The 72,089-nt window shown below is 35.1% G+C and overlaps 4 protein-coding genes and 3 long non-coding RNA genes across 7 annotated transcripts; 5 read left to right on the plus strand and 2 right to left on the minus strand.

Moving 5' to 3' along the window:
• Positions 1-23,735: 23,735 nt before the first annotated feature.
• On the minus strand, positions 23,736-24,620 carry LOC131605166 (extensin-2-like). Its single transcript, XM_058877557.1, has 3 exons — positions 24,617-24,620; positions 24,467-24,476; positions 23,736-24,345 (listed from the first exon to the last, which is right to left on the minus strand). The coding sequence occupies exons 1-3, from the start codon at positions 24,618-24,620 to the stop codon at positions 23,736-23,738; spliced, it is 624 nt and encodes a 207-aa protein (XP_058733540.1).
• A 42-nt stretch (positions 24,621-24,662) lies between these two features.
• LOC131607045 (uncharacterized) lies at positions 24,663-25,474 on the plus strand. The gene is made up of 3 exons (XR_009285182.1): positions 24,663-25,045; positions 25,144-25,201; positions 25,370-25,474. It is a non-coding gene; the product is annotated as an uncharacterized LOC131607045 (long non-coding RNA).
• A 229-nt stretch (positions 25,475-25,703) lies between these two features.
• LOC131607046 (uncharacterized) lies at positions 25,704-26,423 on the plus strand. The gene is made up of 3 exons (XR_009285183.1): positions 25,704-25,819; positions 25,909-26,231; positions 26,374-26,423. It is a non-coding gene; the product is annotated as an uncharacterized LOC131607046 (long non-coding RNA).
• Positions 26,424-37,304: 10,881 nt separating this feature from the next.
• Positions 37,305-38,974, plus strand: LOC131607047 (uncharacterized). Its single transcript, XR_009285184.1, has 3 exons — positions 37,305-37,695; positions 38,433-38,522; positions 38,675-38,974. It is a non-coding gene; the product is annotated as an uncharacterized LOC131607047 (long non-coding RNA).
• Positions 38,975-39,775: 801 nt separating this feature from the next.
• LOC131605167 (extensin-2-like) lies at positions 39,776-40,771 on the minus strand. The gene has a single exon (XM_058877558.1). The coding sequence runs from the start codon at positions 40,769-40,771 to the stop codon at positions 39,776-39,778; it is 996 nt and encodes a 331-aa protein (XP_058733541.1).
• A 6,272-nt stretch (positions 40,772-47,043) lies between these two features.
• Positions 47,044-49,579, plus strand: LOC131605168 (uncharacterized). The gene is made up of 4 exons (XM_058877559.1): positions 47,044-48,222; positions 48,300-48,787; positions 48,905-49,244; positions 49,319-49,579. The coding sequence occupies exons 1-4, from the start codon at positions 47,044-47,046 to the stop codon at positions 49,577-49,579; spliced, it is 2,268 nt and encodes a 755-aa protein (XP_058733542.1).
• A 5,076-nt stretch (positions 49,580-54,655) lies between these two features.
• Positions 54,656-56,821, plus strand: LOC131602005 (extensin-2-like). The gene has a single exon (XM_058873948.1). It carries the CDS (start codon positions 54,758-54,760, stop codon positions 56,702-56,704), a length of 1,947 nt encoding a protein of 648 aa, XP_058729931.1. The 5' UTR covers positions 54,656-54,757; the 3' UTR covers positions 56,705-56,821.
• The last annotated feature ends 15,268 nt before the right edge of the window (positions 56,822-72,089 follow it).

Consider the following 72,089-nt stretch of genomic DNA (forward strand, 5'->3'; position numbering starts at 1 on the left):
CAAGCATATATTAGAGAAAGAGAAGTATTTTAATATTGATCACTGCCATTTAAAGTATTTGGAATTTTTTTTGCAATTTTTTATAGTAAAACTGCAATAAATTAATAAATAATAATAGTAACAATAACAATAATAATTAATGAACATAAATATACTTTAAATTTTTAATATAACAAAATATCAATATATTAAGCGAAAAATCAAACATAAATTAGGGAAGAAAAATTGTTTTAACCTTGATCACTATAATTAAAAGTAGTTACTTTTTTCCGCACAAAATAAACTAAAAGAGGTATTCAAAAAAATTCAAAATAAATACATAATATTGCATTTCTTCTTCAAATTTCTTCGTACTAAATAGCATTACTTATTGTATTAATAATTTAAAATTTTCTCTTTAAGGTGGTTGTTCATTCCAACACAAACTATTATAATGACCACTTTTAAAAAAAGATGAATAAAATATAAGAAACTCTAAACTATTCATACACACATCCAAAGTCATTAAAGATTGATTTCAAAAAACATATTCAACAATTTCTTTACCAAAAGGTACCGTTTGTCATAACTTAAAATTTTTACCTTTAAAAATGATAAAAATTAGAAAATAACAATAAAATTGAAAATAGAAGAAATAAAAAATTAAATTTCTTTACCCAAAAATATAGTTTGTGATAATTTAAAATCTGTAACTAAAAAACCTTGATAAAAAATTAGCAAAAAACAGTAAAATTAAGAATTGAAAAAAAAATTAAAAAATAAAGACAAATCACAATAATAATAATTAAAAAAAATGAAGAATAAACTTGAACAAAGAAAATCACAAAAATATTATAAATAACATATTATAAAGATGGTACAAATTCGTTAGTTGTGTTGAAAATACTATTGCAATTGAATAATAAAAAAAGGAAATAAAAGAAGAATACATCTGTAAAAACGAAATTGTGCAGACAACTCTCTTAGGAGAAAATAATGAATTTGTACAAAGAAAATGGTGTGGACAACTCCGATTGAGATATATTTATAGTGAAAGAAAATTGATGGTTATTTTTGAGCAGTGGCGGAGCCAGCACCCGGCCAGGTCGGGCAGCTGCCCAGGCTCTCCAACCACCGCCAAGTAGAATATCATGTCGCCAGCTACTCAGATCTTTCTCTTTTCCTCTCAATATTTTTACTCCCATCTTCTTCAACAATCAAAACTCTACGACGACGATCTCGACGCGATTCACAACGTTCTCAGATCCATGGTAAGTGGTAACTCCTCCCTTTTCGTTCTCTCTTGTTTTCAATTTCAGTTAGCTATGGTTGTTAGTTACTGTAAATTTGAGTTCATTTTAGTTTTTTGGTTATTAGGTTAGTGTGAATCTGAAGTTGATTTTAGTTTTATTGTTGTTAGGTTAATGAGAATTTGAAGTTCACTTTAGTTTTGTTGTTATTAGGGTTCTGAGAATTTGAAGTTGATTTTTGTTTCAGTTTTATTAGGTTAGTGATTTAAAGTTGATTTTTGTTTCATTGTTATGAGGTTAGTGTGAATTTGATGTTCATTTTGGTCTCAATGTTATTATGTTTGTGAGAAATTGAAGTTGATTTTAGTTCTGTTGTTATTAAGTTTGTGAGAATTTGAAGTTCATTTTAGTTTCATTGTTATTATATTATTGAGAATTTGAAGTTCATTTCAGTTTTATGATTGTTATTATGGTGATTCAAATTTACAGAGGAGTGTCAAGTTGGCATGAAGCTCGTGACAATTTCTGGATATCAGCTAAAAGAAACCCAGAAAACAAATATAGAAGAGTTTTAGTTGAAATCTCCATTGGAAGCTATAGGGCTTATCTTACTGATGGATAAGAGTATAGGTGCTTCTACAATCTTTACATGTCTACAGAGGAATTGCTTTTGTGTCATATTGGTATGTTGATCAGATTTCTATCTTGTTGTTCATTTATTCTTACAGGGGATTGTATATACCTGATGTGAATTTGGAGAAGTTGAAATTATAGGTTGTCCTAATTAAAAGAATTATGAACCAAGTTTGGTGTTGCTTTCAGTTTTAATTGAATGAGAAGGCATAATCTTGCTCAGCTGAAAATAAAATGGACAATAAAGACTATAGATATATGAATATTTTTTTAAGTTTATTTTTTATCTGAGTTTCTTTTCCTCATGTAGCTATAGGGACATAATGTTCTAATCAATCTATTATTGAAAGTGCATTAGGCTTTGAATAAATATCAAGTTTGGGATAATAGCTCAACAGGTTGCTTTGTGATTCACTTTTCCTCCCGTATTTATTTTCTCAGAATAATGAATTAGCAATAATTTTACTATAATAACATAAAAAATGCATAGAAATTTTGTATTAGTCTCTATTGCAGTTGTCATACTTTATTGAAGAGTTTGTTACACCAAAGCCAATTTTTGTTAACAAAACATCTAATTGAGTTTGTCTGATTGATTTATTTGAAACATGATAGAAACTAATAGACTAGCATCATTTCATACATAAATACTGTTGAATTTAGAATACTATCTACATGCAATCATTGAACTTTATTTTTAGAGCTGTATGAAATCAAAATATTATGAAAAAAACCTTGAATTAAGACAATATGACTGGTTTATTGTGAAATATGAAAGAAGCTAATGCCAAGTATTATTTCTTAAATAAATAAGGTTGACTTGAGTGTTATATAATGAACTTTTGAATACAATGTCATTTTGTTTTTTATTTAGTTTAACTAGGTGGTTGAGAACCTATGACTTAAATCTGACAGGATTGTTATTTAGTTGTATCTGGAGATATTTTGTATAATAGAGATGACTTCAAATGAGTAGATATAAAGACATGGCTTTAGGTAAAAAAATTATGAAGCTAGTGGCAGACTCGGTGGAAACTTGCCCAGGCTTGATAATTTTTCTGGCTCCGCCACTGTTTTTGAGGAAATTGATAGTTAGTGGTGAGTGCTATGATTTAGTGGATTATTTTTTTAATTAGTTCTTAATTAAAAAAATGAGAGATCATAAATGGAAGTAGTGGAATGAAGTTTGTGAAAATTATTATTAATTTTAATTGAATATTAATTTATTATTATATTTTTTAAAATGAATATTAAATTATTATTATATTTTAAAATTAATTATTTAATTATTATTAATGATTAATTGAAAAAAAAAAGTGATTGTATGGATAACTCCCATTGAGATAAATAGGTGAGTGAGTGGGTGAGATTGGTTATGAAATGGAATTGATGGAGTTGTTATTTTGCAAACATAAGGGAAACCGTTTTTTATTTGGAATGTGTGCATTTTATTAGGAGTGGGGCTTATGCAATTTATTAGGAACAATATTCATTTTATGTAGATTAATTTTAATAAATTAATTAATATTTATTTGAAAAAATGTAATTGATAGTGGGCATTTTTTATTTAGAACGTGTGGATTAAGTTTATTAGAGACATTATTTTTGTAACTTTTTTATTACTTTTAATTATACATATATAGAATTAATTAGTAACTATTAATTATTATTATTAATTATTACGGAATAAATGTGAGTTATGGGAGAGAGAAAAATTACGTGGAGATAGAATTTTCAACTGTTAGTGGAATGATTATGAAACAAATATTATTTTATTATTTAAAAAATAAAATCACTAATTTGAACCATTTTTTAAATTGATTATAATAATTAAGAAATTATTTTTAAAGTAGTGGGAGTTTTTAACTCATTTAATTAATTAATTATTTAATTTATAATTAATTAATTATTTTATTTAATTTTGATATTTATGATTTATTAAAAGTTTTGGCGGGAAATTTTGATGGGAAGAACTTCTAGGATTATAATTTAGTATGATGATTAATATTGCTCAGTTTTTTTAACATTTTTAACATTATATATAATTATTGCTCAGTTTTTTTAATTATTGTATTATCTATATATAATTATTTTTATAATATTTATATAACCATTAATATATTTCATAAACTATTTTATAATATTTTTATACTATTTTATACAATATTTAATATAGTGTACAATTAATTTTTTTTTTATATAACCAAAATATATAAAATGCCTTTTTTATAATATATATAAACTTGAAAAACAAACTTATTTATATTATAATAATATTAAAATTAATAAAATATTAGTATGTATATACTGTTAGTGTGTGTGTGTATATATATATATATATATATATATATATATATATATATATATATATATATAAATAAGTATTAAGGTGTTAAATATAAGTTTAGTTTGAAACAATAAAAATCAACAAAAAGAAGTAGATCAGTTGGTGGGAGTTGCTTAATCAGCCTAGTTAATTGGTGTATGCGGTAATTATATTAATAGGTCTAGGTAATAATGATATTATTTGTGTGTTTCTATAAATCTATTTATTTATTTAGAAATGAAGAGAGATTGTGTGAGTTACATTTTGGAAAAAATAAAATATGAAAAACAAACAAAATACTGGTAGACATGCAATATCTGTATTCACCCATCATAACTATCTCATGTTTTTTTCATAAATTAATAAAATTAAAATCATACTTAATTGACTGAATCAATTTTCATAGAAACAAAATAATATTGTCATCTTCAAATTTAAATTCACCATTTATAAATCTATGATATTGTTTTTTTCTTCTTCATATTAAAATACAACATAAAATATTAATTTTTCTTTAGTTTATAACTTAAATTCATTTGCACTTTTTAGTCTTTTACAAATAATATATTTATTTTATAGTAAAACAACACAATTTTAACAAATATACTCTATTTTATTTTATTTTCATATGCCTAAAATTAATATAAAATATATCTTAAATATTAAATAATTTATTTTAATATTTTACAAATAATATCCATAATAGTTTCACATATTTTTTTAAAAAAAAAAATATTTTTTGTTGTTGCAGTTTTTAAGTCTTTTACCAATAATAATATAGTTATTTTATAATCAATAATATAATTATTTATTAAAAATATATTTATTTTAGAAACATGTTGTCTAATTATTTATTAAAGATTAGAATTTGTTAATTTTTTTTGTAAGTTACCAAAAAAACCATTTAGTCTTTAAATATGTAATATCAATTAAGAAATTAAAACGAAAATCTTTTTTAAAGTTGCTCGACATGAAATAAATAAATAAGATCTCATTTTAAAGATGACCTTCATTTGCTTAGGACGAAAAATGGCGAAGACGGGGTCGAGGAAACGGGGGCGACCAAAAAAGGTTTCTCTGTCACCGGCGACGGCAAGCCCTGTGAGTTTGACGGAGGAGGATAAGGAAGTGGAAGGAACGGTGGAAGAGACGGAAGGTGAGAAGGAGGTGGAAGTAGAGGCGAAGGGATCTGGGGAGAGTTCTTCCCCGATTCGAGGATTTAGTCTAAACCCTAAAAACGAGGGGAACAAGAAGGAAAATCAGGTGAGTACAGGTGATACAAAGCTTTGGATTGATGTTATTCGGGGGAATCAGATAACGAAGAATGGCAAAGCTTTATCGTTTGTTGCTCCGAAGATCGTTAATGGAACGCCTGTGGTGGAAATTGAAGAGGAGGATGTTGCGACTGAAATTAGGTTTTGGGAGACGTCTCTAATCATGTATGCGATTGGGGGTAACCTGAGTATGAACGCGGTGAAGAATTACACGATGAAGGAATGGAATTTTGTGAAGTTACTAGATATGTTCTACAATGATGAAGGTTACTTCATACTGAAATTCAAGACTGATGAGGAACGAGAAGCAGTTTTGCTGAAAGGACCATACACTATCCGCAACATGCCCATGGTGATTATGGAATGGAGGCCATATTTCTCGATGGAGAGAGATATGCTAGGAACAATTCCACTGTGGGTAAAACTCCCGCAATCACCTATCCAAATATGGGGTGAACGTAGTCGTGGCAAGATTGGGAGTGTTATAGGTACCCCGTTGTTTACTGATGAATGTACTGCTGGGAAACTCAGGGTTACATATGCTTGTATCCTTGTGGAAGTGGATATTAGACAGAAGCTTCAAGAGGAAATTATTATCAACTATGAAGGTAAGGAGAGGAAGCAGAAAGTTGAATATGAATGGAAGCCACAGTATTGTGAGAAATGTCAAAAGTTGGGCATGTGTGTCATATGGAGAAGAAACCTGCAGTAAAGATATGGCAGAAACGTATTGAGAAAGAGCAAGGTGAGCCAAGCCAGTTAAATGAAGCTAATCCTGGAGAGGACAAAGAAGAGAAAGATATGGTAAATGTATCTAAGGAAAAAGAAAAGACTCTGGTTCATGATGGAGAAGATGGTAGCTGGACAGAAGTTCTGAAAGGAATAAGAGATAAAGGTAAGAGCAATGTTAAATCCTTAAAGCATATCTTTAGTAGTAATGGCTTTAGCACCCTAGGAGAATGGAATGATCCTCTGATGCAACCCTTTGAGGTTACGTGATCATATCTTGGAACGTGAGGGGGCTTAATAAAGTAGCTAAACAAAAAGAGATTTGCTCCCGTCTCTTTAAGCTACAACCTATGATTGCTATTTTGATTGAAACCCGGGTTAAAAAAGAAAAAGCTGATAATTGTAGGAGAAACATGGGTGGTAACTGGAAATTGTATGACAACTATTATAAGCATGCTAATGGCAGGATATGGGTTATGTGGCAAGATAGTAGGGTTAAAATTCAGGAGGTGTGTAAGACAGACCAAATGATGCATTGTGGGGTTTATAATATGGATGGTAGTTTTCAGCAGTGGCTCACTGCTATGTATGTGTCCAATCAGTTAGAAAAAATAAAGGTTTTATGGAAGGACATAAGTAGAATTGGTGCTACTTAGCAGGGGCCTTGGATAGTAATGGGGGACTTCAACAATGTCATGGGGTTCCAAGACAGAATTGGTGGCACCGAGATTAGAGAAACAGAGTTCATTGATGTTAGGAACATGATGGAGGATTCATGTTTATTTGAGATGGACTGCAAATGAGACAACTTCACCTGGTATAACAAGCACTCTGTAGGAGAAATCTATTCTTGCATTGATAGAGTGATAAGTAATGTGAAGTGGTTTCAAAATAACAAAGATAAAACATTGCATATACTGGAGCCATGGGTGTCTGATCATGCCATGTTGTGTATCAAAGGTGAGTAGACAAATGATAGGAAGAGAGTTGGCTTCAAGTTTATTAATGCAGTAAATGAGGTTGAGGGATTCATGATAGAGGTTCAGAACAATTGGAGGAGACAGATCCATGGCCAGAATAGCCAGTTGATGTGGAACAAACTTATGAGGCTTAGACCTATTATAAGGAAGCTTCATAAGCCCCTGATGAGTATTAAAAGCCAAATTGAACAGAAAAGAGCTCAGCTTAATGAAGTGCAGAGTCAATTAAGTCATGATAAGATGAACCCTAATTTGATCATGTAGGACAAGAGGTTAACAGAGGAGATTCTGAATCTAAATGATGTAGAAGAGAATATGCTGAGACAGAAAACGAAGATTGACTGGATAAGGAAGGGTGATGGGAATAACACATACTTTTATGCTGCTCTGAAAAGTAAAAACAATCATAAAAAAGTTAGTAGACTGTATAAAGATGATGGGGAGATCTATGATACCCATGAAGCAATTGAAAAAGAAATCCTGGATTTTTACAAGGGTCTTATGGGGGCTGCTGATAATACACTGAGAGGGGTGGATGTTGTAGCATTGAGAAGAGGTAATCAACTGAGGAGGGACCAAAGAGAAATGTTGGTTAGCCCTGTTAGTGAGAAGGAAGTGTGGGAGGCTATAAGGAGCATAAGGGACCTTACTGCACCAGGAATTGATGGATTTGGGGAAAAGTTTTTCAAGTACTCTTGGCAAGTAATCAAGGAAGATATGCAGAAAACTGTGAATGCTTTCTTTGAAGATGGTGAAATGGACATCAGGCTTAACAAGAATCTAGTTACTCTTATTCCAAAACATGATAGAGCAGCTAGTATTAAAGATTTTCGCCCTATCTCCTGCTGCTCAACAGTGTATAAAGTGTTATCCAAGATTATGACTAATAGAATGAGTAAGTGATGGGGAGTATTATCAGCAAGAACCAAACTGCCTTTGTTCCTGAACAGAAAATACATGATCACATCCTTATGGCTTATGAGCTTGTTAGAGGGTATAATAGGAAAGGAGGGATGCCTCGTTGTATGGTGCGGATGGACATTAGGAAGGCTTATGATTCTGTTGACTGGACGGCTATGCAAAGTATTTTGGCTGAAGTAGGGGTTTCCTAGGAAATTCATTAAATGGATTATGATGGCAGTTACCACTGTTTTGTACCAATTTAACATCAATGGTAGAATATCTCAGAGTATGAAGGCATCTAGGGGCTTAAGGCATGGAGACCCAATCTCTCCCCTACTGTTTGTGATCATTATGGAATACTTGCATAGAAAAATGGACTGTCTGAAAATAAATCCTAATTTCAGGTACCATAGTAAATGTGAGAAGATTAATTTTGTAGATCTCAGCTTTGTTGATGATCTCCTGATGTTTTCCAGGGGTGATGACATTTCGGTTCAGATGATGATGGATTGCTTTACTGAATTTTATTTGTCAACAGGCCTTCAGGTTAACCCAAGCAAATGTCAGCTTTATTGTGGTGGTATGGATGATAGGGATATTAGCAGAATTGAAGGGATTACTAGCTTCAGTAGAGGTGGATTACCTTTCAAATATTTGGGCATTCCTCTCTCAAGTAGAAAACTGACTTATATACAATGTATGGCCGTAGCTGAAAAAATTGGTGAGAAATTGAAACATTGGAGCTCTCACCTTCTTAGTTATGCTGGAAGAGTGTGTAGCAACCTGCCCTAAAAATTAAAGATTTAGAGTCGCCACCTATTCTACCAAGGCGAATAGGAAACCTTACGCAATTAAGAGATTCGGGGTAATATTATTATAATCAGGTCGAGGGAAGGTGTTAGGCACCCTCAACCCTTTCCTAAGGATTGCATTGTAAAATGAAGGTTTATGGCAAAATTTATGAGGTTAATAGCTAAGGAAGTGAAAAGGGTAAAAATTGAGATTTTAAATGAATTGAGATTTTAGGGAGGGGGACTCGCCTTGTTACCAAGTGCCTACGTATCTCCTTAGGGAGAATCAGAGTCAACGTAGTTCAGGCACAGGGTTGTACGCCTTAGAATTTGATATGATATGGTTTGAAGGCTTTTTGAATGGCCTATCGTAGTTTTAGAAGTTGTGATTTGAAAGGCATTTTGAGTTGCCTGATCGAAGTGATGAAAATCCGTAGTTTGAATAAGTGTTTTAAGATTTGGGCGTACAACCCTGGTTTGATGTATTTTCGTTAGGTGCGATGATCAATAGATTTGATCATTATAATTAACGAATTAGATAATGTATTGCTAGCCATTCTGACCGATAGATTCGGTCGTCACGAGCAGCAAATGAAGTATATATTAATTTTGTATAATTAAATTTCGAGTTTTATCTCTCATAACCAATAGATTTGGTTATTACACGATAAAGAATTTCAATATTTATGTTTTATTATTTTATCTCTCGCCAATGCGACTAATAGATTTAGTCGGATCAGGGAGAGAATAACCAAGAATTAGTCAAATTAATATTAACGAATAAATTAATTAGATTAAATTTATTTCTCTCCAATGCGACTAATAGATATAGTCGGATCAAGGAGAAAATTAATTAAGGGTTAATATTTTGCCAAATGGCAGTGGGAATGGACAAACCCTAATACTTAAAACCTTTCTAGGGTTTTTGTGATTTTTAATATCTAAAGTTGATTAAAATAGTTAAATTGAATAATCGAGAAATCGGTAAAAATCCTAACCCTATACATTAACCTAACCCTAATTTATTATTTTAATTCTAATTAAATAAATTAAATGAATTAAATCTAATCATCTAATCATTTAATCTAAATAAATAAAATAAAAATGTTAATATAGAGAACCTGGTTTTTAATCTTGTGTGACAGTTCTTGAGCGTCCATGATGGACCTTCACCCTTGTGTGCGTTAGATCTGAATCATAGAAGATCCTAGGGCTGATAACTGAGGTGCACCGTAGTCTTGTGTTGGCGTGTGTGTACTGGATCTGGTAGGCAACTCTTGTAAAAAATTAAAGGGCAGACCTGGGGTTCGAACCCCCTCCCTTTGGATCACATGCGCCCCTTTGTTCACCACTTAAGCTATCATCATCATCTGTACATCTAATGCATACCATTAAATAAAATAAGAAAACAATTAACATGGAAACTAATAGTCAACCGTGGGCCCCCCTGCGCTGAACCACCAATGAAACAGAGAGAGAAGATTGCAGCCAATGTTGACTGGCCAGTAAGGGAATTGCACGCGTGGAGTCAATAAGTCAAAGCCTCCACGTGGTCGTCTTCTTCCTTCACCCCTGCGGAATCACCTGCGACTTTTCCTATACATTTTCCTGCGGATTTCTCCGCGAATTCTTCGTCTTCAATGGCTGCCCCTTTAACACCTGCAAAATCAGCGGCTAACACAAAGAACAACAACCCAGATCTACTTTATGGACTCATGCGAGTTCAATGGAACAATTGTCTTGGCTTGAAACCACTTGGAACCACGAAAACGAAGCATGAAGAGCTTGAAGCCCTAAACATGGTGAATCATGGTTTTGGATTCAAAACGTGCGAACGATGGTTCTAAACAAACTCAAACATTAGCCTGAACATATATACATGCATTAAAATCATTTAAAAGCCATAAATCGAGAGTTTGTAAATCTAAGTTTTAGCCAAACCGGTGCAATTCGAAAAAAGAGCGTTCTTGGGGGTCTCGAGCTTCAAGGACGATTGGGACGGACCTCTGGGATCTCCAGCAAGAAGGTTTGATGCTTGGAACTGAATAAGAACGACTGTGTCCATAAAACTCTTGTGCCCTAGTTTCCTTGAAGTTTGGAGTTTTAGAAACCCTAATGCTCTTCCTCTCCTCCCCCTCGTGGCTGCATCTCTCCATATATATATGAGATCATTTAGGTTTAATCACATGGGAGAAAATCAAGTGATTTCATTTTAAAAAAATTTGATTTAGCAATATGCATACAATCTTTCCAAACTTGGACAATTTTGCTTCTCATCTATTTTTCACGTGTTCTTTGGTTTTATGACCAATTTAGAACCAATTTGAATTCAAGTGAATTAATCACATGATTTTTTTTTAATATTATACCATGATTTTATTTGGATAAATTTTGTATTTAAATGAAAAAAAATCCAAAATTAAATAAAATCACCAACTAATTGTTTATGGGCTCTCAATAAACTTAATATCACGTGGATAACTTGATTTTGGAGGCCCAATACTCAACAGTGTGCAAATAGTCAATTAGGGTTTCAAACACTTCATGAATTTTACCCAACTTGTGCAACTTGTATCTTGATCAATTTTTATCATTTTGAGGTATTCTTGGACTTTTTAGATAGCTCAAAGAGTCCTCTAAACACTCGTTTTGGTTTCATCTCCATTGAGGTTTCCATGCTCATGTTATGGGCTTTTAAAAAGATGACTTCTGACTGACTTTCAAAAGGACCTGTAATGTTTTTTTGTCCATATCTCCCAAATGGTGCATTTCTTATAAAAAACCCTTAATTATGACTCCATGTGAAAGTTATGACCAGTCAAAGTTGAGTTGACTTTTCCTATAAAAAACCCTTAATTTGAACCTTTGCTTTGTTCATTTCAGAGTCTTTATTAATGGATCGTGACCAAACTTTGATCAAATGATGGATATAACCTCACATGCTTGATGTTGACCAAAAATCTTGAAGTTTGGCTGTATTTTGACTATAGTTGACTTTTAGGTCAAACTAGTCGACTGTGAATCACCTGAGCATTTGAATAAGAAATCCCTGGGATTGAAGCTTGATAATTGACATGGAGATATCTTGAGACATATGAGACACCTTGAGGTCCATTTGAGGCCTTAGAGATTCAAACTCTTTTGATAAAGTGCAAACCTTAATTTAAGAGGCCCTCGATTAGGAGAATGTTGTTTTGAATAAACCCTTGAACTTTGAGTCATTGAAGATGAAAAGAGGAGGGAAAATTTTGGGGTATGACAGAGTGCAGTTGGTCAATAGTGTGGTGTTTGGTTGCGCTAACTATTGGGTGAGTTGTCTGCCTATGCCAAAAGGAGTAATAAAGAGATTGGAAGCTATGTGTGGGTCTTACGTTTGGTCTGGTACAGATAGTATAACTCGTAAGGCACCGGTGGCTTGGGAAAGGGTCTGTGCTCCTAAGAATTATGGAGGCTTGGGGATCATTAATCTCCATTTGTGGAACAAGGTGTGTTTGAGCAGGCTGTTGTGGAATATTATTAGCAAAGCAGATACGTTGTGGGTCCGATGGGTGCATATGTATTATGTAAAAAATGCAGAGGTAATGCTCATGGACATAAAGGAGAGTGGGTCTTGGATCCTTAAAAGAATTCTAAAGCCGAGGAATGAGGTTAGGATGTTGCATCAGTGGGATAAGCTTCAGCAAGGTGAAAAAAAATTCAAACTCGAAATCTATATAAAGAGTTTGTTCAACATTACCCTAAGGTATATTGGAGCACTATGATATGCAAGAATAGAGCTAGGCCTCGTGCCATTTTTATGCTATGGCTGTCTTGTCAGAATAGGCTTGCTACGAAGGACCGGCTGGCTAAGTTTGGTGTTAACACAGATCTTAAATGTGTATTCTGCAACTGCTATGAAAATAGTCAACATTTGTTTTTTGATTGCAGCTATACAAATAAGGTGTGGACAGAAGTGTTACGTTGGCTGAACATTAGACATAATGCACAAGGTTGGAATCAGGAGATTCAATGGCTGCTGAAAGTTTACAAAACCAAGAACTAGCATGGACAGTTTGTACAGATAGCTGTAGCGGAAACAATTTATGCGATTTGGTTAAATAGAAACAATAGAGTGTTTAAAAGTGAGTATAATGATAGGCATATAGTGGAAGAGATTATAGAAAAAAAATTGTAAATAGAGTTTGGGTGTTTTGATCAGTGGTTTTCACACATATATTTACCGTTGTTTTTAAGTATGTTTAAGTTATGTTATTGAGTGTTTTATTTCTTTATTCGTCATTTTATGCTTTGGTTGTGTGTTTTAATGTTTTCAGGCTCATATGGATAAATCGAAATAAATCAGTGCAAAACTCGGAGTTTCGAGGAAGTTCAAAAAGCATGATTCAGGAGGCCTGACACGGGTGGCCGTGTTGCTCAACACGGGCCGTGTCAGGAAGAGCACTGGAACAAAGTTTGGAAAGAATGAAAAAATAGTGATGCAACACGGGTGCCCGTGTTGCTCAACACGGCCCGTGTTGCTAAGCCTGGGACTTAAAGAATGAAAAATAAATAACAGAGGGCCAACACGGGTGCCCGTGTTGCTCAACACGACCCGTGTTGGGTGATGACGCTGATTTCAGTGATTTTTATTATTTAGTTCAGTGGTTGGCATGCAGGGGTGTTTTTGGGTTTTCCAACCAACTTAAGTGAGTCTGCACTATTTAGGAGAGTTTTCAAGATGAATTAGGGATCTTTTTGGCACACGAAGAAAAGGGAGGATTGAGAAAAGAAGCCTATGCAATTGGAAAAGGACAGAGAACTCTCATGAGCGGAAGCCATTGAAGATCAAAGTTCATCATCTCTATTGTAATGTCTTTATTTGATATCGTTGTAATTTCTTTGGATGATATGAGTAGCTAAACCCCCCAATGCTAGGGGTGTCCCTGATTAACATTTGTGATGATTTTGAATTCCGAATTTCAATAACATATTTCTCTTTCATGTTCAATTTAATGGTATAAGGTTTTTAATGCTTTCCTCGTCGGACCAACTGGATTGATTTATGACTGGCAATTAGGATTGACATCCATTGTTAGGGTTTTTATACCATTATACTATAGTAGATATCACCTAGGACTAGGGATACCCTATAGTAACCGGATTGTTCTTGATTATAATAATACTTGATTTGATCACTAATTTCGAAGGACTTTGGGATTAGGATTTCAATGTTCAAAGGTTTGCCCACTAAGGACTTAGGAGCAAATACCCTTAAGAACCGGTAATTGATAAGTTGAATTTTGTTAATGAAACAAGGGTTCAGAATTGTTACATGTTAATGCACACACCTACCCTGGCATGTTACTCATATTTGGCTAAATCAACCTTTTTAAGTTTATTTGCAATTTAATTCGTAATCATAAAAACCAAAACCCCCAAGGCTTTTTGTTTAATTGAATTCCTACTAACTCTATAATATCACGCAGTCCTTGAGATTGATATTCGGGGAATTTTCCCTTTATTACTACAGAGGCAAAATAGTACACTTGTTATTTTACCGATCATGTTTCCTAAGTATAGAGATAGAATTGCTCAACTCTTGATGAATTAGGTTGGTGTATCCTTATCCTAGAGGTGGTTTCCATTTCCTGTAGGTTATTGGTTATAGTCGTGCTTTGGGTGGCGGGTGTTGGACCCTATGGGTCGCTTTGTACTTAATTGTTTTTGGAAATATATATAATTTCTTATTCTTCCAAAAAAAAAAAAGATGGCCTTCATTTCTGAGAAATAATCTATATGAAATAATTTTTTTTAATTTAGAAAAGTTATATATTTATAAATTTTTGTGAATAAAATGGTAAAGATTAGAATCCAATCAAAGAAATTATAGAAATTAAAAGTTTAAATATTTATAGTATGTTATGATTGGAAGAGATTTAGTTTTTAGAAAACAACTTAGTTTTATTATTCCATGTTTATAATAATTTATAAGATTTAAAATGTCAAATAAAAACGTTTTAAGTAATTTAAAATTAGTTTGTCAAAATAATAATTTTTTAAAATAAGTTTTTTTAGAACCCTAGATTAGTTGAGGTTATTATCTATTACAATAGTGGATTGGTATAATTTTAAATGATTTTAAGTTTTTCTATCATCAATTTTCATGTTAGAAATTAATAAAACAATTATGATTTTTTGTGGTAAAAATAAAAGCATTAATTTTTTAAAGCAAAAGTTCTAGAAATTTTCCTATTTAGTTTATAAAAAAGTTAATGTTTTTTATTTGGCGCTCATACTATTATAATGATTCAATATGTAATTAAATTATTAATTTCCTACATATATTTGTTATTCCATTTTTAATTATTACTTTCTATAAGATATCAATTTGATCGTGTCTTTAGTTAAATAAAATTATATATATGAGCTCTGTTTGGTAAGGCATTATTTTGAGCTTATGTCTTATAGCTTATACGCTCATATGACAATTTAGACATGTTTGGTAACGGCCTTTTCATCACTAGCTTATAGCTTATTTTACTAACTTATAGCTTATTTTCCACACGCTATTTCAAATAGCGTTTTAACTTATATCTTATAATTTTTTCTTCCTTTTTTATCCTTATTATTTAACTCATTTTAGCTTATGTCTTATAGCGTTTTAACTCATTTTTATCCTTTATAATTTATTTTAATTTCAAATTAAATAATTATGTATTAAATATCTTTTATGTCATTTTACATTTAAAAAATATTATTAATAAAAAAAAAAGGTTTTTGAGCTCTCGACCATGAGCGGCAAAGGGAGGGGACGGCCGAAGAAGGTGGCTTCTCCGACGACTTCCCATGGCAAACAATCATCCTGTAGTAGTACGGCGACGGTGAACAACAATAATGGAGGCTCGATTGCAAAGGATGGCAGTGTGAAAGATGGAGTACCATTGAAATACGTAGTGGAGGAAAACCCTAAAACTGATAAGGTGGTTCTAACGGCACCTTCGAAGGAGACGGAAGGGAATCCCCAGAAACTTTGGGTGGATGTTATAAGTAACAACAGGAACCCATCCAATGGTATGCAAATTGAGTTTGTAGCACCGCAAATGGTCAATGGTGAGATTGAGGTCACAATTGAAGAAGAGGATATCATGAGTGAGTTGATGTACTGGGAATCTGCCCTAATCATGTATGTGATTGGGAGTGATTTGAGCATGAACACAGTGAAGCAGTATATGCTGAAGAATTGGAATTTTGTCAAGATGCCAGATATGTTCTACAACGATGAAGGGTATTTTATCTTGCGATTCCACTCAGTCGATGACAAGGATCTAGTGCTGATGAAAGGACCCTATACGATACAAAATATGGCTATGGTTCTGAGGGACTGGAAACCGGATTTTAACTTGCAGAGGGATATGTTGCGTACAATCCCAATTTGGGTGAAGCTCCCTCATCTACCTTTGTATTTGTGGGGAAAACGCAGTCTGAGCAAGATAGGAAGCGCGTTGGGAACTCCCTTGGTCACGGATGAATGCACAACAAATCGATTGAGAGTCTCTTATGCTCGCATACTTGTTGAAATTGATATCACTCAAGCCCCAATTACAGAGATAACAATCAGAGATACTGAAGGAAATAGGAAGAAACAGCCAGTTGAATATAAGTGGAGACCAAAATTTTGCCATAGATGTCAAAAGGTTGGTTATAATTGTGAAGCAAGACAGCAACAAACTACAAAGCTTTGGAAACCTAAAGAAGTCAAGCAGGTGGAGCAACAGGACATTAAAGAGAAGAGTACAGAAACTGCTGTCCCTGAAAAAGAACCTACTTGGACTACTGTTGAAAGAAGTAGGAAAGGGAAAGAAGTTCTCAAGGAAGGCACCTCTGCAATTCTGAGCCATAACACCTTTGAATCACTAAACCTTTTGAATGAGGTTGTAGTGATCCAAGACAATACATGATGCTATCCTGGAACACAAGGGGGCTGAATAAGTCAGGTAAGATTCTTGAGGTAAGCTCCTGCCTCTCTGAACTTAGGCCTGACATAGTTTTATTGCTTGAAACTAGGGTTAAAGTGAATAAAGCTAGTGCTGTTAGAAATAAGTTGAAGTTTAGAGGAAAGTTCCTGGACAATTATGATAAACATGAAAATGGGCGTATATGGGTTATGTGGAATGATTCTATTCATGATATTAGACATGTGAAGAGCACCAGTCAATTCATCCACTATGGGGTTCATGACACTTCAGGATGTTTCTTATATTGGCTTACAGCAATATATGCTAAGAACCAACCTGATCAAAGGAGGATTCTTTGGAGAGATATAGAGAACATTCATAATCATCAACAGGGTGCTTGGGTACTGTTAGGTGACTTCAACAATGTCCTTTGTGCAAAGGACAGGGTTGGAGGGAGGCCTCTGACAGAAACTGAATATGTGGATCTAGCTAGTATGATGGAGTCAGTTGGTTTGGCAGAAATGGATAATGCAGGAGATTATTACACATGGTCCAATAAGCAGAGCAACAATACTATTTATTCTAGAATTGATAGGGTTCTAGGTAACATAGATTGGTTGACTACATATGTTGATGTGGTGTTGACTGTGAAGCCTCCTAGCATATCTGACCATGGTATTTTGTTTCTAAAGAGTATGAATCCTAGGGTGCAGCACCAAAGACAATTCAGATTTAGGAATTGTACTACTAAACTGAATAACTTTCATGAACTGGTGAGACATAGCTGGCATATTGAATGTACGGGTTCTGCAATGCAGGTTCTGTGGATCAAACTGAAGAGACTAATTCCAGCCCTCAAGAAACTCAATAGGCCTTTGCAGGATGTTCAAAGGAAGATAATTGAGGCCAGGCAGAATTTGCAGGATGTTTAGTTGAGACTTGTGGATGATAGAATGAATTTTAATCTTGTGGAGCAAGCTAGACATTGGACTGAGCAGGTGATTAAGTGGAGAGATATAGAAGACATGGATATGAGGCAAAGAGCTAAGCTTGATTGGTTAAGATACAGTGATGGGAATAATGCATACTTTCATGCATCCATTAAGACAAGGCATAAACAGAATCATATAGGGACCCTTTTGAAGGATGATGGCACTGTCCTAACTTCACATGAGGACATTGAGACAGAAGTTTTAAGCTTCTATGGTTCACTTCAAGGCACTGCAGAAGAGAATCTAGAAGGCATTAAAGTGGAGGTCATGAGAAGGGGCAAGCAGTTGACTGTTGAGCAAAGGGAATTCCTAGTCAAATCTGTCACTACAAAGGAGATAGAGGAAGCACTCAAGGGGATAAATGATAACAAAACCCCTGGAGTAGATGGCTATGGGGCCAAATTTTTCAAATCAGCTTGGAGCATTGTAAAGAACTCTGTATGTGAAGCTGTCCAGGAATTCTTCACCAAAGGAAAACTTCATAATGGATTCAATTGTTCTATTGTGGCTCTTATCCCTAAGAAACAGGATGCTAATATGATAAAGGATTTCAGACCAATCTCTTGCTGTACTACATTTTATAAGATCATTTCCAGGATTTTAACTTCAAGACTGGGTGTGGTTTTACAAGACTTAGTGGATGATAATCAAGCAGCATTTGTCAAGGGGCCTCACATTCATGATCATGTTTTGTTGGCCTATGAATTGATGAGAGGCTATGATAAAAAGAATGCAGCTCCTAAATGTATGATGCAAATAGACCATGGAGCATAAATATAGAATGAAGGAAGCCTATAAGGAGTTACAAAAACATTATAGCCGTGTTGGGTGGAAGAGCATTACTTATCACAACATTGCCAGGCCTCGGGCTATGTTTATCCTGTGGATTGCTTGTAATGGTAGGTTAGCTACCAAGGATAGGCTCAGGAAAATTGGAATTTTGACTGATGATGCTTGCTGTTTCTGCCAGCAGCACGAAACTATACAACATTTACTATACAACATTTACTCTTTGATTGTAACAGGAGCAGAACAATATGGAGAGAAATTCTGGTATGGTTGCACATTCCACATGAGCCAAAAACTTGGGATGCTGAGCTGGAGTGGGTCACGCAGATGTGCAAGAGGAAGAACTGGAAATCACGTATTCTTGTCTGTGCTTTTGCAGAAACCATATATGCTATCTGGAAGCTAAGGAATGACACAATTTTTGGGCATGCTGTGAATAATAGAATTGAGAAAGATATTATAGATACTATAGTGTATAGATGCTGGGAGCATGATAAACTCAGGCCTCATTTAGCATCTTTAATGATATAGTTCGTTTTATTTTCCTAGTATTGGGATGTAACTAGGATCTTTGATATCTTTGGGCTGGATCGATAGAGATCGCCTTGTATTCACTGTTTTTGAATTAATCAAATCATTTATTGATTCAAAAAATCAATGCAGTTTATATAAAGGTTTGAACAAATACCTTTAATCTGAGAATAGGAGTGATAGAAAATTTTAGATAATATTAAGCATCCAGTAGCTTTCTCTATGTCTTTTTGTCAAGAACTCTTCATCTACCAATCTAATCTATGATCAAGTGGTTTAGTCTGTATGCAGGGGCTTTACTCAAATATCTCAGAGTTTCAGTGTGAAAACTCTGAGTGTTTCTTTGTATCTTTTCTTTTGAGCTTTTAGTGATGGGTTTTTAGGTTTCTTCTGTAACAAAGGGTGGCTGCCGATTTTTTCTCCCCTTCTGTTCTAGGGTTTCTCAGCTTTTATACTAGGTCTGCCCTCAAGAAGTGGAGGGAATAAAGGTTTAAACAAAATTGGAATTTAGGTAATTCTGAACAATGTTTTTTTTCTTCTGATTTCCTATTACTGTCTTTCCCTTTGGGGCAGCAAACTTTGGGCCCTTAGAGTTTAGGTTTAGGGACTGATTTTACCAAACACTTCCATTAGCTTATCAGTTCAGTCTCAACCATCAGTCATAAGCTATAAGTTATAAGTCATCAGCATAAGCTATAAGTTATAAGTCATCAGTTACAAGCTATAAGCTATCGACTAGCTTATCAGTTAACTGCTATTTTTACCAAATAGAGTCATGATCTATTATATTCTAATCAATCGACGATTTTATTATATATTAATTATTAGTCTTGATATTATTTTATTATATATTAATTATTTATTATATATTAATTATTAGTCTTGATATTATATATATATATATATATATATATATATATATATATATATATATATATATATATATATATATATATATATATATGAAATCATATTGAAGGGCATGAATTGGTTTATTACAGCAATCAATTAATAGATTTATTAATGCTCTAATTTTTTGTGAGTTTCATACGTTATTATAATAGTAAATGTCATAGTTAAAAATAAATATATTTTCTTTTCTTAAATACATATTTATAATTATAATTACAATTATTAAAAGTTCAAATTTTAATTTGCATATACATAGTATTAAATTATTAAAATATTAATATACAAAATTGTATAAGAAATATTTCTAATAAGTTAAAAACTATTTATTATTGATTGACATATTAATATGATATATTTTTACTTGTAATTGAATTCCTGTTTTATAATCAAATATACATGTATTTAAATTCTAAAAATAAAATATATTTTTCAAAAGACTGAGGTATATCTCAAAATAAAATGATTGTTGCTTCAAATAATTCACAATCAACATCTTCATCTTTTTTTTTTTTTGCTATCCAATCAACATCTTCATTAGGGGTGGCAAAACGGGCCGTGGCCCGCGGGGCCGGCCCGCCACCCGCCAAAAAATGGCGGGTTGGGTTGGGATTTTAGGCCCGCCGCTCGCCAAAGCTCGCCCCGCAAAAACCCGCCGCCCGCCATACCCGCCCCGCCAAAGCCCGCCGCCCGCCAAAAACCGCCTCTCCTCCAAAAATCACTCTTTTTTTAGTTAATTCTAGTAGTTTTAATTCTTGATGGTTTATTTTATACATTTATTTATAAATATATATAATATTTTTTTAAGTAAATTTATTAAAAAGTTGCTTTTATAAAAAATTATTTTAAAAAATAAGTGAAAAGTTTAATTAAAAGGTAAAAAAAACCTATTAATCTATTAAAAAAATATAAATAAAAATAGGCGGGTAAGCCCGCCGCCCGCCAACCCGCCATCTTGGCGGGGCGGGCATGATTTTTATGCCCATTCTACTTGGCGGGCATGCCCGCCCCGCTCGTTTTTTGGCAGGCATAAGGCGGGGCGGGCGGCGGGCGGCCCGTTTTGCCACCCCTAATCTTCATCTTTTTCTCAAGAAAAAGTGTCTACAACATTAAAACAATAAAAAAATTACAATCAAAATTGAAAATTGCATTAATGCTACTAACTAATGATTAAATTAAATTAATCCACTTATATAGAGACATGAACAATGCTCTTGAGCTCGTTGTCTACCTCAACGCGCCTTTGTCATATAGTTTTGCCTTTGTCATATAGCTGTGCAAGTTCTCACTATCATCAAAATCTTTGAAATAATACCTTTTTATCATTATCAAAAACAGTGGTGTTGTTGATTAATAATGAACAATATGAAAAATTATGGAAACTATCTTACTATAATACATACATATGTAATATTCTTAATTAAAATTATTGATGAAAAAAATTGATGAAAAAAGTTCATAAAAAAATCAACAACTTAAAAAATGAAAACAAAAATAAAACAGTAGCAATATAAAAGGAAGAAAATCATCGACTAAAAAATTTGAAAATCCGATTCGATTGGAAGAAAGTTGCAAAAACCGAAAAAAATGAAAACAAGGAAAAATGATTATTATTTGCAGACGGGATACGATGCATTGTGGGTTCCTGAAATAACAAAAAAAATATATATAAATCCAAATAACACCTTTAAAAACAAAACCGAGAAACAAAAACAGCGCGCATCAATGACATCATAAAGCGAAATTGAAGAAGAAGAAATGGTTCAATAAAAAATAAACTCACATATAAGAATTGGACAATGCATTGATCTCTTCATGTGAGTTCTTCTTATTGAGGTTGCATTTGATGTGCATTGAAAACATGTTGATGTGTAAAAAATCTTATCGAGACTGCATTTGATGTGCATTGGAAACATCCTCATGCGTGTGAAAGAGTGTATGGAAAAACTAATTTCTTTTCTTATTATTATAGCAGAATTTTTTGTCTATTTTTTACTAAAGAATCCCTCCATATCCTTCCATTAATAAATAAAATAAAAAATTTAATATAAAAAATTAATAAAAAGATAATTATTTTTTAAATAAAACATTTCCTTTTTTAATATTTTGTAAAATATGAGAATTAATGTGAGCATGACACTTGTCAAAATTGTCCAAAAACTCATTTTTACTTTGTTATTATGTGTGATATTATATATTGATGATTTTATATTACTACATTTTTATTAAAAAAGATTTGGAATCTGAAAAAAGAAATACAGAGTTTTAGTAGCACCTCTTCTCCATAATCACCGCTTAAAATTCTTCCCCAAATAAAAATTCAGTCCAAAGTATGATGAGAGCAATACTCCCCCACCATGGATGGTTTGAAAAAGTTATTAGGCACATTCTCTCACGGGAAGAATAAGAATGAATAAAAATAGTTAAGTACCTTTATTCCCCTTTTTGCACTTTTTTTTTTTTTTTTTCATTTCTAATATTTCAACCTAATAGTTTGCCAATAATGCAAAGGGATGCGCATGCCTTCATTCTCGCTGGTTATGGCTGATGGATGTTTCGAGGAACAAATTGTTACGCTTCTCACTAGCTTTGTAAGGTTGAATTAGGTATTTTCTAAATCTTTAGAATGCATGATATAAAATCTTTTCTAAATCGTTAACTTAGCAATTATTTTACCTTATATAAAATTTTGAAGTTAGAAGAAAAAAAAGTGGTCTGATTTGGTTTTTGATTGAGTACATGCCTCTATTGGTTGAATGATTTAAATGCTAATGTTTCATTTTTGTTGACAGAAGTTGTAAAATGTAGATAATATGGTTTAGGCTCAAGGTATCATTCTAAATCTGTCCTAAACAGTCAAGAGTTATGTGTGTATCCATCTTTAGCCACATTCTTTGTGTTTGATTTTTGTGAATTTAATTCTGTTAAATATGTGTTCATTCATTACATCAATTACATATTATTTTCTTATATTCATACATTGCATATAAATGCATATTAGGAAGTCTGTTACTTATTATCAGTCGCGGAGCCAGGAATTTTAGATAGTTTGGGTAAAAATTTTACGCCATTAATTATTCATCTGTTTTAATTTTCACATCTTATTTTTACTAATTTTGCCTATAATTTTGTCTAAAAATCGACTACTAAATTAGGGGGAGTATAAAAAAAATAGGGGTTGAGCCCGGGCAGGCTGGGCCTTGGCTCCGCCCCTGCTTATAATCAATACAAACTTATAAGTTATCCACTTATCGGTCATCGTTCGATCAAAATTGTGTAATTTTTAAGAACATGATCTCAATGGAGAGAATACTAAACTCATAATTTTATTATTTAGAACGACTATGTTGGTGATATGAAAGTATAAGTGAATAAAAAATATGTAAACCTTAATAAACAACCAAAGGAAACAAATAATATCAACTTGTGAATTAAAACCATACATACACAGTTACACTTGAACCATAATAAGGCTCTGAATTGAATGTAAACTGTTTTATTCTCAAATAAAACTTTAATACAAATTAACCATAACAATATTTAAAAATATTCATAGAAAAATTTCAAAATGACTTTAGTCAGAAGCTTAATAGACTGCAGGTGGAGATGAGTTAAAGAGGTAGGGATGATACGGAGGAGGTGATGAAGATGGAGCAAGTGGATATTTGTAGTAGTATGGAGGAGACGGTGAAGGCGGAGGAGGTCGCGGTGAGTTTTAGACATATGGTGGAGGCGGTGATGGAGAAGGAGGGGGTGGAGACTTGTAGTAACTTGGTGGAAATACATCGACATAAGGAGGTGGTGGTGATTTAGATAGTGGGGTTGGAGACTTGTAGTAACTTGGTGGGAATACGTCGACATAAGGAGGCGGTGGTGATTTAGATGGCGGGGGTGGAGACTTGTAGTCAGTTGGTGGGAATACATCGACATAAGGAGGCGGTGGTGATTTAGACGGCGGGGGTGGAGACTTATAGGAACTTGGTGGTAATACGTCGACATAAGGAGGCGGTGGTGATTTAGACGGCGGGGGTGGAGACTTGTAGTCAGTTGGTGGGAATACGTCGACATAAGGAGGCGGTGGTGATTTAGATGGAGGAGGTGGAGACTTGTAGGAACTTGGTGGGAATACGTCGACATAAGGAGGCGGTGGTGATTTAGACGGCGGGGGTGGAGACTTGTAGTCAGTTGGTGGGAATACGTCGACATAAGGAGGCGGTGGTGATTTAGATGGAGGAGGTGGAGACTTGTAGGAACTTGGTGGGAATACGTCGACATAAGGAGGCGGTGGTGATTTAGACGGCGGGGGTGGAGGAGACTTGTAGTCACTAGTATAAAAAGCACAATATAATTTTAAAATTTACACCTGATTTACTAAAAACGGGTGTAAATAAGTAATACGGTGGCAATTTTGTAAATAAAATATCATTTTTAGGATTAACATGTGACAATTTACACCCTATATTTTAAAAAAAAGGTGTAAATTAAAAATATTATTATAATCAAATCTCAATTACTCCCGTTAAATTTAAAACGGGTGTAAATCTAATTAGCTTAAAATAATGATTTAATTTCATAACTCACAATATTAATTTAAACACATTTACAAATCACTTTCTATTTAATTAAAAGTCTAAATTTTATAATCTACTTTATTAATTTTAGAACCTAATAACATTAAAGATTAAAGAGTAAAGACATTAACAAATTCAAAACACAATCTGATGCACCTTTCTCTTCCAAACCCATCTCTCAATCGCATGTACCTTTAGAAACCCATCTATCATTGCCTGCAAGAGTGCAATCTCGTCGGAAACTTCTGGTCGTAAAAACATGATTCCTTCATTTCTTCACCTAAAACCCTATCGATTATTCATTAGATCATCAACTCCGACCCCACTCCTTCTGCCGCAACGCTGTCTTCATTGACCGGAACTAGATATATCAGTTGCGTTTCGAAACTTCTCCTAAGGAATCCGGTAAAATCGAGATTTACTTTGGATTTATCATAGCTCATGTTGCTGCTAGGTAAATCGTTGAACCTATTTCATTTTTTGGATAAATCATTTTCGAATTGTTGAATTGCCTTGGAGTTTTCGATAACAGAGCTCTGCTATTAAGTTCAGGGGAATTGGTGCTGACATAAATTTCAATCTGAATGATTTTGAGGATGATCTTAAACAGGTTAGCGAATTATCAAGTATTTGATGAATTTAAAACTAGATAGATCAGATTGTTTGATGAAATTTTTCTGATAGAGCTAAAATCTAAAATCTAAAACTAGATAGATCAGGGGCTTTGAAGCTTCTTAATCTTAAGAATGTTCATTCACTGTTTGATGAATTGATTCAGAGAGCTTCTGATTGTGTTTTTGTCTCCGACTGGGACATCTACTGCCGCTTCAAATTCAAGGAAAGTTGCTAATGGTTCTGCTTCGACGGTTTCAACGAATTACTCGAAGATTTTTACTTTGGGTTTTGGTTCTCGAGGTGGTCTTTACTCTTTTTTTTTGTGTGATTTCGCAGACCGTGTATAAAGGCAGAAAGAAGAAGACAATTGAGTATTTCGCGATTAAAAGTGTTGGTAAATCTCAGAAAAATTAGGTTCTTCCAGAAGTGAGTTATTATTATTCCTGTTAGTTAATTATTAAGAGCATTCATGTAATTTCTTTAGTTTTCTATCAGATGTTAAGTTGTATTGTGTTGTTGATTGCAAAAACTCGCGAATTACGCTTTTTATTCTTCTGCAAGTTAGGATTCTTCACACTTTGGATCACCAAAATTTGCTCAATTTTTATTCATGGTGAGGACATTAAATTCTATTCAAATTGTTTAATGTGAATGTGATGATTAAAAAATTTGTTACTTACTAAAATAAGGAGGATCGTGCAGCTAGAGTGATGGTTCCTAGGAATCATATGCACTATGTGGAAAACGGTAACTCTTCATTGCATCACAAAGGTATGAGCATGTAGAAAGCTAGCATGGGGTGAAACAGGATGAGAGTCTCAATAATTCAAACTGTGGTGAAGTCGTGCAGACTGCCTCAACTCCTACAACTGCCAATTACTCTCTAGAAAAAGTAGAAACATGATTTGATTTTTATCCTTGTTTATAATGATTGGTTTGTATGAAATTTGTGCAGAGAAAGAGTGTTTGTGCCGACTGTCGCACTTGAGTTAGATTTTTTCTGTGCAACTGGAGTCACTTTTGAGGTAAGAACACAATTTTCAGCTTGCTTATAAACTGCATTGCAAATACGGTTACACTGATCTTTGGTATTTATGACAAATGAGGCTTATGTTGTGGCCGAAATTTCAATTTTGAACTTTGACAATCTTCGTATGGGGGTTGCAGAACACAGTGGTTGCATCAGCAGGTGGCAAAGGAATGCAGGTTGCTGAAGGTTTATATGATTTGAAGATAGTACTGCTTATTGAGTTCATAGTTTTTACCTCTGTCTTATATATGTTGGTCCATTGTTGATTCATAGTTTTATTGAGTTCACATCAAGGAAAGATAGTACTACTGGTGAAGGTATTGTTTTGATATTGATCCTTTTTGTAGCAAAATCAACTGAAGTGCTTAGTGCCCATCAATACAACTTCCAATTTCAGAAACTCGGTATGCTTATTCGCTCAAGCATAATCACTTCGGTTTACAAAAAGGGTTTAAGATTGTCGAGTTCTTCAAGACAAACTCATGGAACAGGACAGATTGTGAATCATATGGCTGTTGATGCTCAACAACTCTATATGATGATGCAGTTACATCCTATATGGTTGATGCCATTGCAAGTTACTGCTGCACTGGTTCTTATATATAGCTATATTGGTGTATCTACTGTTGCAGCATTTCTTGGATCTGCGGTAGTATTTTTCTTCACGACATATTAAACTAAGAGTAGTAATGGTTTCTAGTTTCAGATAATGACGAGCCGCGATTTGAGACTGAAGGCAACAAATAAATTGCTTAACAATATGCGTGTGATTAAGATTCAAGCGTGGGAAGAGTATTTTGGTAACAAAATTCGACAATTTCGTGAAGCGGAGCATGGATGGATTGTGAAATTCTTGTACTGCTGTTAACTATGGAGTATTGTATGCGGTTGTAGGAACTGTTGGTTGAGGCAAGTCTTCATTATTGGCTTCTTTGTTGGGTGAAATGTTCAAGATCTCAGGAAAGGTACACATGCTTGCTTTGGACTCATCTAGTTTCTTTATTTTGTTGCACTTCAAGTTATTTGCTTCTACTGCCTTGCGCTTTTCTAGTGATCATCGGATTATAGCCTCAACCCTGTTATTATTAAATGAGACATGAATTGATGTTTATTATATATGTTTGTTTTTATTGGTTTGTATATAGCATCTACTGCCTTGGGCTTTTCTAGTGATCATCGGATTATAGCCTCAACCCTGTTATTATTAGAACTGTTTTAGGTGAGTCTGGTAACCGGAGTGATTTCTTTTCTTGTCGATAAACCAGTCGCAGAAAGCTGCTATCTGTTTTTGCTTAATTCGGAGCTTATCGGAGTTAGAGTGTTTGCCGGAGGAGAAAACGACGTCGTGTTTAGTTGACGGAGGAGTAGACGACGAAAGTTGGTTACCGGTTTGAAGGTCGCTTTCAGTTACAGATTTGATTGAATTGACGATTTTGTCCTTTTCGTGATCTAATAGCTTTTTAGATGATTCATCGAATCCTCGCTCTGGAAAATGATGCGGGAAAATGTAAGTTGTGTTAGAACAAGATTTGTTCTTATCAATTATCTTAGTTTTGATGATAACAATAATATGAATTTTGCTTAAAGATAATATGGTACTCTAATCCAATGCAATTTCCTTTTCAGGAAATATATATAAAGAGTACGCATAATTCAGCGCTCAGAAGTTGTGTCTCAAATGGTTCAGCATGCAACATCAGAACATGGTCTGGCAAGACATCAGAAGATGGTCGAAGCAGAATCAGAACATGGGTCTATGGAAGCATCAGAAGAACATGAGATCAGAAGCACTGAAGATCAGAAGATGGTATCACGCAACAGAAGCACTTCAAGGTCAGAAGATCAGAAGATGCTATGCACCAAGCTGTTTGACTCTGATGATATTCAAACGTCGTATTCACAAACATCAGATCAGAAGGAAGTACACGTGGCAGACTACGCTGACTGACAAAAGGAACGTTAAAGCTATTAAAGGCTACGTCAGTAGACACAGCGTGAACAAGGCTCGAGGTAGTTGACAAAAGCGTATAACATTAAATGCAATGCTGTACGGAACACGCAAAGCATTAAATGCACTCAACGGTCATCTTCTCAACGCCTATAAATATGAAGTTCTGATGAGAAGCAAAGTTAACGATTCTGCTCCAAAACAACTCAAATTAACTTGCTGAAACGCTATTCAATCAAAGCTCAGAATCTTCATCAACTCACTACATTGCTGTTGTAATATTTTAGTGAGATCAAGCTTAAACGATTAAGAGAAATATCACAGTTGTGATTATCGCTTTTAAGAAGCATTTGTAATACTCTTAGAATTACATTAAGTTGTAACGAACTAGAGTGATCGTGTGATCAGTATACTCTAGGAAGTCTTGGCAGTTGGCTGAGCACTTTGTAACTAGAGTGATCAGGTTGATCAGTAGACTCTAGAGAAAGTCTTAGGAGTGAACTAAGCAGTTGTTCCTGGAGTGATCAGTGTGTGATCAGAAGACTCTGGAAGACTTAGTTGCGGACTAAGTGGAAAACCATTGTAATCCGTGCGATTAGTGGATTAAATCCTCAGTTGAGGTAAATCATCTCTGCGGGGGTGGACTGGAGTAGCTTCGTTAACAGCGAACCAGGATAAAAATAATTGTGCAATTTATTTTTATCGTCGAAGATTTAAAGTCACACTTATTCAATCCCCCCCCTTTCTAAGTGTTTTTCTATCCTTCAATTGGCATCAGAGCGCCGGTTCTAAGGTGCAAGCACTTAACCGTGTTTAGAAAAGATTCAGGAAGAGAAAAACGCTTCAGTAAAAGATGGTTGATGAAAGTGAAAAGACTACACCTACACCTGCATCTACATCTGGCTCTGCTGAGCAATACAACGGTAACAATGGTTATACTAGACCGCCGGTATTTGATGGTGAAAACTTTGAATACTGGAAAGATAAACTGGAAAGTTACTTTCTGGGTCTAGATGGTGATCTATGGGATCTTCTGATGGATGGTTACAAACATCCAGTAAATGCCAGTGGCGCAAAGCTGTCAAGGCAAGAAATGAATGATGATCAAAAGAAGCTTTTCAGGAATCATCATAAGTGCAGAACTGTTTTGCTGAATGCTATCTCTCATGCTGAGTATGAGAAGATATCTAACAGGGAAACGGCCTATGACATATATGAGTCCTTGAAAATGACTCATGAGGGAAATGCTCAAGTCAAGGAGACTAAAGCTCTAGCCTTAATCCAGAAGTATGAAGCCTTCAAGATGGAGGATGATGAAGACATTGAAAAGATGTTTTCGAGATTTCAAACTCTGACTGCTGGATTGAGAGTTCTTGACAAAGGATACACCAAGGCTGATCATGTAAAGAAGATCATCAGAAGCTTACCCAGAAGATGGGGTCCTATGGTGACTGCATTCAAGATTGCAAAGAATCTGAATGAAGTTTCTCTGGAAGAGCTTATCAGCGCCTTGAGAAGTCATGAAATAGAGCTGGACGCAAATGAGCCTCAAAAGAAAGGTAAGTCTATTGCATTAAAATCAAATATCAAGAAATGCACTAACGCTTTTCAGGCCAAAGAAGAAGATCCTGAAGAATCAGAATCTGAAGAAGAAGATGAACTGTCCATGATTTCCAGAAGGCTAAATCAACTCTGGAAGACCAAGCAAAGGAAGTTCAGAGGCTTCAGAAGTTCAAGGAAATTTGAACGTGGAGAATCTTCTGATGAAAGAAGATTTGACAAGAAGAAGGTCATGTGCTATGAATGCAATGAGCCTGGACACTACAAGAATGAATGTCCAAATCTTCAGAAGGAAAGTCCCAAGAAAAAGTTTCATAAGAAGAAAGGTCTTATGGCAACCTTGGATGAGTCAGAAGATGATTCAGAAGATGAGCAGGCCAACTGTGCGCTGATGGCGACAGAAGATGACGGATCAGAATCTACATCAGAATCAGATTCTGAAGAGGTATTTTCTGAACTTACTAGAGATGAGTTAGTTTCCGGATTAACTGAACTTCTGGAATCCAAGTCTCAGATTTGTATTAAATACAAAAAGCTGAAAAAGCTATTTGAATTTGAAACAAAGAGGCTTGAATTGGAAAATTCTGAATTAAAAGAAAAACTTTTAAAATTATCCAATAATGTTGGATCTCCTTCTGATTCAGAAAAATCCACTCCCAGTCTAAACCATATTCTGAAAGAATATGATTTAAGTTTCAGGAAGTTCTTATCTAGAAGTATTGGCAGAAGTCAGCTAGCTTCTATGATATATGCTGTGTCTGGAAACAAAAGAGTCGGCATTGGTTTTGAGGGTGAAATCCCATACAAACTTGAACCTGTTGATGAGATGAAAATCACATACAAGCCATTGTATGATCAGTTCAAGTATGGCCACTCACATGATATTAGGCACACTTCACATGCTCAAAGTTTTCACATTACACACACTAAGAAGCATGTGACACAACCTAGGAAATATCATGAAACTCACATTAAGAATTATCATGCTGTTCCTCCTATTGCTTACAATGTTAAATCCAAGTTCAATCAGAACTTGAGAAAATCTAACAAGAAAGGACCCAAAAAGATGTGGGTACCTAAGGATAAGATTATTCCCATTGCAGATATCCTTGACTGCAAAAAGGACAAGGCACAACATGTCATGGTACCTGGACTCTGGATGCTCGCGACACATGACAGGAAGAAGGTCTATGTTCCAAGACCTGGTGCTTAAGTCTGGAGGAGAAGTCAAGTTCGGAGGAGATCAGAAGGGCAAGATAATTGGCTCTGGAACTATAAAGTCTGGTAACTCTCCTTCCATTTCTAATGTACTTCTTGTAGAAGGTTTAACTCATAACCTCTTATCTATCAGTCAATTAAGTGACAATGGTTATGATATAATCTTTAATCAAGAGTCTTGCAAGGCTGTAAATCAGAAGGATGGCTCAATCCTATTTACAGGCAAGAGGAAGAACAACATTTATAAGACAGATCTGCAAGATCTTATGAGTCAGAAGGTGACTTGTCTTATGTCTGTTTCTGAAGAGCAGTGGGTCTGGCACAGGAGATTAGGTCATGCTAGTTTGAGAAAGATCTCTCAGATTAACAAACTGAATCTTGTCAGAGGACTCCCTAATCTGAAATTCCAATCAGATGCTCTTTGTGAAGCATGTCAGAAGGGCAAGTTCTCCAAACCTGCATTCAAGTCTAAGAATGTTGTTTCTACCTCAAGGCCTTTAGAACTCTTGCACATTGATCTGTTTGGACCAGTCAAAACAGCATCTGTCAGAGGAAAGAAATATGGATTAGTCATTGTAGATGATTATAGCCGCTGGACATGGGTAAAATTCTTGAAACACAAGGATGAGACTCATTCAGTGTTCTTTGATTTCTGCATTCAGATTCAATCTGAAAAAGAGTGTAAAATCATAAAGGTCAGAAGTGATCATGGTGGTGAATTTGAGAACAGATCCTTTGAAGAGTTCTTCAAAGAGAATGGTATTGCCCATGATTTATCTTGTCCTAGAACTCCACAGCAAAATGGGGTTGTAGAACGAAAGAATAGGACTCTTCAAGAAATGGCCAGAACCATGATCAATGAAACCAATATGGCTAAGCATTTCTGGGCAGAAGCAATAAACACTGCATGTTATATTCAGAATAGAATCTCTATCAGACCTATTCTAAATAAGACTCCCTATGAATTGTGGAAGAATAGAAAGCCCAACATTTCATATTTCCATCCTTTTGGATGTGTATGCTTTATTCTGAACACTAAAGATCATCTTGGTAAGTTTGATTCCAAAGCACAAAAATGTTTCCTTCTTGGATATTCTGAACGCTCAAAAGGCTACAAAGTATACAATACTGAAACATTGGTTGTAGAAGAATCAATCAATATCAGGTTTGATGATAAGCTTGGTTCTGAAAAACCAAAGCAGTTTGATAATTTTGCAGATTGTGATATTGACATATCAGAAGTTGTTGAGCCAAGAAGCAACGCATCAGAAGCAGAGCTTCTCAGAAGTAAAGAATCTGAAGATCAAGTATCAGCTTCTCTGGAGGATCTAAGCATATCTGAAGAACCATCTGTCAGAAGATCATCCAGACTCATCTCTGGTCATTCAGAAGATGTCATTCTTGGAAAGAAGGATGATCCAATCAGAACAAGAGCATTCCTTAAGAACAATGCAGACTGTCAATTAGGTCTTGTATCTTTGATCGAGCCAACTTCTGTTGATCATGCTCTAGAAGATCCAGACTGGATAATTGCTATGCAAGAAGAACTGAATCAGTTTACAAGGAATGATGTTTGGGATCTTGTTCCTAGACCAGATGGATTCAATATAATTGGTACAAAATGGGTCTTCAGAAACAAGCTCAGTGAGAAAGGTGAAGTGGTAAGGAACAAAGCCAGATTGGTGGCTCAGGGTTATAGTCAGCAAGAAGGAATTGACTATACAGAAACCTTTGCACCAGTGGCCAGGTTAGAGTCTATTCGTCTATTAATTTCTTTTGCCACTCAACATAACATCACTCTCTATCAGATGGATGTTAAGAGTGCCTTCTTAAATGGTTATATAGATGAAGAAGTTTATGTCCATCAACCTCCTGGTTTTGAAGACTCTATGTCTCCTAATCATGTTTTTAAACTTAAGAAATCATTGTATGGATTGAAACAGGCTCCCAGAGCTTGGTATGAACGCTTAAGTTCTTTCCTTCTGGATAATGGTTTCACTAGAGGAAAAGTGGACACTACTCTCTTTTGTAAAACCTTTAAAAAGGATATTTTAATTTGTCAAATATATGTAGATGATATTATTTTTGGAACATCTAATGCTACACTTGGAAAGGAGTTTGCTAAGTCTATGCAGGCTGAGTTTGAAATGAGCATGATGGGAGAACTCAAGTACTTCCTTGGAATACAAATAAATCAAACATCAGAAGGAACGTACGTTCACCAAACCAAGTATGTGAAGGAACTTCTGAAGAAGTTTAATCTTCTGGACTGCAAAGAAGCCAAAACTCCTATGCATCCAACATGCATCCTAGGTAAGGATGAGGTAAGTAAGAAGGTAGATCAGAAGTTATACAGAGGTATGATTGGATCTCTCCTATATCTGACTGCTTCTAGACCTGACATTCTGTTCAGTGTTTGTTTGTGTGCTAGATTCCAATCAGATCCTAGAGAATCTCATTTAACTGTTGTTAAGAGAATTCTAAGGTATCTGAAAGGTACTACTAATGTTGGCTTAGTTTACAGAAAATCTAAAGAATACAACTTAGTAGGATTCTGTGATGCTGATTATGCTGGAGACAGAATTGAAAGAAAAAGTACTTCAGGAAGTTGCCAATTTCTTGGAAGTCATTTGATCTCCTGGTACAGCAAGAAGCAAGCAACTATTGCTCTATCAACGACAGAAGCAGAATATGTCGCTGCTGCTGGCTGTAGTACACAGATGCTCTGGATGAAGAGTCAGTTGGAAGATTATCAGATATTTGAGAGTAACATTCCTATATTCTGTGATAATACTTCTGCTATATGTTTATCTAAAAATCCTATTCTTCATTCAAAAGCTAAACATATTGAGATAAAACATCATTTCATAAGGGACTATGTTCAGAAGGGTGTTATTTCTTTAAACTTTGTGGATACAGACCATCAATGGGCTGATATCTTTACAAAACCCCTGGCTGAAGATAGGTTTAAGTTCATTCTGAAGAACATCAGTATGGATTTATGCCCAGAATGAGAAGATGAGAAGTTCTCATGTATGAGTATCTTCTGAAATGAATGTGGAACATTTTTTTAATCAGAAGTTCTGATTGAATTCTTTTAGAAATTATGATTCGGTTATTACTAACGCTTCATTGTCTAAGTTGATTCAGAACCTCTTTTAAAGCAAAACAGCTGTTACGTTTTATCTCGGGATGGTAAACCTGTCGTTACTATTCATGGATAAGCGCGCGTGCAGTTGAAGGGACGCCGACCATAGGTAACTGTGCAAGTCACCTCATTTGTCTTTATTATCTCTCCTCACGTCACGTAACATTAAATGCTAGTCATCATTCGTTTCATTTTATTTCTTTTTAAATACTCTTCAAAATGGTTTTTGGTTTCCTATCTCTCTGTTTTCCTCTTAAAGTTTTTTTTTCTTTTCTCTCTCTCTCTCTCTCTCGTTTTTTTTTTCATTCAAAACCTAGCGTTCACCCTAAGTCTGTTGAAGCTCCATGACTCAAAGGCGACAGATCTCTGTGCATCTCGGGATGGCTCTTCTAATACCTCTCAAGTCAGATCCTTCTTTGATGTTGTTATCAACTTTCATCCAAAGACAGAAGACCTTCTTGAGTTGTGGGAAGATATGCTCAACTTCTATGTTGAGTTTCTTGACCGAATGTTGTTTTTTTTAATTTTTGTAGTCATTTCCTCTTTGGAAATTCTACTTTGTATTTGCTAGGAATGTTTCTCATCTTGTTAAACATAGGAACCTTTTGTAATATCTTTTGATTATCAATGAAAAGTTTCTTTGTGTTTTACATTCCAGTAAATGTTTTCTTTTGTCGTTTTTTTTTTTATGCATCTGAATCTTTTTTAATATTCTTTTTGATGTTATGACAAAAAGGGGGAGAAGATAAATGATAAATGATTTGATTAAATCTATCAGTTGCTGGGTAAAGGCTCCCACACATTCACTAACAAGAACTGCAAGTTCTATATGGTTTAAGTGTTTTGCAGGTACAGAGAAGTGAAGTGAATCTTCAGAAGCAAACACTAGAAGCAAAACCATAAGAAGCGTTATTCTGTAAAAGGAATAAGCTCTTGGAAACTGAAGCAAGCTGAGTGCTGTCAAGCTTCAGAGATCAGAAGCAAGAAAGAAGAATGAATCAGAAGCACTGATAATAGAATTTGAATATCATTGTCTATCCTGTTCTGACAAAATTCTATTTGCTCTGATACATATAATGTTATGGCTCTGATACATTATTTGCTCTGATACATTATTTCAGCCTATATGGCTCTGATACATATAATGTGTTCAAACATACATTTTATGTTCTAACTCGTTCATGCTGACTTTTGTCGTTTAGTTTTTGTTCTGTAACATTTCAGGATGTAGAGATGCTCTGATGATGCTCTGGTACATTCAACAATGTTCTGATACAAATCTAGCATGAAGTAATGTTGGTAGACATTCAAAGTTCTGAAGCTATCCGAGGGAAGCAGAAATCAGAAGATGTGAATGTTCTAAAAGATCCAGAAAACTCAAGTTCTGAAGCTGTCCTGAATGGAAGCAGAAATCAGAAGCTATGAATGTTCTGAAGATCAAAGAAATTCAAGTTCTGAAGCTGTCCTGAATGGAAGCAGAAGTCAGAAACTGTGAATGTTCTGAAGATCAAAGAAATTCAAGTTCTGAAGCTGTCCACGATGGAAGCAGGAATCAGAAGCTGTGAGTGTTCTAAGGATCTAAAGAAATTCAAGTTCTGAAGCTGTCCTATGGAAGCAGAAGTCAGAAGCTATGAATTCTCTGAAGACAGAAGCTTATATGATCGTCTCTACCGAAATAATCAGGGAAGTCTTTTATCAAAGTTCTTCGAGTATTTATTTCAGGGGGAGATTATTTATCTCAGGGGGAGATTGTTAATCTCAGGGGGAGACATATTCATATGCTTATGCTATAGCTGTGTAATTTGTCTTTTGCCGTCTACTCTTTCTGATCGCAAATTCATATCATTTATATATGTTTTTGTCATCATCAAAAAGGGGGAGATTGTTAGAACAAGATTTGTTCTTATCAATTATCTTAGTTTTGATGATAACAATAATATGAATTTTGCTTAAAGATAATATGGTACTCTAATCCAATGCAATTTCCTTTTCAGGAAATATATATAAAGAGTACGCATAATTCAGCGCTCAGAAGTTGTGTCTCAAATGGTTCAGCATGCAACATCAGAACATGGTCTGGCAAGACATCAGAAGATGGTCGAAGCAGAATCAGAACATGGGTCTATGGAAGCATCAGAAGAACATGAGATCAGAAGCACTGAAGATCAGAAGATGGTATCACGCAACAGAAGCACTTCAAGGTCAGAAGATCAGAAGATGCTATGCACCAAGCTGTTTGACTCTGATGATATTCAAACGTCGTATTCACAAACATCAGATCAGAAGGAAGTACACGTGGCAGACTACGCTGACTGACAAAAGGAACGTTAAAGCTATTAAAGGCTACGTCAGTAGACACAGCGTGAACAAGGCTCGAGGTAGTTGACAAAAGCGTATAACATTAAATGCAATGCTGTACGGAACACGCAAAGCATTAAATGCACTCAACGGTCATCTTCTCAACGCCTATAAATATGAAGTTCTGATGAGAAGCAAAGTTAACGATTCTGCTCCAAAACAACTCAAATTAACTTGCTGAAACGCTATTCAATCAAAGCTCAGAATCTTCATCAACTCACTACATTGCTGTTGTAATATTTTAGTGAGATCAAGCTTAAACGATTAAGAGAAATATCACAGTTGTGATTATCGCTTTTAAGAAGCATTTGTAATACTCTTAGAATTACATTAAGTTGTAACGAACTAGAGTGATCGTGTGATCAGTATACTCTAGGAAGTCTTGGCAGTTGGCTGAGCAGTTTGTAACTAGAGTGATCAGGTTGATCAGTAGACTCTAGAGAAAGTCTTAGGAGTGAACTAAGCAGTTGTTCCTGGAGTGATCAGTGTGTGATCAGAAGACTCTGGAAGACTTAGTTGCGGACTAAGTGGAAAACCATTGTAATCCGTGCGATTAGTGGATTAAATCCTCAGTTGAGGTAAATCATCTCTGCGGGGGTGGACTGGAGTAGCTTCGTTAACAGCGAACCAGGATAAAAATAATTGTGCAATTTATTTTTATCGTCCAAGATTTAAAGTCACACTTATTCAATCCCCCCCCTTTCTAAGTGTTTTTCTATCCTTCAAGTTGCTCTATGAGGCATTTTCAGTCACGAGGCTCTTGTGTTAAGCAGTCACGTGCAAAGAAATAAACGGTGAACTGCTTGCTTTTCCGTGTTGGCCGTTACAGACACCGTTAATCTTTCTTCTTCGTCTTTCTTTCGTCGGTGCAAATTGTTGATCTAATTATGAATTGATGATGTAGTTGGAAATTGCATTCTGCTATGTGTTTCTGAAGAAATGAGTAACTTAGAAAACAAAATGATTCTGCACCTGGAATGAAGTACGCGTGGATGCAATGTTCATATAGTAGGATTTGGTTTTCTGTTAGAGGAAGTGTGATGGTGGTGGAGATGGGGTTGGTTGTGAGGTTGTGCAATGCAAGCTGCTAAGTTGAGGTTGGAGTATTGTGGAAAAGGCAATAGGTGGTGATGGAAAATAATATACAGTCGGTATGGTAAAGAGAACTGGTGTCACGTGCAATCCCTTGCTATTGGGGCAACACGTCACATTCTTACATTCCTAATGGTTAGTTCAATTCTTTTATGGATCCCTCTTAATTAACAATAGTAAATTTTTATACATATAGTTTCTTTTAATATTAATTCCATCATATTATCATCATTCATGTTTTATCTAATGTATGTGTCTTTCAATGATTTGAAGATCGTCTCTAACTATTTGTGAAATCAATTAAAAATATGATTAATTTCATATTAATTTTAATAAAATTTAGTCAAAGCCCAAAATGTTGAAATATTCAAAATAATACTGCAAACGGCAGTTCCAAAGCTTTAAAAGATATCATCACATATATAGCAATATATAACATGCATCATCTATAATAATTATATTTATATTAATATAACACTTACACATATAATAATTATATTTAATTTACTTATTTTTTTAAAATTATTATCGGTATCGAGATGTCGAGCTATACCGTTCTTTCATGAAAAATGAAATATGGCTTTTGAAGATGCAAAATCTTAGTTGGATTATATCAGTGTTCTATTTTGCGGTTTGATTTGCCTGAGCTAGGACTGCAATATTAGTAGTTACAGCCTGAGGAGATTTAATATTTTGCAAGATCTTTATTTTTTCCATGACTATATTGAGGCCAAGCTATTTTGTTAAGAGTTTGAATACTCTTGACCTTGATGTAGCTGATAAGTATTACCATTAATGGTAAGTGTATCCTTGCATTGGTAATACTGGTCATGATCATTTTATTAACCATACGAGTTTCTATTGTATATTAGGCGTACTGTCGTGAGCATCCCAACGGTCCTTCTGCTCTTGCTGTCAAGGAAGCAACCTGGGGTCTTGCTTGCTATGCTGCAATTAGTCAGGTGAGAAAATCACTCAAGTTATATAAATTCTTTCTTTTAATTCATAGTTATTAGTATCACATCATATATTTTTGCCACAATTTCGGAAGTGTTCGTCAAAGTTCAAATAACTGGTTAACAATAAATGTGATTTTCATATTGGCATGAAACAGATGGATTACATCATGGGTCAAAATCCAATGAACATGAGTTACATAGTTGGATATGGGAAGAAGTTTCCAACTCATATTCGTCAGAGGTGCATCAATTCCAAATAATCACAAAAATTACTCATGCACTGGTCGTTGGAAGTGGCGCGACACCCCTAACAGAAATCGGTTGGATTCAATTGGACTAGAGAACACCGAAGCTAACCGTCAAGCATGGCGTAAAATTATATATGAAGAAAGTGTTATGACTTGGTTAAAATATAATTTTTATGTGTATGATTTTATAGTACTTGAAATATTATGAATGCACATGATTTTGTATACTTTTTGGTTAATATTAAAAATATTTTGACTTAGTTAAAATATGATTTTTATGTGTATGATTTTATAGTATTTGCAATATTATGATTGAAAATGCAATATAACTAAATGGTGTATATGAAATAGGGTGTAAATAGATTTAAATATAATATAATTATTCATTCATAAATGACGTATTTACACCCGATTTTTATTAAAATAGGGTGTAATTAAGAATGCATCTACACCTGATTTTAATTAAAACAGGGTGTAATTAAAACGTAATTACGCCCAATTACACCCGATTTTTATTAAAATAGGGTGTAATTAAAACGTAATTATGCCCAATTACATCCAATTTTTATTAAAATAGGGTGTAATTAAAACGTAATTATGCCCAATTACATCCAATTTTTACTAAAACAGGGTGTAATTAAAAACGTAATTATGCTCAATTACACCCGATTTATATTAAAACAGGGTGTAATTAAAAACGTAATTACGTCCAATTACACCCGATTTTTATTAAAACAGGGTGTAATTAAAAACGTAATTACACCCGATTTTTATTAAAATAGAGTGTAATTAAAAACGTAATTATGCCCAATTACACCCGATTTTTGTTAAAATAGGGTGTAACGTAGAACATATTTACACCCGATATTCTTAAAATAGGGAGTAATTACGAACGTATTTACACCCGTTTTAAACGGGTGTAAATGCGTTACATTTCTCACCTTGTGGATATACACCCGATTTTTATTAAAAATAATGGGTGTAATTTTAATAAAAAACGGGTGTAAATTAACATTTTTGTACTAGTGAGTCAGTTGGTGGGAATACGTCGACATAAGGAGGCGGTGGTGATTTAGATGGAGGAGGTGGAGACTTGTAGGAACTTGGTGGGAATACGTCGACATAAGGAGGCGGTGGTGATTTAGACGGCGGGGGTGGAGGAGACTTGTAGTAACTTGGTGGGAATACGTCTACGTAAGGAGGTGGTGGTGATTTATAAAGTGGGGGTGGAGACTTGTAGTCACTAGGTGGGAATACATCGACATAAGGAGGCGGTGGTGATTTAGACGACGGGGGTGGAGACTTGTAGTAACTTGGTGGGAATACGTCTACGTAAGGAGGTGGTGGTGACTTAGATGGCGGGGGTGGAGACTTGTAGTAACTTGATGGGAATACGTCTACGTAAGGAGGTGGTGGTGATTTATACGAAGGAGGTGGAGACCTGTAGTAATTTGGTGGGAATACATTGACATAAGGAGGTGGTGGTGATTTAAACTGTGGGGGTGGAGACTTGTAGTAACTTGGTGGGAATACGTCTACGTAAGGAGGTGGTGGTGATTTATACGAAGGAGGTGGAGACCTGTAGTAATTTGGTGGGAATACATTGACATAAGGAGGTGGTGGTGATTTAAACTGTGGGGGTGGAGACTTGTAGTAGTTTGGTGGAAATACGTCAACATAAGGTGGTGGTGGAGATTTAATTGGCAGAGGTGGAGACTTGTAGGAACTTGGTGGGAATACGTCGACATAAGGAGGTGGTGGTGATTTAGATGGCGGGGGTGGAGACTTGTAGTAACTTGGTGGGAATATATCGACATATGGAGGTGGTGGTGAAGATGGTGGCTGTCTTCTTTCATAACTTGTTGGTGTTGGATAGTAATTGTTTGGTTGGCTTTTAAAGTAAGGCTTATAATCATCAGCAGCAGCTACAATGCTCACAATTAAGCAAAATGCAATTGTATAGATTAGTAGAGGCCAATGCCTCAACCCAACTGATGTTCCCATAATCTCTAAGTTTGTATATTTCTGTACTTGGTTCTTTGGAAGAATGTTTGCTGGTTATTGTGATTGCTTAAGTTTGTATTTGAACTGTTTATATAGTGTGTCCCAAGCATGGATTATAAGATTTTTTTAATTTGTCTAAATAGTATGATAATGTTTTAAATTATATTAGAATTTCGACTTTCATGGATGGTGTGCATCATATCATATACCTATTGTATTTAAAAACCTGATGTATTAGTGTGGTGTTCAAAATAAATGAGTAAATAATTTCTACAAACGGACTTGAACACAGTCAATGAAGACAATAGGTGATATGATAATGGCATGGTAACATTGAACGAGTTCATTATTAGATAAAAGATAGCCTCCGGTGTGATACAAATGATGAATGCTGGGATTAATTTGTTAGATATTTGGTATGATAATCCTGGATATCTTCAAGAATCGTGTTCGTTCACTTTCCGAACAAAGTATTTCGACCCTATTCTTGTCTGGGTTCACGAAATCTTTGCGGGGATAATTCTTGAAGAACGATCTGTTTCTGACAATGGAGAACAGATCAGAATGTAGAGAGGAAGTATGTAATTTCGTATGCCAAATCGAGACCAAAAGACTCCTTATATAGGAGACCAATAATAGAAGCGAACAGACACACCTCTTCGGAAACAGTTATGTCTGTTGGAACGGGTGCAACTATTCAAACGAATCGTTATGTCCGTTGGGAACGGGTGCAACTATTCAAACGAATCGTTATGTCCGTTGGGAACGGGTGCAACTATTCAAACGAAACGTTATGCCCGTTTCTATTATTCATATTCAATTACGCGTTTGGTTCGACGAGCGTGCACTCCGCACTACCCTAACTCGTTTCAAACTTAACGCATAATTGCATTGGCCTATAGTAAATCACATTACTACCAAAATGCATTGATGATACTAAAATCACCAACAAACTCCCCCCATTTTAGTATAATCCTTGATTTACTTTACAGGTATAACGATCAAACAAATGCATAGAAGAAAATGTCTTACGATTGAATTTTCATCTTAGTACAAATACACATTCCAAATATTCGAAAATCGGGGTGTCATAATGATTGAACCCGTCAATCCATTTGAATATTTAAAGATATAGTACACATATGTTTCTTACAATACTCTACTATTCATACTTGACACTTTACAAGCCATGTGTCCTTATCCATTAATAAGCATATAGGAAGCCAAGTCCAAGCTTCTTGAAGCGGCAAAACTTCATGCTCACATAGGTGATCCTTTTAATCTTGCACCTGCATTTGCAATTTTTCAAAAGAACCATTAAGAAGATATACTTCAACCTAGCCATCACTTGCAGGTCTGAGCACATACCTTGGGAAGATAAACACAATTGCTCCAATCTTTAACTATGATCTTTCCACATTGAATTCTGCTTCTAACGTTGTATTAGAAGGGAATTGGGTATACCATAACTAATAGATTTAAATGGACTTTAATCCCATCCCAATTACCGACTTCTTCACTAAGTCTCTTGCTAACCCCTTAGTCAAGTGGTCAGCTAAGTTTTGTTGCGACCGAACAAACTCAATAGATATCACCCCATTCATGATTAATTCCCTAATCATACTATGTCTAATACCCAAATGTCTAGACTTTCCATTGTATATTTGACTATATGCTTTAGCCAGTGTGGCACTACTATCACAACGGATAGAAATTGGTGATATCGGTTTAGGCCATATCGGAATCTCATATACCAAGTTCCTTAGCCATTCTGCTTCTTTACCAGCAGCAGCTAATGCTACAAACTCAGATTCCATTGTGGAACTAGTTATACATGTTTGCTTCTTGGAAGCCCATGAGATGGCACCTCCCCCAAGCAAGATCACCCATCCACTTGTAGAGGATGAATCTTCAACATTATTTATCCAACTAGCATCCGAATAACCCTCTAACACCGAAGGAAATCCCATATATGACAATCCATAATTCATAGTACCCTTTAAGTACTTGAATACCCTAGTTATTGCATGCCAATGATGTCTACTAGGATTACTAGTAAATCTGCTCAACTTTCCAACCGCATAAGTAATATCCGGTCTAGTGCTAATCATAGCATACATCAAAGAGCCTATAGCTCTTGAGTATTCGAGTTGATCCACAGGTTTACCTGTATTTGGCATAAGTTTTTCTCCTGGATCCATGGGAGTACTTACTGGAGAGCAATTTTCATAATTGAACTTCTTGAGTATTTTCTCAATGTAATGAGCTTGCGTAATTACAATCCCCTTATTCTCCCGTTTAATCTTAATACCAAGAATAACGTCCGCTTCTCCCATATCTTTCATGGAGAACTTTGACGACAAGAAATTCTTTATTTTATCAACTTGATTTTGGTCGGTGCCAAAGATCAACATGTCATCAACATATAGACAAATGAAAACTCCTTTACCGGATGTATCAAATTTGCTATATACACATTTGTCAGCTTGGTTTAGAATGAAACCATTAGACAAAACAACCTCATCAAACTTTTGATGCCACTGCTTCGGAGCTTGTTTCAGCCCATACAACGACTTAACTAGCTTACACACTTTATGCTCATTACCAGGCATTACAAAACCTTCAGGTTGCTTCATATACACTTCTTCTTCCAAATCACCATTCAGAAATGTTGTTTTGACATCCATTTGATGAATCACTAGATTATGAATAGCCGCCAAGGCAATCAACAATCTAATCGTAGTGATACGGGCAACTGGAGCATAGGTATCAAAATAATTAATCAATCCCTTCTTTTTGTCTGAAGCCTTTGGTTACTAATCAATTCTTATAGATGTTTAGTGTATCATCACTATGATACTTCCTTTAAATATATATCCAATATATTTAATGCATAGCAATCGTTGACGAACTTTTGATTTGTTTTTCAACAATCCGCGGATAACTTTCCTCACGAGATTCTTATTTGTAGGAATCTCGACGTCCTTATCCTCCGTGTTAAGGTTCTCAAAATTCTACATCTTGTTATGAACCATCTTTGAATGATCTTTATATGTCTTATAGTATGTCTTATTGAACACAAACATAATATTCTCATGGAATCCAAATCAAATCTCAATTACAGAAATCATGAAGTTTAATCAACCAATCCATACTTATTTTCAAATTTTCAATTTCAATTTTAATTTTTCTTTCCACCAATTTAACTAACACGGCATAATAATTTTAATATTGAAAATAAACAAAAGGAGATAAATTTTCCAATGAAACTATCGGAACAGTATGTCATAGATTTTTAATATCTCACATTCTTGCATAGTAGTACCATTAGTATAGCATATACATGCTTCTAATCAAATGACTTAATGTGAATTATATGCCTTTTAAAAAAGATAAACTAACAAATCATCACTTGTATGTATATGAAATATTGCTAGCGAAATACTACCCTAACAAACCAAAATAATAATGAAAGTATTCAATGCTAGTGATACTGTGCAAATGGATGACTTTTCCTAAGTGCAATTTATATTGAATTCTGACATAGATGTTAATCACTTGTATAAGACAAAACAACTTATATTTAAGCATACGCAAACATATTGCAACCTAAGCAGCATTACGGTGACAGGTGATCCCGAATAGGCATTCACGACAACTTGTCTTACCTTAACGTCACGTTAATACTTTGAACCATTGATTAGATATTATAATTAAAAATTAACATATGCATGCTAACAAAATATTCACGTAATACTCATTATCAATCATTATTGGAAGAATAAAACGTACCCGAATACTCATGATGATAATTATTGATCTTGAAACTTGTCTAATTTTCCGAAACTTTTAGTAATCTCCTTGACGGTGCTTCCTCCTCCAGCCATGATTATCAGAAAGAATACTTTGTTCGTTTGTTAGATATTTGGTATGATAATCCTGGATATCTTCAAGAATCGTGTTCGTTCACTTTCCGAACAAAGTATTTCGACCCTATTCTTGTCTGGGTTCACGAAATCTTTGCGGGGATAATTCTTGAAGAACGATCTGTTTCTGACAATGGAGAACAGATCAGAATGTAGAGAGGAAGTATGTAATTTCGTATGCCAAATCGAGACCAAAAGACTCCTTATATAGGAGACCAATAATAGAAGCGAACAGACACACCTCTTCGGAAACAGTTATGTCTGTTGGAACGGGTGCAACTATTCAAACGAATCGTTATGTCCGTTGGGAACGGGTGCAACTATTCAAACGAATCGTTATGTCCGTTGGGAACGGGTGCAACTATTCAAACGAAACGTTATGCCCGTTTCTATTATTCATATTCAATTACGCGTTTGGTTCGACGAGCGTGCACTCCGCACTACCCTAACTCGTTTCAAACTTAACGCATAATTGCATTGGCCTATAGTAAATCACATTACTACCAAAATGCATTGATGATACTAAAATCACCAACATAATTTTGATTATTTCTACCAAGCAGCCATATTTCTTAAGTTTTAAAAAGAAAAATTGCCTATGTTGATATATTTTCTTATGCCACTATTATTTGGTGAATTATTAGATTACATCAGCTTAATTACTTTGTCAATATGATACTATATATAATGGCAAATAGTTATATATATGTATAATAGGAAAATGAATTGATTTTGTCTGTCAAAATGGACTACCCGATCCTAAACGGGTTGGCTCATGCGGGCCTCGGGCTTTTCAGGACCGGGTCCAAAAAACTCATATTTAAATGGGCTCAATTTTTATTACCCAGCCCAGTCTGAACTGCGGGCTATCCGACCCTAACGCAATAATACACACACACACACACACACACACACACACACACACACACACATATATATATATATATATATATATATATATATATATATATATATATATATATATATATATATATATATATATATATATATATATATATATATATATATATATATTGTACTAACTCTATCCTCCCATAAAAATTACATCAGAATTTTTTAAATCTCATTTCAACCTTATTTTTAATTAGAATACATCATGGTGTTTTTTCTATACTATCTACATAATTATATTAGGATGAAACCTTTTAATTTGAAATTAAATCAAACCATCAACTTTTGTTTGATATTTATACCTTTATAATATCAAAAAAAAATTAAAATACATAATACGCAAATTGTTTATGACATATCTTTATGAATTAGGAAAGAATAATTTCTAATTAAATAAAAAAATCAGGCTGGCGGGCTACCCATGGCCAATACGGGTCGACCCATATTTTTTAGGGCTTTTTCGGGTTGGGCTTAAAAAGTCCTGGATGTAAATGGGCTCGAAAAATAAGGCCCAAGCCCTAACTTTTTTCGGGCCTAATGGGCCGGCCCATGGACTTCGGCCCATTTTGACAGCTCTAGATTTATTATATTATATAGTTAATGTCTTTCTCAGTCGACCTACCACCTTCCTAGGAACTTTTTATAACATTCTAAACATGTCTACAAAATAATCATTCAAAAATATATATTTATTTTACAGCAAGGACTAAAACTACGTGCATAATAATTTTTGGGTTAAATATATAAACCCCCCTGCAATGTTAGCGAATTCAGGTTTTAGCCCCTCGTAAAGTTTTTTTCCACCCTATCTTATGTTGATTCCATATATACCCCCATTAGCCAGATGTCATGGAATCTTTGGAATTTTTTTACAACTATACACAGGTGGGAATTATATTTACACACATGGCATATTTGTTTAATTATTGGCTGATGACATAAGTCCTAAACAAATCATCACTTCTTTTATACCCCCCATGCAAAATCAAAAATAGGGTTTGCAAAGAGCACAAAAGGTTTGCGAAGAAGACGACTGAGTAGATGACGAAGACGACGACGGAGCCTGCAATGTCCAAGATATTTTGTATTTTTAAATTTCATCATTCTTAAATTGTAACACGGTGCTTCTGTTATGCTTATTGATTAAGATATATGCACAGGATTCCGAACCTTTTACTGTTACGTTTCACCATGTGGGTGAAGTTATTAGGGTTAATCCAGATGAAATTATTTATAGAGGGGGGGTTGATTCGACTGTAAATGGGCTTGTAGTTACTAACTGGACAATGAATAGTATTAGCAAGTTGGTGAGTGGGTGGGGGTATGAGAAAGGTACTTTTTCATTTATGGACTAAAGTGTTAGAGATTCAAAAGGAATATATAATGATAAAAAAGAATGATGATGCATACGATTTTGCATCATTCTTTAGTGTAATGAATGTTGTTGGACATTTATTTGTGGAACATGATCTGCGAAGCTTGGATTCTGAAGTTAAGGAACCTAACTGTGTCAATGAGGTCAATGAAGGGGATGAGTTAGAAGAGGAGATAGTTGAAGGCTTAGATGACAATGAAGATGAGAGGGTTATTGCTCTTCATGATGGCTTTGAAGGAGATGGCCCTAAAGGACTTGGTTTTACAGTGCCATTGAATGAAGATGTAAGTATTAGTAAGCTTTTTGGTAGGCCCAATAAGAAAATGGATGGGGACGAATACCATAGTGATGAGTTGAATAGTGATGACCCGGATGATTCTTGTGATGAGGAAAGGCCCAAGTATGAAAGGTTTAGAAAAGAACACCTCAACAAGGACTATAAGTTTAAGATGGTTATGGAATTTAATACACTTGTGGAATTTAGGGAGGCTATTCGTGAGTGGTCAGTCCTCAATGGGAGAGAAATTACATTTGTAAAAAATGAAAGTTATAGAGTTAGAGTCCAATGTACAGCTAAATGTGGCTTTTTGGTCTTATGCTCTAAAGTGGCCCACAAACACACTTTTGCAATAAAAACACTTGTGGATACCCACACATGTGCTAGGGTTTTGGATAACAAATCTGCCAACTCTAGGTGGGTGGCTAAACACGTGGTAAAGAGGTTGCAAACTTCTGATAATGTTAGGATAAGAGACATAATGCAAGATATCAGGCAAAATTTTGTTGTTGGGATTATTGTTTCAAAGGCATGGAAGACTAAGTTAATAGCTAAGAAGGTGGTTGAAGGTGATATAGATAATCAGTATGCATCCATATGGAGGTATGCAGCTGAACTAGCAAGAGTTAATTCTAGTAACACTGTCAAAATCAATGTTGAAAGACCCACTCCTTTCATACAGCCCAGGTTTGGATCCTTCTATTTTTGTTTTGATGAATGTAAGAAAGGATTTATTAATGGATGCAGACCCTTTGTGGGAGTTGATGGATGCCACTTGAAGACAGAATATGATGGACAACTATTAGTTGCTGAGGGGAGAGATGCTAATGATCAATACTTTCCATTGGCTTTTGAAGTGGTTGAGACTGAAACTAAGGAGAGTTGGAGGTGGTTCATACAACTATTGATGGAAGACATTGGTCAAGAGAGGAGATATGTATTCATCTTTGACCAACATAAGGTATGGATATTCTTTACTGTTATTAATGTTGTGATTTAGTTGTTATTATGTTGTAATTCTTTTTGTCTCTGCTGCAGGGATTAGTTGCTGTATTTGAGGAGATGTTTGACAGGATAGAACACAGATTGTGTCTCAGGCATCTATATGCCAATTTCAAGAAAAATTTTGGTGGTGGATCCCTCATTAGGGACCTGATGATGGGGGCAGCTAAAGCCACATACGATCAAGTATGGTCTCCGAAGATGAATGAATTGAAGAATGTGGATCAAAATGCTTGGTCTTGGTTGATGGCAGTCCCCGCAAAGAGTTGGTGTAAGCATGCCTTTACTTTTTACACTAAATGTGATGTTTTGATGAACAACATATCTGAATCCTTCAATGCTACAATACTAGTTTCTAGGGACAAACCTATATTAACTATGTGTGAGTGGATAAGGAAATATCTTATGAATAGGTTGTCTACATCTGCCACCAAACTAGAAAAGTGGCAACATAAAGTCATGCCAATACCTAAAAGAAGGTTAGATAATGAGGTGTACAATAGTGCTCAGTGGTTGCCAACATGGTCCATATCTGAACAATTCCAAGTCACTCATAGTTACGACCACCAAGAGTTTATTGTTGACATAGCTAAAAAGTCATGCAGCTGTAACTTCTGAGAGTTAGTGGGAATACCTTGTAGGCATGCAGTGGCAGCTTTGAGTTATAAGAAGCAAAACCCAAAAGACTTTGTTGATGAGTTTTACACCAGAGATAAATTTGCACTTTGTTATGGATTTTCAATAAGCCCTATCAATGGTCAAGATATGTTGCCAGAAGTGGAGATGGAACAAGTTTTACTACCCTCATACAAGAAAGGTCCAGGAAGGCATAGGAAGGTAAGGATAAGAGAACTTGGAAAGGAAGGTGCAAGACAAAGAAGACATAATGTTGAATACAAGTGCACAAAATGTGACAAGTTTGGTCACAATGCATTGACTTGCAAGTCATTGACACAAGATCCCAATGCTCTGAAAAGAAAGGTATGATGTTTTTGTAAATTTTTATTCAAATTCATAGTGTTGTAGAATAATCTTACATGTTATTATTTGTGTAGTGGAAAGTTAAAATGACTGTTGAAGCCAATAGTGCAGGGCATAATGATGGAGATAATACAATGGATGGTGCAGAAAATTCACTTCCTACTGATGGGCAGAGTACAATATTAACTGACTCTGAATTGTCCAATGATGTTCAGATTGGGACTAAAATAGCTCTACCAACTGTTATGAGTCAGACTGCATCTACTGTGGCTAATTCAATTCCAATGCAACCAAATAAACATAAAGGAAAAAAGTCAGTTCCAAAAAGAAGATAGATTGAAAGGATCAAGCTGAATTGGTTTAAGAAACCAATTACTGGCCCAGGGTCTAGTGAGCAGCCAATCACCATAGAAGATGCTAAAGAGAAGTCGGGTTCAACAGACTCCAAACTAGGAGTGAAAACAAGGATGTTGAAGACTTGGAAGACCAAGAAAATTAGGGACTAATGCACTAAGTCTGCTGAAGTTGTTATCTTGTTTTAGACTTATGCACCAAGTGTGCTTTTTTTTGTTATCTTGTTTTAGATTTATGCACCAAGTGTGTTTTTTTTTGTTATCTTGTTTTAGACATATGCACCAAGTGTGCTTTTTGTTATCTTGTTTTAGACTTATGCACCAAGTGTGCCTTTTGGTAATGATGTAACCTTTTGTGACAGACATATGCACCATTTTGGTAATCTAACTTATTTCAACTATGCTGTCAAAAATTGTTTAAACCTTTTGTATTACAATTACCATTGAAATGGACATAAGTTAAACTTGAACTAAATGAATGTAACTTGAAAATGAAATTACACATAACATAAAATTTCATTCAACAATAACACACCAATTACAAACTTCAATTATCATTTAAAATTACAAACTTCAATAACAGACCAATAACCAACCATGACAAATCAAAAAGGTTTTACAAAATGATCACCTAACAACTAATTAAAATCATACACAACTGCAAAAAACATCCATGACAGAACAATTGCAATCATCATCCAGAAATTCTTTGTCCTTTCCAAAGCAACCTTTTTCTTCAATTTTTCCAGCTTCTTTGATCTATCCTCAACGTGATAATCGTAGCATCTGGAAGATGAAACTTCAGCCTCTCTAACCATGTCGTCCCAGAGAAACAATCTGCAACCATTCTGCAATTTTCCCCCAATATTAAAACATCAATAACTGAAACCCTAAATCAGTAGAGGAATTATAATCTTGAATAAAACTCACCAAGGAATTTCTGCATTCCAGAATTTTCTGCTTGGATTTTCGAGAGTGTTAGATACCAACAACTTCATGGATTCGTTGCACCCACATCTTGGCAAACCCTTACTCGTTGATGAACACTTACTTCCACTTATTGTCGTCTTCTTTGCAAGCCTTCTTTGTTGTCTTCACTCTTTCTTCGTTCTCTACACGCTAATTTTGATTTTTTTCCCCAATTGTAACTACGTATAACTTATGTCATCAGCCAATAATTAAACAAATATGCCATGTGTGTAAATATAATTGCCACCTGTGAATAGTTGTAAAAAAATTCCAAAGATTCCATGACATCTGGCTAATGGGGTATATATGATGGAATCAACATAAGATAGGGTGAAAAAAAAACTTTAGGATGGACTTAAACCTGAATTCGCTAACATTGCAGGAGGAGTTTATATATTTAACCCATAATTTTTTAGGGAGTAAAACATTTCATTTTTTATAAGGATTAAAAATTAAATTTTATAATTTTATACTACACATACACTTTTATCTATTTTATGATTGCCTAGCTAGAATTCAATTATTACAAGAGGTGCTATTATAAATAATAGCATTTACATGGTTTTGAAATATAAATGGGCCCAGGCTTAAATGAGTTAGAAAATGATAAATTTAGACAATTTCTCTATAGACCCTCCAGGAATGAAAACTTCTGCTGGAATTCCGAAAATACCTTTCGGGATTTTGATTAATTCGGATATGCATATAAAAAAAGCCCAAAAAATGGTCAGAGGTTTTTTAGGATATGCATATTCGAAAAAATCCCACTTTTTTTTGGGAATATTGATTAATTAAGATATCATAAAATTAATATAATTTATAAATTATGAATAATAATTATTATTATATAATTACTAAAATTATAACTAATACACAACAATTATGATTATATAAAAAATAAATACATTAATAATTATTCAACAAAAATTTACAAAAAAGAGATCAAGTAAGAATAAAGTTATTTACTACTTTGTTTATATTTTAATATAAATTTCAAATCACATAGTGTTTCAAAATAATAAACAAAAATCACAAATATAAAAATTATTTTAATAATTAATTATGATAAAAAATCATTTTTCATTTAGTTTAAAAAATTACAAGAAGATTTTGTCTTAATTTTATTTAGTGAATAAATTATACATTTAATTTTATATAAATCAAAATTTACTTATGAAATATAATAAGAATATTTTTCATTTATATAAGTTAGTAAAATAATTTTTAATTTTAAAATTGTTTAGGAAATTTTATTTGTAAAATGAATTTTTTTTAACTATAAAATTATGTTTGAAATTAGTTTATGAAATGATTTTTTATGTATCATAAAAAAAATAATAAATAAATATCTTTATTATTATTAATATTATTATTATTATTATTAATAATTTTATATAAAAAATAAGGTGTTAATTTAAATATTTATTGGGCTAATATTATTATTATTATATCTTAATTATAATGGTATATATTTAATAATATATTTTAATTAATACAATTAATTATACTATTAATTGTATTGATTCACCTTGATTTTAGTTTTTTAATAATTATTGAGTTTTTGCGGATATGCATATCCGAAACATTCCAAGACCAAAAATTGGAATATTTCGGATATGCATCTTCGAAGACACCCCCCTCCCAAAAAAAAGGTGATTTCTGAAATGCATATCCGAAAACACTTTTTTTTCTAAAAAATAAGGTGTTTTTGGAAGTGCACTTCCGAAATCAACTTTTTTCAGAAAAAAGTGATTTCGGAGATGCATTTCCGAAATATAGGGGAATTTTTGGAATTTCACCGCGGGTATCCAAGAAGGTTGGGGGGTCTATAAAGAAATTTTCTAAATTTATCATTAAACAATATGGAAACTCAAGGAGTTATAGTCTTCAAGAAAATTATATTCTGAAATTGATAGAATAATTAAACCCACTTCAAAAGATTTATTTAGAGTTCAATTACATTAAGAAATTTGATGTGTGGGTGTTAGCATGTCGTTTTCGACCTTACACTAAAACCCACTAAACTTACTTTAGAGGAGTCTCAAGAACAGATCCACAAGATTATGATCACTCTCTCTTCAATACATGTCCAAAATGTTAAACAGGTTAACACAAACCAACACTTCGACACGGAGATATGGTGTTGAAGTGTCGAGTTCGACGCACCATCAAATGTTAGGGACTTACTGTGTTTTTGAATCTAGAGGTCAGTTGAACCAGAGATGCTTCGACAACACTAGGAGTCAATTGAAGATTCTCGACAGAAGCAATTAGGAGATGTATGGACAGCAAATCAAGCATTGAAGACGCGTGGAAGGAAATTATAATACTGAAGCTCACGTAAAGGGGACACGTGTAGATCTCTGCAGAGATAACCGTTATCGAAGTTTAACATTAAATCTGTATATAAATCAAGTTCATTGATGTAAGCAGGGTCGTAAATTTCAATTATTCTCTAAATTAAATAACTAAAGTATCCAAATTACAAAGAGAAATAATTTGTGAGAAGATGTATGAACATGTGTCCTTTCTTTAAATCAAGTTCATTGTTGGATTTTATCGATAATTTCCCTTTTCCTTTGGAAACAATAAAGTTCAGTGGCGACTCTTGCTTTTCAAGTTAAGTTATTTAATAGCTTAATCTCAATTTTTCCGCCGCGACAACTTGATATGAAAGTCACAGTCATTGAAGAATTATAATATGTAAATACTATCAAAGTTAATGAGCTAATCGGATCAAACGTTCGCTTGACTTATGTAACATGAGAGACTTTTGACTAACTCTCTTCGGCACAAGTGGAACCCAACTAGCCCTACAAATTGCAACTAATGCACCCATAAGAAGAGATCTTAGTTCACGTGCTTCGGGATTACTTTTACACAACACATGTTTAGATTAGACTTGTTCCATCTAATAAAATGATTCGGTTTCACTCCTTTTCTTGCAGTGATTGGATCTCTTACAATCTTAAGGAAAACGTTGCAGATTCACACAAAAAACAATGAGGTCAATATTTATGATCTCTAGCTGATACTTAAGGAAATGGAGGAACAAAGCAATTTTAAAATAAAAAAAGCCTTTCAGCGACCCAGTAATCCAACGAAAACAATCATGTAACTAGAAGTTAGTTCAGGAACATTGCTTTCAGTTATATAAAATTGGGAAACAAATTACTAAAAAGAAAGAAGACATATAAAATCTCATAGTCGATTAAGAAAGGCTAACTGAAATATTAAAAAACACAGGTAAGTAATATGATCGTTAAAAAAAACGTAATTTTTTAGTTGCAAAATAAAAAAATTAATTAATATACAAGAGTATATTACAGTTACACCACTAAAAAATAGTTTATAAGTAAGACAAGAAATAAATAATATGTCAAACATTTCCACCGTCAAACTCATGGTTGTTTTAAACAAGGAGGCTGAAAGTTTACATACAATGACAGTGATTACTAGAATTATGAAAATGATACAGTAACTTATATACACCAAGTCAAATGCATTTTAAGTCATTTATATATAAAGTACCATATTGACAAGTAATTAAGTTGAGTTAGTTTATTAATTCACCAACAATATGGGCGTATAAACTATAGCAATAAAGACAATTTTCTTTTTTATAATCCAGAAATATGGCTGTTTGGAAGAAAGAAGCAAAATTGATCACAATACAGGACATTAGAAAACTCTTGCAATTTGGAATTTATTTGACTTTATAAACAGTTTTCACATTCAGATTTTCAATCGTGCTTGCCATTTCCTCTCTACAATCAGAACCAAGCCTCCTCAGACGCGTTTCCACAAATATTTGTTACTCATATTTAATTTAAAAAACAGAACTCATTTAACATTACATAGCAATGATCACCTACTCTCTTCATTGACTATTTTCATGTCCTACATTAACTCATATAATTGAAAACCTCTAAACATTAAATTTTAAAATACAGAATGATGGTATGAACAAAGGTATAGGATGTACGTACACCATCCTTGAAAGTTTAAACAATAATATAATTTAAAAACAATAAGCCAGCCTGTTATAATGCATTTGATATATTCAGAAATCTTATCATCTATGCTTGAGCAAACACAATATAAAGAGTTCTAATACAACTTAAGCAATCACAGCAACTAGCAAACATTCTTTCAAGGACCTCAGTACAGAAATTCAGAAAGTTAGAAAATATGGGAACCTCAATTGGGTTGAGGCATTGGCCTCAACTCATCTATGCAATTGCATTTTGCTTAATCGCAAGCAGTGTATCTGCTAATGATGATGATAAGCCTTACTATCAAAGCCAACCAAACAATCATTATCCAACACCACCAAATCATGGACAACAGCCGCCATATTATTACAAGTCTCCACCTCCACCATCTCCTTATATCGACAAATTTCCTCCATATTACTACAAATCCCCTCCACCTCCATCACCTTCTCCTCCCACGCCATACGTTTACAACTCACCACCACCTCCATCCCCTTCACCTCCTCCTCCATATATCTACAAGTCACCACCTCCTCCGTCTCCTTCACCTCCTCCACCATATGTCTATAAGAGTCCACCACCACCCTCTCCATCACCACCGCCTCCATATATCTACAAGTCACCTCCTCCACCATCTCCCTCACCACCCCCACCCTATGTTTATAAGTCCCCACCACCTCCATCCCCTTCACCTCCACCTCCATATGTTTACAAGTCACCACCTCCTCCATCTCCTTCACCTCCCCCACCATATGTTTACAAGAGTCCACCACCACCGTCTCCATCACCACCACCTCCATATATCTACAAGTCACCTCCTCCACCATCTCCCTCACCACCTCCTCCATATATTTATAAGTCACCACCACCCCCTTCCCCTTCACCTCCTCCACCATATGTCTACAAGTCGCCACCCCCACCATCCCCGTCCCCCCCACCTCCATATATTTATAAGTCTCCACCCCCACCATCACCTTCACCCCCTCCACCATATATCTACAAGTCTCCTCCTCCACCATCCCCTTCTCCTCCCCCACCATATGTTTATAAGTCGCCACCACCTCCATCCCCTTCACCTCCTCCTCCATACGTCTACAAGTCACCACCTCCACCTTCCCCGTCTCCACCACCTCCATACGTTTATAAGTCGCCACCCCCACCCCCACCATCACCATCACCCCCTCCACCATATGTATACAAGTCTCCACCTCCACCATCTCCATCCCCACCACCTCCATATGTTTATAAGTCTCCTCCTCCACCATCCCCTTCTCCTCCCCCACCATATGTTTATAAGTCGCCACCACCTCCATCCCCTTCACCTCCTCCTCCATACGTCTACAAGTCACCACCTCCACCTTCCCCGTCTCCACCACCTCCATACGTTTATAAGTCGCCACCCCCACCATCACCATCACCCCCTCCACCATATGTATACAAGTCTCCACCTCCACCATCTCCATCCCCACCACCTCCATATGTTTATAAGTCTCCTCCTCCACCATCCCCTTCACCACCACCACCATATGTTTATAAGTCGCCACCACCTCCATCCCCTTCACCTCCTCCTCCATACGTGTACAAGTCACCACCCCCACCTTCCCCATCTCCACCACCTCCATACGTTTATAAGTCCCCACCCCCACCATCACCTTCACCCCCTCCACCATATGTCTACAAGTCACCTCCTCCACCATCTCCATCCCCACCACCTCCATATGTTTACCAGTCTCCACCTCCACCTTCTCCTTCTCCTCCTCCACCATACTATTATAAGTCCCCGCCTCCTCCTTCGCCATCACCTCCTCCTCCATACGTGTACAAGTCACCACCTCCACCATCCCCTTCACCTCCTCCTCCATATGTTTACAAATCTCCACCCCCACCATCTCCTTCACCTCCTCCACCCTATGTCTATAAGTCACCACCACCTCCTTCACCTTCACCACCTCCTCCTTACTACTACAAATCTCCACCTCCACCATCTCCATCACCTCCTCCACCCTATGTTTACAAGTCACCGCCACCTCCTTCTCCTTCACCGCCGCCTCCTTACGTTTACAAGTCTCCACCTCCACCATCTCCATCGCCTCCTCCATATCATCCCTATCTCTATAACTCACCCCCACCTCCCATCTATTAAGCTTATGGCTAAAGTCGTGTGAAATTTTTCAATGAATTATGTTAAACATTGTTGTTGTTGTTTCTTAATTTGTATTTAAGCTTTTATTTGTTAATAAAACAATCTCCATTGGATTAAGAGCCTAAGTTTTGTTCTAGTGTAATTGTGTATGTATGGTGCTAATTCATAAGTCTATATTATCTACTTCCTTTAGTTGTTTTGGTGATTTTACATACTTTTATTTACTTATAACTTCATATCACCAACATCAACTCACAAAATTATATACTGTTAAATTCTTTTTTTGTCACCAAATACAATTTGATTATTTAATCAAGTGAATTCTTGTTACCATTCATATACATAAGATGAATATACACTGACACTAAACAAATAAAAGTATACCAAAACAAATTAATAGACCTCTAGTAGATCAGAGATATGATTAATGCAACTTTCACGCAATCAATTAATTAAACCTACATACAACAACTGTATTGGCTGTACCAAATAATAAAACTGTGAGTTTAGTTTTGTCTCCATTGAGATTATGTTCTTAAGAATTACACAATTTTGACCGAATGATGGCTGAAAAAGTGGGCAACATATGAGTTTGCATTGATTAAAAGTAATAGACTTCCTTCTAGCATATTCTATTATATGCAATGTATGAATGTGATCAATATAATATGTAATTGATTAACTGAATGAACATAATTGAAATAACAATCAAGCACAAACAATGTGGCTAAAGATACATACATAGCTAAATGTTGAAGTTTAGTCTATCATTTATTGATTCAGTTTGAATCATCCATTTGATCAAGTTAATTCAATTCATCTCTAGATAATTTAGGACATGCTCACATTGAATAATAAAATTTTAGCATACCTCTAACCCTTACATAAGCATACCTCATAAATAATAAAGACTAACATAATCATAGTGAACAAGTAACTCAGTAGGAATTTTGTATAAGAAATAATAAACAATAATAATGAGTATGAATTCTTATAAAAAAATTAGGGTTAAGAAGCAAATGGAACACAAGTAATCATGATTTACCTGCAATGAAGTGAATGGAACACTGATTGCATTCCGTAGCAAGAAGTTTTGGCATTGGAGAAACCTGAATTTGTATTGATTGGCATATTCTGCTTGAAAAAAGCATGTAAGCAAAAATAGAAAACTAATTGGTAATGTATCATCGTTGAATAATTGTAAAGAAGCTCAAAGTAACACAAAAAAACCATTGACATTGAAAATTACTCCGTTGAATGACATCCATCTCCGCCGTGGCCTGGCAGATTTTGGCAGCAACATCTCAAAAACTAACGTTCCATCGGCCTTCCGAGGCGAGATTGAGCTGATGCGTTCATGCGCCAACTTTGCATTTTGGGAAGCTTGGTACGCTATTAGGTTGAAATATTACCCAATTAGAAATGAAAATAAATTTTGAAAGAGAACTACAAGAATCTTTTTCTTCTTCTTAGTCCACATTATAGAATTTTTAAGAGGTGTAGACTTACCATTTGCCAATTTTGAACTATGTTTATTATTGGACAAGTGGAACAAAATATCTTAATTCAACCTCTAATATTCTTAGGCATCCGACGAAATTTCATTTTTGCCTCTTTATTCTGGAGATATATATCATGAAACATTCTTTTTTGGCAAAAAAAAATTTTTGGAGCTTTATTTACGGTTCACTCCAAAACTCCATTTTTTTTTGTACAACAACAAAATAATACATCAAAATATAGTACATCAAGGTAGTGTAACGTAAAGTCAATGGTATATAGTACCCCAAAAGAATACATCGTATAAATAATCCAAATAGTGTCATATACATAATAAAAATAAAGTACATCAATGTAATAAAAATACAGACATCAAAATAATCAGCACGATCACTACTGTGTGTGCTAGACAACATCCTCATCCTCTCCTCTATCTCTCGCGCCACCTCTGCGTCCATTACGTCGTCTGTCAGCTACTTTGCCTCTACCGTCAAGTGTCCCACTTGTCCTGGCACAATGTCTACGGTAAAAAAAATGTCGGCCCCACCTGTCCTGGCACAATGTCTACGGTAAAAATTGCCCCATCTGCCACCCTTGTGATATCATCTAGTATACGTCTATGATCAAACCCCTCAAGAAAGAAATCATCGTCAATGTCTGCCCGTGCCAACTGAGGCTGATGAGTCTGCAATATCTCCTGATGAGCTGGTCTAAACGGTAATCCCGCTGCAGTGGGGATCATGTAGGGGTGTGACACAGTGAAGTACCAAGTGATGTACTCGTCGGTGCAACTCTAATCTACATCTGCTCTGGTCGCCCGAGCCTCGTCCAGAACCATGTGATGCTCAAAGTCAACAAAGACCTCATCTATCTGCCGACGAGTCGTCCCGATAGGAGTGGAGACAGAAGGGAGGCGAGCTAAACTACCGCATGACACGCTCTAGAAGATAGCGAACAATGATGGTCGAACTGCATACCAACCATCCAGAATATACTGCAACGTCATCCCATAGAACAGTCTCACGATGAGCAGCGTAACAGTCGTAGCGGGTGTCCTCGACAGCCATGCGGTCTAGATAGTATCTGTAAGGATCTGACACTTGGTTCCTCTGAGGGGGATGAAGGCACAAGCACGTGGCATGGCCTTAGTGTACCCATCCTCCACTCCCAACCAATGATCATTGGAAAGTGCTGTAATATCCAACCCTGAAATGAAAATAAAAAACATGGGGATCAAACATTATAACAAATATAGGATGAACAACTTATAAAATAAAAGTAAAAGGGTATAACATTGTTACTGCTAAGAGTGAACAACTGCCTACCACAGTCCTTGCCTTCCGCAAGCATCCCTCTCCGAGTCTCGAGTAGTTGTACGCTATTGTTTCCGCCCCCCAATTGTACCCAATGTTATGTGCGGGATCCAAAAAGTACCTCAGGTAAGCGACATTTGTATTTGTGGAGCTCGTGTCCACAAACAGCTGAGTGTCGACCAAAAATAGGAAGTAACACATAAGCACACGCTGTTTGTGTATCTCCACCTCAACTGAATCACCAACAACCTCTTGTGCCGTAAGGAGCTCTGCATCATATCTCCGCGTCAAGAAGGAAAATCTCACGTGCGCCCCGCGAGTCTTCTACAACTCCTCAAGCGCATCCTCAAGATCAGCCCTGAGCTCTTCAATCAGAGCCTCTCTCGCTTCCTCCTTCATCATCCTACCGTGACAAAAGAGGATACCCCAAATATGTATATGCAGGAGGCATGCGATGTCGTCCAAAGTAATAGTAACCTCACCATGAGGCAGATGGAATTAGGACGTCTCTGGGTTCCATCTCTCTGTAAATTCCATCAGCATCTCGTTGTGTATAGTGGAGTACCCGATATGACATAGGTCCTTCAGCCCAGACGTTGTGAGGATATCTTGGAATCAGGGCTCCGCAGGCTACTGCAGAGAAAAAATCTTCTGCCTGTGGTTGTAGAGCTTCAGGGAAGCCCTATCTTGAAAATTTCCAAAGAAAACACTGTTAGAAGCAAGCAAAGTTAGAAATAATTAATTTTCATTGAGTAGAAAAAAGTAATACATATAAGCAATGTTACCTCTCTATTCTACACATACCTGGCTGTATGATCAGCGTACCCTATCAACAGGGATAAATCGGAATGACCCCCTAGGTAAGCCTTAGGAGGTGGCACAGAAGCATCAGCATCAGCCTCCTCGTGCAATGGATCCACACCATCAGGAGGTGGCACAGGAGATCCAGCATCGGCCGGAGGTACAGGAGGAGTAGAAGTATCCTGACGACGTCTACTGGTGGAGGACATTTGTGAAGTACCCTCATCATCATCCCGACGCCTATGGGATGAAGAAGTAAAAGTGGAAGGCACCAGTCCACTATTCTCCGGGGTGAGTCTGCGTTGTGTCCCTCATTTGTCACCTTTGCTGGAACGGAGGTGTCAGCTACATCTGCTGGAACGGAGGTGCCATCAGCCACATGTGAGACTATCTGCATCTGTGCATGTCGCTCGGAGGCAGGTTGTGCAATCCTCCCAGATATAAGTTGTTATGTCTGGTCGGGCATAATGTTTGCATTGTATTACAATAAAAGTCAAATTAGATACAATTAACTTGTAAAAACTAAAGGAAAAACAAAAAAAAAAGTAAACTTTAACTTCGTAGGTGCAAATATGGAAAGCTTTCGTAGATACATCTACGAAAGCCCCCAACATTCTAAAAATTTCGGTTTGTTCGAGAGCTGCATCTACGGACTACTTAACGTTTCATTTGTTTCGTAGATGCACCTACTGAATGTTATGAAGCTTCAAAATGCAACAATGGCGTATGTTACTATTCCAGCCATTAAAAAACCCTTTTTTTGGCTTGATCGTCCGTTTTATACATAAAACAAATAATTACATTGTCTCTAAACTATGTTTCTAAAACTATCCAATGATTTCTACACCAAATATTGTATTCTAACTTTATTACGGGAAATACTCAAAAATAACTCTGAAAAACTCGAAAACTTACTGATTGTATTAAGCTTTGAACAAGTCGGATTTTGTTACTCGTTGATGTTGATGTTCCCCGACGAACTCATGAGAAAACAACGAAGTTTGGTGGAAGATTGGTTTCAGAGGTTTAGAGAGTTTGAGATAGTAAAGAAGATGAAAAAAAGAAGAATGATGGAGGAGAAGAGTCTGGCGCGAATATAAGATCAAATACTTCCAGAGGTGCATAACTGAAAACATTTCATAGATGCACCTACGAAACAAATCAAATTTGAAAAAAAATGTGCTTCCAGAGATACACCTCTGGAAATTGGGGGCATTTTTTACAACGCGCATGGTGCTAAGAAGACCAAGGGGTGGATTAAGAGTTTCTCTAAGTGAAATTGGATGGAATTGAATAAATTTATTATTTTTATTGTTTATAAAGATTAAAAATAGATGGAATATAAGAGAATACCATGAAATGTGTTTCACTATTATTAGATAAATTGATGTGGTTTGAAATGTATATATTTGATAAAAATTAATGGAAAAGTAAATAATATTGTATTAACATAATATTAAAAATAAAATACATATTTTTTCATGATATTGATAATATTTATGTCTTACATTTTGAAAATTTTCTTTGTATACAATGTTTTATGTTGAACTAGTACATTGGCATTCTTTATCGGTTATCAAGAACTTTAATCATATTTTTAAAGTGACTTTTGAAATTCAAATGTATAATTCACCGTGTGAAAAAACCGGCAAATAAATATATCCACATTCTTAAGTGATTGACTTTGACTCTTATTAATCGTCGTCAAAAGAAATAACAATGAAAATTTTCTTTGCTAAAATGTTAGAAAATCTAACATCGGATGGTGTTAAGGACGATCAAGGAATAAATACATTAATTTCGATTAACATATTTTTCCATCTCGGTGATTATCTATCGAGTTCTATTGCATAATTATAAAGATTGGTCAATATTTCTTAATAACATTACTGGCACCCAACTTTAAATTTCAACTTGTGGTTTGGAAGTTTTGGAGTATTAATTATGCTCAAGAATTCTAGTGTGTGAGGGTCATCGACTACATCAATCTTCGAATTAGAAGAATACATATTATTGTTAGCCTTTAATTTTTGACGTAAGCTGCAACAAAACCCACTAAGCCTAGTTTGGAAGAATCTCAAGAACAAATCCACAAGATTAGGATCACTCTCTCTTTAAAACATGCTCAAAATCTCAAAAAAAGGGTTGTAGTGGTTTAGCATTACAATTGTTTTTGCATTTGAAAAATTCAATGGGCTTGTGGATCTATATATCAGAAACTGAAGTTTAATTAGAAAGTAATGGTGTTTTTTTTAAAAAAGAGTAGTTCATAATGTCAGGACAAACTAAATTGTATAGATCTACAATTAAGTTAAGTTGTACAATTGACGTATCTTCCAAAAAAAGCATGAAATAGATAGTAATAAATAGATTATAAAGGATTTGGTTCATGAGTTTATGAAAGATAGGTTGAATTTGGAAAAATATACTCACACTTGACAAAGAAAGGAAAAATTACAAAAATCCATGAGATTCCCTTGCTGAATAAAGTCCAAATGTTGCAATCATTCTGTCGTTGCATGTTTGAGAGTCTTGGTGGAAGATTTTCTGGGAGACAAGAAATTTGAAGATCCTACTTCTTGAAGAATCATTTCAAAATTCATTTGGCCACTGCATTCTTTAACGATCCATAGATTAACTACATGAACTTCAAGTTTCCAAACATTATTATCCTTCTGTAAATTATCAATCAAAATATATGGTCTTGACATGATGATGTCCTAAAATATAATGTTACAAAAAGATATGAAACAATCAACAATGGAAGTAGAATCAAAAGGTATGGGGTATTAGTAACATGAGTGAATGTTGTAAGATGAAAGCAATAAGCAAAACTGAACCATTGAGATTGAAGTACAATGACATGAAATAATATATTAAAATGTGACCTCATGGAAAAAACCAATAAAGCAAATGTTATAACCAAAATCATTAAATTGGTAAAAAATAATGAATGTAAAAAGTAAAATGAAGGCATGATTCGGAAAAGTGCAGAAAGCCGTAACATCAAGCAAGATCTAATGAACAACGAAACATTCATAGAGGTACAAAAAAAACCATTAAATGAACAACGAAGATCCATTAAATATGACCACATATGTATGAAGCTTTAAAACTTTCTTGAAAATGTCTATTGAAGCAATCAAATCAAAATGTCCTCAATTTAAACTTAGTGGTTTTTGGCAGAAAGTACTTTTTACATCGGGCGAAAAGTACTTTTTATATCGGGCCTGAGCCCGATGTAATAAGTCAGAGACATTTTAAGTCGAGTCAAGGCCCGATGTGAAAAATTAACATACCATATCGGTTGAATTCAGACGTCTGATGTGAAAAATAATGCAATTTTTAATAAAAAAAAATATACGCCATATTTTACATGGGTTTTCCTGTCCGCCCGATGTAATAGACAGTTTTTACATCGGTTTTCTACTTTACCCGATGTAATAGATAAGTTCTTACATCGATTTTTATTTTTGCCCGATGTAATATGTTTTCTTCTTTTAAGCATACAATAGCTGTTTTTCCTATTTTAACCTGTAATTTTTTTTGTACCTAATTTTCCATACAACTTTCAAATACCACACAGACCAAAGTTAGGTCGCTATTTTGCACATTTTTCCCACAGCACACAGACCACATTTAGGTCACTATTTTCATATTTTTCTAACCAATGAAGGGTATAATTTCATTGCACCAAATAGCTAAGAATCATATATATATTCTTCAAAATTTACAAAAGTATTAATCTAGGATACACAAGTGTACAAAATTATAAGAAGGTTTACAAACTGTGGACTACTACAAAATAACAAAACAACAAATATCCAACCATTTAAGTCCTTTCGCGCACTTGAAATACCAACATGCATCCACGAGAAGATGAGTTGTAGCTTCTGATCACACCAAAATTACATTTGCTGAGAATAAATAATAACACTAATTAACATCAGCAGACAACACCAAAGTCAAGAAACTAGCTCGAATAAAAAATATAGACAATTCCATATAACTCACTAAATAAAGCTTAATCTTTATATAACTCAAAGAAATATTTTGCCCAATGGAGTTGCAAATCATACAAATACAAATCATCTTGTGTTAATTCTGTAGGATTGCCCAATCTTGAAGACCAACTAAATCAGCCCCTACAAATCCATGAGTTATTGAGGCAAGCTCTTCAATTTATGTCTCCGAAAGAGAGTGATCTATTTCACAGAGAATGGTGCGCAAAATATCTCTTCGTTGCATCTGTGAAGGCACACCTGCATTACATAAGGAAGTGGTGTTTGATAAAAGAATTCTAGGAATTCATCGTACTAAATACAGATTAAAATTATAAACAAAAAAATACTTTGCAAAGAGCTCCAATTGAATGAAATATTGAAATTCAAGTACTAAGGATAGGCTAAAACTAACTAACTTACTTTTCTAAATACTCTTATTATTATAATTAATCTTTACTTTATATGCTAACAACCTAAACATAAAGTTAGCATATATAAATGATTAAGTTCATTTAGTGTCAAAAAAGAGACATCTAGCTTGAGATAGTAAAAAAAGAGACACCTAAGCACAATTCAAAATCCATTAGAAAAACAAACTTATAAAACTCCACGACAATCCACAAAAACACACTACAAAACCAAACCAAAGCAGACCTCAACTTCACTCATGATACAAAGTAACATCAATCCGCATACTAAGGCTAATACACACATGCGTGGCCCAACATGATACCATTCTAATTCATCATTCAACCAGCAGCAAAACCAAAGGTAATTGGAAACTAAATTATGTAGTGTGAATCAACATAATTCGAGCTCATTCACCACAATATGACACCAATGCAAGCCATACGTACTTTGCAACTAACTTAGCTTCTAAGTAACCCATTAATTCAAAACTACTAACCAATCATAACAGCCTCTGCGACTTGGGCAGAGGCGTTTATCAAAGTACCCACCATCCCAACTTTCCCTCTCATTTTTCAACCTCAACTAACTCTCAAAATTCAGCTCTAACTAACTCAAATTGATCATAACTAGGACTGCCAACTATCATAACATTTACCTATTAAAAAATCTAACCTTCTAAGACAAACTCTACTAACCTTTAACTCAAATTAACAACTAACTTTTAAAAAGCTTCAGAACTAACCACTAATAGTTTCAATAACATATCCACCATGCATTCAAACCTACCAATTTCAACAATCCCATTCAAGCCAATCATAAGGTGTACATAATCCGTCAGTATCAAAATTCAAATAAGTTAGTATACCACTTCAGATGCGAAACCTTCTTGCCATAGCAGCTCTAAGGGAGGCCAATTAATCCACTTCAAAACATCATCAACACCATGAACCTACAACAATCACAGTCAGAGCCTCACATCAATGCATAAACCTGAATTTGCAAAATCCATTTCAAAGTAACTTTGCTAATGGAACATTCACATCAGAAGCACATGTTCAGAACAGGATTGAAGTACACTTAAGTTCAAGTACAAACCAACATCAAGGAATAGAAACCAAGTTCTGTTTCACATACTTGTACCATTCAAAATCACTTTTAAGCTCTAAGCCGTCCCAAGCCTACACACAACACAAAAACAATCAATTAAACATCACCAAGCATACTTTAACAATCCACCAATTCAGTTCAATATCGATTAGCCTTTAACCAGATTCAATTCACCCACCAGTTCAGACAATTAGAACAAAAATATATTACTTAATATATTAGTTCACCTTAACAATCAGGTCAATACATTAATTCTTTAGCAGTTTGAAATCACTCTTTTGTCAACAAAAAACAAGATAACTAAACTCAAAGGCTAGAAAACTTCGAGTAGGTCAGAAAAACTAAAAAGACAAACTCGAAGGTCATAAGAATAATGGTTGCTTTATTTGTTCTACCTTAAAGCCTTCTTCTTTAAGAATATCTTTACTAGCTTGAAGCATACCAGTATACTTCGACGGTGCGGTTATAATCAAATCTTGGTCTGAGTTGTTGCTGTTGACGTGTTAATGATGATGTTTGTTAAACAGAGGTCGTGACTCTGCAGATTTGGATTCGTATGCGTGTTGCGGTTACGATTCGAAGTTCTCTTTTTCCTCTTTACTTCTGCGGATCGTACACTATTGGTTGAAAGTCGTAGTGGATTTTGAATCGCGTCGGTAACCAATATTGTGGCAGGATTGTTGTTTGGTGAGGATCTGTTGTGAAAGAGGCGGTGGAATCGAGAGAACGTAGGAACGGCGTAGGAACGGCGGTGGAAGAAGAGAAACAATAAGAAATGGGTTTTGTAAGATAGATTAGGGTTTTTGTGAAATGTTTCAGGATTTCACATCAGTTGACGGAAATGTCCGATGTAAAGGCCTATCTATCACATCTGTTGGTTGCTGGCCCGATGTGCAATCCTTTATAACAAAATTTTATTTTATTTATCAAACTGCTACTATGTTATATTTTTCTCTAAATTAAATATTTTTTATATCATTCAAATAAATATCTGATGTAAAATTTTTTGACAAATATTTTTCACATCATATATCTTAAAATCTGATGTAAAATCCTTTAAGGAAATGTCTTATTTTTAGATAATGAAGAAACATAGTGGTTGTCCGTTAAACCTTACAACAAGTTTGAAACTAAAAAATGTAAGCCAGGTCAAAACATAGTGGCTTGAGGTTTCACGTAAAAGCAAAATCAAAATAAAATTCACCCAGTCACGAATTAAGTAAGAACCGAAAACTATTAAATAAAAAATTATTAAATGGAAAAACAAACTTCAAACAAAAAATGTCATTTAAAGATGAAACATTGAACTGCAGAAAAAGGATACAAGGTTGTAACTATAAATTGTTAAGAAGAAAAAAAGAATCATTAAAACAAGTTTTTTTTTGAAACTTTCACATAAAAAAAACTCAAAATAAGAGACACTCACTCACATGATAAGCAAGAACCGAAAACTATTAAACCCAACAACATAGTTTAAACAAAAAAAACATGATTAAAGGATGTAGAAATTTCATTTAAAGAAGAAATATTGACCATTTAAAGGGTTGTGATGCACTTACAAAAAGATTTCGAAGAAAGACTGAAGCTTGTAAAGAAGAAATAATGTGATGAAGGGTGAGAAAGGGAAGAAATCGTGTGATGAAAGGGGAGAGAGGAAAGTGAGTGAAACAAAAATATAAAAAAGGGAAATGATGTGAAGGAAATGTGCATGGGTAGGAGAAAGAGAAAAAAAAATTTAAAATGAAGAAAAGGAAAGGACGAGTAGTAGCTTGACAAGAGTGGTACGAATTGGACAAAAATTGGCATGTATTCTCTATCGCCGTCTTTATCTAATGCAAACGTTTCCTCTTCAATGTCGATATTCTTTGCTTTTCAACCTATAATGAGTCTTGTTCTTATGTTGAGGAAATAAATAAAATTATTGAGTCCAAGCTATGAATATGAAAGTATCGATTATTTTGACACATTTTAGCATGTGGCCACGCTCATAATAGACTGATTAGCACTTCAATTGGATGTTGACAATCCATTTACTGTCATCTTCAAGGGGACGTATAAGTGGTGATTCTTGAAGGTGTGATAGTGACAAAGCCCAATAAGAATTGAAAACTCATGAAATCCCTATATAGCCTCAAATAGGCTAGTAGAAAGTGGTATGAAAAATTAAATTCACACTGGTGAAAACAAAAGTGGGGCCAAGAAGATTAGTCAGTCTTTTGTGGAGAAAGATGATAATTTTTCGGTGGATACTTTCTTCAAAAACATGGATCAAACTGCTTGTAATCCTTTGGTCAAGACAAGGGTGAAAAAGATGGTTGAGGTTAAGGTTTTGTGTGGGCCTAAAGTTGGAAAGAAAACGAGGCCAAATAAGCGCTCTCTTATGAAAGTGGATGATGGGTCATCGTGTATGTTGGGTGGTTCTTTGGGCCCATATCCGATTCTGAAGAAATACTTTTTCGTGAGGAGCTATCAATTATCTGAATCACTAAATTCCTCCCAAGTGAAAAATTAGAGCATGAGCAATAATTTTTCAGGGGGTGATATTTTGTGTTGCAATCAAGTCTCAGATACAGATATGGATCACGGAAACATCAGATTTTGGGATCAACTAGATTCAAATGTTGGAGATAAATTGTTGGATATTATATCAAATATTGGGGTGTTGTCTTCCTGTGACGAGAAGGATTACAAAAAGAAGATTTTGTTATTTGAAAATGGCAACAGTAAGAAGATGGATGGTGTGAGGGTGTCTGATAATATGGACACATGATTATAAGGTCTCTCAATATAAGGGGGGGGAAGTAAGATAAAGAGGAAGAGAATTAGTCAGTTGGTTGTTAGAGGCGAGGCTGGTATTTTGTTGATTCAAGAATCTAAATTAGAGAGCGTCGATCTCAAAATTATAAAGAGTTTGTGGCCTAATGAGAAGGTGGGGTACTGGTCTTTCTCGGGTTCTGTTGGCGCTTCAGGAGGGATGATTATTTTATGGAGGGAAGAGTATTGTGATGTTTTATCTAGTTTCAAGGGTGACAATTTTTTAGGGATAACATTATCAAGTAAGGGGAAGAGTTATTATGTCGTGAACGTGTACTCTCCTTGTTCGATTCTTCTAAAAAAGAAGCTATGGAAGGATTTTCTCATGCTCAAATCGAAGTGTTCTGACGGGGAATGGTGTTTAGGAGGGGATTTCAATGCGATTGTGAGCGAGAAAGAGAGGGTCGGTTCTGATCACAACTGTAGATGAGATGAGGAATTTTGCTGATTTTATTTTGGCAACCAATTTAATCAATGTGCAGTTCAAAGTGAAGGCTTTTAGCTGGTATAGACGAGACGAGAAATCAATGAGCAGAATTGACAGGTTCCTTTTATCTAATTCTTTGATTTCTGACTGGGGAATTATAGGGAAATTTATAGATAAGAGAGATATTTCTTACCACTGTCCGATTTGGTTAACAATTGATCAGCAAGATTGGGGTCCTAAACCGTTTCGTGTCAAGGATAGTTGGTCCGATAACACCGATTTCTTACCATTCGTGGAAAAGGAGTGGAAGAGTTTAAAGGTCGGGGGAAAGAGCGATTTTGTGTTGAAAGAGAAACTGAGGCTCATTAAGATTCGTCTTCGCAAATGGGATAAGGAATTTTTTTAACATGATTGATTTAGATATTGAGGAGGGTATTGATATTATTAATGAAGCAGATTTGTTGCTGGAAAGTTGAAAGGAGAGTATTATTAAGGGGGTGGTTGTGAAAAAGAGTGACGCTACTTGCGAGATGTGGAAGAAGATGTTTTTGAAAGACAATTTAGTTGTGCAGGGGAGTAGATTAGCTTGGGCTTGCAAAGGGGATTTGAATACCAGAATTTTTCATAACTGTATGAAGGAGAGGATTAGAAGAAATCATTTAGGTCCCATTCTAGTGGATGGAGGTCTGCTGGAGACAGTTAGGGAAATCAAAGAGGAGGTTAGGAGGTATTATTCTAACTTATATGCTGAGAACGATCTTAATCGTCCTACTCTGTCCAGCATTTGTTTTAAATCTCTATCTAGGGAGGAAGGTGAATCATTGGAGGTTCCTTTTAATGAGGTAGAAATTATGGACGCGGTGTGGGATTGTGAGGGATCAAAAAGCCCGGGGCTAGACGGTTTCAATTTCAATTTCATCAAGAAGTGTTGGAACTTTTTGAAAGACGATTTCTTTTGGATGTTCATGGATTTTCACTCTAGCGGGATTCTATCTAAGGCTATCACGTCCTCGTTTCTCACTTTAATTCTGAAAACAGTTAATCCTTTGGGATTAGGTGATTACATGCCTATATGCCTTGTAGGTTGCATTTATAAAGTGTTGGCCAAATTCTTGCAGGGAGATTGAAAAGGGTGTTGGGCTCTATTGTGTCAGGGTCTCAGAGCACTTTTGTTCCTGGTAGGAAGCTTCTTGATAGGGTGGTGATTGCTAATGAGGTAATGGATCTTGCAAAGAAGTCAAAACAAAGTTACTTGCTCTTTAAAATCGATTTCAAAAAAGCATACGACAATGTCAATTGGGATTATCTTAGATTTGTTACGAAGAGGATGGGATTCGGGAATTGGTGGATGCATTGGATGAATGCTATGGTGTTCTCTAGTTGGATGTCTAATTTGGTTAACGGAAGCGCAACAAATGATTTCAAGGTCAACAGAAGTCTTCGTCAAGGAGACCCTTTATCTCCGTTCTTATTCGTCTTAGCGGCTGAAGGGCTTACTGGTATAGTCAAGAAAGCCAAATCTGTTGGTGATTATCAAGTTTTTAAGGTGAAAAGGGAGTGCGAAGTATATATAATTCAATTTGCTAACGATACATTGTTGTTGGACCAAGCATCTTGGAAATAGATTTGGGTTCTCAAAGCTATGCTCAAATCCTTTGAAGTCGTTTCGGGATTAGGTGTTAATTACAACAAATGCAGACTGACTGGCATTAATTTAGTTGATCGATTTTTTGAAGCTGCTACTTGTTTTTTATCTTGCAGGATTGAGAAAAGTTCTTTTAACTTTCTCTGTATCCCGATTAGTTGCAATTTGGGTCTGTGTGCTACTTGGACCCCTCTTGTTCGGAAGCTGAAAGCGAAGCTGGGCAATTGGAAAAATAGATTTTTAAGTCTTGGTGGAAGAATAACATTGCTTAAATCTGTTTTATCTAGCATATCTATTTTTCAGCTGTCGTTTCATCATGCTCCTAAGAAGGTGTGTCAGAATATTCAGAGGATCTAATCGAGTTTTTTATGGGGAGAAAAGGATGGAAAGAGAAAGATCCATTGGGTCGGTTAGGATAGGATTTGTCAATCATTAGAGAACGATGGCTTAGGAGTGAAGAAGGTGGACGTTTTCAACACATATCTATTGTTGAAGTGGGTGTAGAGAATTTGAAGGGTGAGAGAGCTTTGTGGATGAATGTGCTGTAAGCGAAGTACGGTAACGTTTAGAGCGTCGTCACTTCTGGTACATCAGGAAGAATTTCTCGCCTTAATTGGGCTTGGTGGAATGATATTCTTAAGCTCGAGCAATCGTTAACAGTTCTAGTGACGGAAGGCAATGTCGCGTATGTGCTTGGGAATGGAAATACCATTCTGTTTTAGGAATCAGTGTGGCTGAAAGGTTTAACTTTAAGGGAAGTTTTTCACAATCTTTATGTCAGTAGCTTGAAGAAAAGGATGAAGGTGGGAGAAATGGGTGTATGGGACGGTTGTACTTGGGTGTGGGGTGATTTCGGCGTCGAAGACAAGATGCTGGACGGTTCTGCTGTCATACTGCAGCAGTAATTTCATGATCTTATCGCGATTGTTTCGCCGGATAAAGATCGTGTGGACAAGTTGATTTGGAGACTCGATTTGAATGTGGGTTATACTACGAAAGCGGGGTATGATATGCTGGCTGGTAGTGTGATTTCCGAGGAAACAAACGTAGGAAAAGCGAAAACTTTTAGAGCAATGTGGTCAACCGATGTGCCGTATAGTGTTAGAGCTTTTATTTGGAGATGATTCCTTAACATAGTTTCAACTAAATATCAGTTATATAACCGCAATATCTCTTTACTCAATTCCAATTTCAATTGTGTCTTTTGTTCAGAGGCTCTTGAATCTTTAAATCACCTCTTTTTATGCTGTCCAATTTCTGTTTTGGTTTGGAAAAATACGGCCTCTTAGATTGGTTTGGTTCCATATTTTGATCCTTGTGTTTGGAAGAATTTTAATTTGTGGGAAGATTGTGTTAGGAAATC

The sequence above is a fragment of the Vicia villosa genome, linkage group LG5, assembly GCF_029867415.1.
Source record: "Vicia villosa cultivar HV-30 ecotype Madison, WI linkage group LG5, Vvil1.0, whole genome shotgun sequence".
Taxonomy (NCBI): domain Eukaryota; kingdom Viridiplantae; phylum Streptophyta; class Magnoliopsida; order Fabales; family Fabaceae; genus Vicia; species Vicia villosa.

Bases quoted from the DNA above. Each gene is read 5' to 3' on its own strand.
- LOC131602005 (XM_058873948.1), top strand. From the start codon at position 54,758: ATGGGAACCTCAATTGGGTTGAGGCATTGGCCTCAACTCATCTATGCA.
- LOC131605167 (XM_058877558.1), bottom strand. From the start codon at position 40,771: ATGGGAACATCAGTTGGGTTGAGGCATTGGCCTCTACTAATCTATACA.
- LOC131605168 (XM_058877559.1), top strand. From the start codon at position 47,044: ATGAATGTTGTTGGACATTTATTTGTGGAACATGATCTGCGAAGCTTG. The intron at 48,788-48,904 runs GTCCATATCTGA...AATACCTTGTAG, and splicing joins GCTCAGTGGTTGCCAACATG to GCATGCAGTGGCAGCTTTGA. The intron at 49,245-49,318 runs GTATGATGTTTT...TTATTTGTGTAG, and splicing joins CCAATGCTCTGAAAAGAAAG to TGGAAAGTTAAAATGACTGT.